Source organism: Elephas maximus, chromosome 19, assembly GCF_024166365.1.
Source record: "Elephas maximus indicus isolate mEleMax1 chromosome 19, mEleMax1 primary haplotype, whole genome shotgun sequence".
Taxonomy (NCBI): Eukaryota; Metazoa; Chordata; class Mammalia; order Proboscidea; family Elephantidae; genus Elephas; species Elephas maximus.
Window position 1 is genome coordinate 45,587,079 of NC_064837.1, and position 67,375 is coordinate 45,654,453.

The 67,375-nt window shown below is 53.1% G+C and overlaps 5 protein-coding genes across 11 annotated transcripts in view; 4 read left to right on the plus strand and 1 right to left on the minus strand.

The window, feature by feature from the left end:
- Positions 1 to 36,565: 36,565 nt before the first annotated feature.
- Positions 36,566 to 37,696, plus strand: SP6 (Sp6 transcription factor). Its single transcript, XM_049861322.1, has one exon. The coding sequence runs from the start codon at positions 36,566 to 36,568 to the stop codon at positions 37,694 to 37,696; it is 1,131 nt and encodes a 376-aa protein (XP_049717279.1).
- A 6,987-nt stretch (positions 37,697 to 44,683) lies between these two features.
- On the plus strand, positions 44,684 to 48,527 carry SCRN2 (secernin 2). Of its 3 annotated transcripts, none has more exons than XM_049861106.1 (8): positions 44,684 to 44,845; positions 45,123 to 45,290; positions 45,595 to 45,782; positions 46,544 to 46,743; positions 47,215 to 47,430; positions 47,535 to 47,700; positions 47,788 to 47,968; positions 48,204 to 48,527. In XM_049861106.1, the coding sequence occupies exons 1-8, from the start codon at positions 44,795 to 44,797 to the stop codon at positions 48,360 to 48,362; spliced, it is 1,329 nt and encodes a 442-aa protein (XP_049717063.1). In that variant the 5' UTR covers positions 44,684 to 44,794; the 3' UTR covers positions 48,363 to 48,527. The 3 variants fall into 3 exon arrangements, with proteins under 3 accessions (XP_049717063.1, XP_049717066.1, XP_049717064.1); XM_049861109.1 differs by having other exon boundaries at positions 47,867 to 47,968; positions 48,204 to 48,288; XM_049861107.1 differs by having other exon boundaries at positions 47,572 to 47,700; positions 48,204 to 48,288.
- Positions 48,528 to 49,010: 483 nt separating this feature from the next.
- Positions 49,011 to 53,075, minus strand: LRRC46 (leucine rich repeat containing 46). 2 transcript variants are annotated; one of them, XM_049860959.1, is made up of 8 exons: positions 52,558 to 53,075; positions 52,352 to 52,457; positions 51,790 to 51,898; positions 50,871 to 50,917; positions 50,513 to 50,622; positions 50,236 to 50,305; positions 49,756 to 49,856; positions 49,011 to 49,489 (listed from the first exon to the last, which is right to left on the minus strand). In XM_049860959.1, the coding sequence occupies exons 1-8, from the start codon at positions 52,565 to 52,567 to the stop codon at positions 49,122 to 49,124; spliced, it is 921 nt and encodes a 306-aa protein (XP_049716916.1). In that variant the 5' UTR covers positions 52,568 to 53,075; the 3' UTR covers positions 49,011 to 49,121. The 2 variants fall into 2 exon arrangements, with proteins under 2 accessions (XP_049716916.1, XP_049716915.1); XM_049860958.1 differs by having other exon boundaries at positions 49,756 to 49,901.
- Positions 53,014 to 59,132, plus strand: MRPL10 (mitochondrial ribosomal protein L10). Its single transcript, XM_049860960.1, has 5 exons — positions 53,014 to 53,104; positions 55,089 to 55,258; positions 57,468 to 57,632; positions 57,878 to 58,022; positions 58,832 to 59,132. The coding sequence occupies exons 1-5, from the start codon at positions 53,053 to 53,055 to the stop codon at positions 59,086 to 59,088; spliced, it is 789 nt and encodes a 262-aa protein (XP_049716917.1). The 5' UTR covers positions 53,014 to 53,052; the 3' UTR covers positions 59,089 to 59,132.
- Positions 59,133 to 61,838: 2,706 nt separating this feature from the next.
- OSBPL7 (oxysterol binding protein like 7) overlaps positions 61,839 to 67,375 on the plus strand; it is a 14,511-nt gene continuing 8,974 nt past the window's right edge. For 3 of the 4 annotated variants that reach the window (XR_007514156.1, XM_049860811.1, XM_049860810.1), the window contains exons 1-11: positions 63,343 to 63,425; positions 63,534 to 63,659; positions 63,846 to 63,899; positions 64,539 to 64,652; positions 64,998 to 65,108; positions 65,226 to 65,343; positions 66,032 to 66,135; positions 66,501 to 66,593; positions 66,679 to 66,811; positions 66,889 to 66,983; positions 67,143 to 67,238. Coding sequence is in view for 3 of the 4 variants with exons in the window: in XM_049860811.1 (XP_049716768.1) it covers positions 63,351 to 63,425; positions 63,534 to 63,659; positions 63,846 to 63,899; positions 64,539 to 64,652; positions 64,998 to 65,108; positions 65,226 to 65,343; positions 66,032 to 66,135; positions 66,501 to 66,593; positions 66,679 to 66,811; positions 66,889 to 66,983; positions 67,143 to 67,238 (1,119 nt within the window). In the remaining variant the exon portion in view is untranslated. Of the gene's footprint in view, positions 61,976 to 63,342; positions 63,426 to 63,533; positions 63,660 to 63,845; positions 63,900 to 64,538; positions 64,653 to 64,997; positions 65,109 to 65,225; positions 65,344 to 66,031; positions 66,136 to 66,500; positions 66,594 to 66,678; positions 66,812 to 66,888; positions 66,984 to 67,142; positions 67,239 to 67,375 lie in introns of those variants that run through there. The other variant, XM_049860812.1, reaches the window with a different exon arrangement.

Consider the following 67,375-nt stretch of genomic DNA (forward strand, 5'->3'; position numbering starts at 1 on the left):
GCTCAGTAAATGTTTGTTGAATTGACTGAGTGATCCTTTAAATATTTTCTTTAAATATTTCTCTCAGGCTTTTCCCCTTCTCTTCCAGACCCAGCTTCCTCCGCCTCCATTTCTCTTCTCCTTTCACACCTGTCTCTTAACCCCTTTCACTCTTCATTTTCCCACATTGGTCGTGCTTGCTAACATCCTACTTGTCCTTCTCTTCTGTGTGTGGCTGCGGGTGACTACCCACATCTAATCCATCAGTACCAGAGAGCAAGTGTTCATCCCCTAAGGGCGCTGAGGGCGCCCAGAGGGAGGGCCATAGAGCAGTCTCTGCCCTCAGGAGACTTCAGGTTTCTTCTGGAGCCTCCTATGAAAGGAATCAGGTGGTGCCCCTGGTGTTGGATATCCAGAAACTTGAAGAGTATCAGGCCAACCCCCGGCCATGTGTTGATCCTCACTCATAGCTACAAACTCGAAGTTTATTGTTCTTGTTTATATTTGGAGAGTACCTGCCAACTCAGCCTTCCAAAGGCTGCTAATTCTGCCTTAGAGAATCCCTGTACTCTCTGCTTCTCAGTTTTGTTTCCTCTGGTTTTCTACTTCTTGTCTTTTCCATTTTTACCTATGGAGAAATCAAATTGTAGATTTTTCGAACCATCCTTGACGTTTTTATAAGTAGGCCCAGAGAAAGATTTGATGGGACAAGTGCCTAATTACAATAAATCATGTTTGTTTTCTTCCCCAGGATCCATATAGGATTTCTATTCTTGAGGTTTCCTTAGTCTTCTCTGAGCATGAAAGATTCAGTTGTTAGTTGCCATCAAGTCGATTCTGACTCATGGTGACCGCATGTGTGTAGAGTAGAACTGGTCCACAGGTTTTCAAGTCATAAGTTTTCATAAGAAGATCACCAGGCCTGTCTTCTGGGGCCCTTCTGGGTAGTTTGAACTGCCAACCTTTGAGGCCTTAACTGTGTGCGCCACCCAAGGACTCCTGACAAATTGAGAGAGACTGTAAAATATATCTCCGTATTATGTTTTGGCAACTACTCCCACTCGATGCCCCAAGAGCACACACACAGCTACCCCTATTTCTTCAATTCCCAGGAATGCCATTCCTGACCCATACCCTGACTCATCAACTCTCTCTGCCTCCTGGTGTCCCTGCCAAGGCTGATGGCTGACCACCAACTGTCATGGAATCTTCCAGCAAGGACATTCCATCTGTCCTTCCCCACAGGGTTCTTTCTTCTTCCCTGGTTCTTCCTACCCCGGACACCTTGGGATCAGGTCTGTGAAGGCTCAGGAAGAAAGGGCAAACCTGGGGAGACAGCCCAAAGGTGGAAGGCACTGGGCTGCCTCAGCTTTGTCTGTCACCACCAGGGGGCACCCAAAGTATTTCTAAAGGCATCTACCCAGTTTTAACCTTAGACGAGTGGAAGACAGGTGTGGAAATTCACTTTAAGTGTATTGTGTGCCTACTTTATGCCAGGCCCATGTGCTGCTTCAGCTGGAGACTGCAAGTGGCTTCTAGTCTCTACAAAGAGACTCCTTAAAAAGAGCCGTTTGTCCCTTCAAGGAATCTATTTCCGACCAACCAGCTCCTCTTACTACCTCTGGTCACCAAATGCTGTCTCCACCTCAGCCTGTCCCCTGTCCCCAGCCCCTTCCCACACCCTCCTGGCTCTGATGCCCACAGCTTCATGTGGCTCAAAGTCTGCACTCCATCCAGACTGTTGCCTGGAAGTGTCCCCAGGAACCAAGGGAGGTTGTGAATTTCCCTAGGTGATCACTGTCTTCCTCTCTCTTCTGGGCCCCTACCCTCCTTTGTCCAAAGCCCCACCTTGGTTCCCAGAGAGCCTGAGTGTGGAGGTGTAGATTCAGTGAAGCCGCAGGCTGGGAAGCAGAGGCCCCTCCAGGGATGCTGGGTTCAGGAGCAACACTTCCCTCACCTGGAAGCACCAGCCCAGCTGGCAGAGACTCAGGAAGTGAGCAATGGCAGTGATAACAACAATAATAATAATAACAACATCGGGGCCCACAAAACAGCTGTGAAATACCCTCTAATGATCCCTTAGGTTTATAGATCTCCTTCTCCTAGACACTTCAGAGCCATTGCCCAATTAACTCTCAGAGCTTCCCTAGGAGGGACAATTAACCCCACATTTTATGGCCAGGGGAAACCGAGGCTATAAGAAGGGGATGGAGTTGGCCAAGGCTACACAGTGAATTTGTGACAGCCAGAATTTGTGTCCATGTCTCTCTGAGCAGCACTCTCTCTGTCCTTTCCTCTGTATCCAGACACACCTAAGTGTGCTCACCTGTGTACACACACGCTCACTGTCCATCCCAACACTGGACTTCAACATTGGGGAGAATCCCTAACTGGGGCAAAGGATGGCTGCCTGGGGTAATTGGGAGGGATGTCCCAGCTACCACTGAGGAGGGCTTCTCAAGGTCTTGGCTGAGGCCAGCCAAGGTTTTAGGAAAAATCTTTGTTCTGTTGGACATGCCTCATGTCTGGGAGGGTGCTGGTCAGGACTGAGTCTTTCCAGACTCCAGGTCTCATGAGGGGATGAGGAAAGAAATGTGAGGACCCCACACGACATCCCCGCATCTTGGCACAAGGATATAACCTTACAGTGCTACACGTGTGTACAAAAGAAGAACCCCCATTAACCCCTTCCATGCCACAATATTGGAGATGGCAAGGTGGCTCCTAGCAGGAGAAGAGAGGTGGCAGTCAAGGGAGAAAGGAGAAGGTGAAGGCAATGAGAAGGCTGCCTTGGACAAGAATGGCAACTCTTTGGCCTGCACAGAAGCTGAGGACGGGAGTGAGGGGAAGAAGGAAAATATGGTGCTGAGGGCACGTGACGGAATTCCAGCTTCAGGTCTTTACCAGGAAAGTGTGCAGGAAGTAGGGGGATGCTTTTTCCTTGTCTGAACTCAGGCCTGGAAAGGGAGAACGTGCTTTTATTTGCAACAGGAAGGAGCAAGCTTGTCTAATCCAAGAGCTCTCCGGTTGTGCAAAGTTGTGCGCTGGAGCAGATGACGGAACGGGGCTGCGAGGGAAAAGTGGGGTGCCATTGTGGCTAATATGAACTCAGGCCTGGAGAGAAGGTCCCAATTAGCCTGGAATCTGGGTTTGGGGAAGTTACACACAGGGGATTGAGGGACAGGAGAGGACATGAGGATGGCCTGGAGGGGGCCCTACTTTGAGAGAATAGTAGAAACCAAGGTGACCAAAAAGAGGCTGATTCGTCTTGACTGGCTTCCACCCACAGCTCACTCCTACCTCTGTCCCCACTCCCGCTCACACCCCTGACCCTTCCAGCCAGGCACTGGTCTGGTTCCACCCCCAGCTCCTGGTTTCACCTCTGAAACACCAAGGCTCCACATTGCTGAGATTTTACTAGGGCTCCCAGCTGGGTCCCACCTTTGATCTGGCTTCAAAAAATAAAAAGCAGTCACAGGAGAGTAATTCTACCCACCCCACCCCCACCCCCCCCCCCCCCCGACCTGCTGGGAGGAAGGCAGGCTGGAGGCAGGTCCTGACCAGCCCGGCCCACTCCTCCTCCAGCCTGTAGTCAGAGCTGGTGGCTGGGGGGGCCCAAGGGAGTAAAGCCATCTTCCCTCACTGACTCCCTCCCCGCTCCTTTCTGGAGCGCTGACTTCCTGACAGTCAGCAGGAGAAAGGCTAGTGCTGTAGCCCTGGACACCTTCTCACCACCTGGCTCTGCCCTGCTCAGCCTTTGCCTGTTGGGTTGGCTGATAGCAGTGCCATTGCTAGAAGGGCAATGTCTCGGCTCTCTCCCTGCTGGGCCTCTGGCCTGTCCCTGGGGAGTGGTGACCACTCAGGGTGGGGCCTGACAATGGACAAGTCTGTGCCCACCTGGCTGGGCACCCGAGACATTACTCAGAGGGTGGATCCGCCTTTATGATGCTTCCTCCCCATTCCCCTCCCCTCCTGCTGAAAGCCCAGGCTTCGGATTTCCATCTTCTGGCAGCAGCCCCCACCCCTCTCCAGGCTCAAAGGCTCTGGCCCCTCACCTGTGCCTCGGATGCTCACCTGGGCCTTTTAAGTTGTTAGCAGTGTACCCTACCCCCACCTAGACAAGGGTGAGAGCTTCTCCATGCTGGTAAAGGGGACCAGGGTATGGGATGCAGAGTCTGGAAGGAGGCAAAAACAACACCCCTAAACCAGCTGAGCAGCCCCCAACCCATGACAAGCTCTAGACATGAGGGCCATTGACCACTGACTGCTAGATAGTCCCTGCATGGATAGGGAAGGAGCCAGGGGTCTGGTCCAAGGGAAATCTGGCAGAAGCGTTTTGGTGGGCTTGGGGCTGGGCCTGGCACCTTCCCTTCAGGAGGTTCCCAGCTTGGCCTTGGGTTCATTGGCTGAGATGAGGGACATGGGTTTTCTCTGCCTCAGGGTCCTCATTTTGCCATCCTTGTCTCCCTTTGCAGTACCTGGGTGGTATAGTTAATGTGCTCAGCTGCTAACTGAAAGGTTCGAGATTCTGAATATATCCAGAGGCACCTCAGACGAAAGGCCTGGCAGTTTACTTCGGAAACAGCAGCCATTGAAAACCCTGTGGAGCATGCTTTGTCATACATAGGGCCTCCATGAGTTGGAATCAACTCAATGGCAAATTTTTTTGTTGTTGTTTTCCTTCAGGTAAGACCCCTACTCCATATACACACTCTGAAAGTATTCTCTAAATAATAGGACTCCCTGGAATTGGTCAGAACCCCTACACACATACTCCTGCCCCACTCCCAGGCCACAGAGTTTTTCAGGGGTTTAGGCCACTGCTGCCTGTATCTTGCCTGGGAAAAGGGGACACAGTGTGAGCCCCACTGTCTCCAAGGATGCTCTTCTGGAAGTTGTCCCCCTCAGCTGCCTCTCCCACCTTGCCCCAGGCACCTCTCCCTGACCTGGAGGCAGAGAGGAGAGTTCAGGGACAGGTAGGAAGTTGGGAGCCACCTAGTCTCCAGGTCCCCAGTGGGGCGGTACCCGACAATGATAAACATCTTTCTGGCAGCTCCAACCTGTTCTATCGGTGAGTAATTTTTTTTCCTAGAGGAGAAAGTTGAAGGCCTTGGTGGGGAGTTATTCTGGCTCTGAAGTGCCCCTGCAGATCCCTGCCTCCCCGACCTTGTGCAAGAGCTGTAAACCTCTCACCACCCACAGGCCTGGGGGGCCTGCTACAGCGACTTTCATGTTGGGAGGTTTTATGCATTTGCTCCTCTGTCCGGCTCCACAACTCCTGCCTGGGACCTCTCCCCAGCCTGTAAAAATCCAGGCCCATAAATCTCCGTGGCCCCACTAAGGACCAGGCCAAGTTCCTCCTACTCCTCCCCTCCCCCTACCTGTAAGCATCTCTTCCCCCAAGAGACAGCAGAACAGTGGCAGAGAAGGGTCTCTGAGAAGGGCAGCCATTGGGTGGGGCCTGCTGGGGCCTCCTTCCCCCTTGTTCCACTGGCAGCAGCCGCTGCCTAGCTGGATATGGATCCTTCACTTGAAGTGTGTTGTAGGCAGCCTCCAATGTTGAAGGGGATTCCTGGGGGTCTCTGGTGGAGGCTCTTGGCCTCCACTACCCACCAGCATCCCCCTGAGCCTCCTGAGACAGGTGGCTGTCTGTCTGCCAAGCCCCCAGGTACAGTCAGAGGTGGCAGGCAGCCCAGTGCCGATGCTGCTTGCTTTCTTGGATCAAAAATGGGGAACCTGAGGGTTGCAGAAAGGGGCAGTAGGGGCTGAGGCTGGAGGAGGCATGGATGAGTTGCATGGTCCCATGCGTTCCTGTGATGAAACATGGTTCTTAACTTCCCAGGCTGACAGGGGAGACTGGACACTCATCGGGCCTGGGCAGAGAGAAGGGGAGATTGGGTTGCAGGCAGTGGGGTGGGTCTCAGGGCTGGGGCAGGCATGGGAGAGATGGATGTGTCTGGGGAGTTTTGTTGGAGAAGTGGAGATCGGGAGGACTAGGGAAGGAGGAAGAGGTGCTGGCTGAGAGGCAGCAGGATGTCTCCAGTGGAGGAACAGTCTGTTCAAGGTTCGCAGGGGGAGACGATGTGGTCTGGGTAGGGGACACAGGCTGGCTTGCCAGTAAGGCTGAGGAGCCCATGTCTGGCTCTGCCCTTCCAGGAGTCAGGTGGGAAGAGAGGAGTAGCCTCAATGCCGAAGGTTGGGAGAGGCAAAGTGGGCATTGGGAGGGAGGACTTCACGGTAGAGGTGGCAGACTCTGGGGCCTTGAGTAGCCTCTCAGGCAGACAGCTTCCCACTCCAAAGTGTCGCTAACCCTCCTAGCTTAGGGGTGGGGTCTCACTACCAGAGGAGAGGACTTTGGCAAACCCAGGTTCCCTGCACAAAGTCATCTTCCCTGCCCCTGCCCCACCCCTGCCATGTCCAGTTTCAGTCTGACTTACATCCCACCTCCCTGTTCCCACTCTCAGGCTAGCATTTATTGAACATTTATTACATGCCAGGCACCGCTTTAAGCACTTCATGCATTTACTCATTCAATCCTCATATTTGCCCTATGCTCTGGGTACTACAGAGCCCTGGTGGCGCAGTAATTAAGAGTTCAGCTGCTAACCAAAAGGCAGTTCAAATCTACCAGGGGCTCCTTGGAAACCCTATGGGGCAGTCGTACTCTGTCTTATAGGGTCTCTATGAGTCAGAATCCACTCAACCGCAATGAGTTTTTGGTTGAGTACTATAATCAGCCCCACTTTACACATGAGAAAGCTGAGGCGTAGCGAGGTTAGGTAACTTGTTCAAGATCACACAACAGGATAATGGCACGGTCAGGAATGAACCGAGGCAGTCTGGCTTGGGAGCCTTTGTCCTTCACTACTGCCCTCTACTGCAGAAGGAAGAGGTGCTGTGGCAGAGGTGAGGGGAGAAGGGTATCCTCTGGGCCTCCCCCCAGCTCCTACAGAGGAGTGCAGGTAGCCTGGCATCTGGGAAAGCTTGCCAGACTGTCCTCTTCCCTCAGGGAAGGAGCAGTGATGGCCCGACATTCCGCCCATCTCTGCACCATTTTTAGAGGTCCGATGCCTCTCGGGGGTTGTCCACCCTCCTAGGCAGCATGAGGGACTAGCTTCTGGCACCCACTGGGTGCCTGGCTTCCGGCTTCCGCTAGCATCCAGCAACCATCAGGAAAACTGGGCAATGGCAAAAGTGAAACTGACTCAGCTGGTTTCCGCCCCTGCTGAGGGAAACGGGGAGCAGCTTCTGCTGGACAACAACCAATTAGGCACTTTTTATTGCCCACGCTGTCATAATCCTCAGTACTGGCTGAGATGAAGAAGAGGAGATGGGATACAATGGAATTCCAAGATGCCTTCAGAGTGCATCCCAGCCATCCTCCTGCTCCAGGCGAGACAGCCCAAATGCCATGTACTAGAACTTTCTTCCAAGTGAGACCCGTGCCCTGGAAGTCAGTTGGTCTTTGTATGTAACAATAGTCCTTCAGCCTCGTAGGGAGCATTGCCTCTTGTCCTTTGCTCCAGCCACTCAGGGGAGAGGAAGCCCATCTCTGTTTATTCCCAGCTGGAAGCTAGGCACACACCTTGAGCAGACACAGTTGTGGTCTCAAGGTAAGCCTCTGGTTGACAGATGTTGGCATCAGGAGTCACAGAATTACCGATTTTTTGAGACTGGCAGCTCTCAGAGGACAATGGGATAGAGGACTTGTCTCCTCCACTAAACTAAAGCTCCTCAAGAAGTTGTCTTCCCAAGAGAGAGCCATGCCTTGTTTGTTCTCTGTCCTAGCCCTTTGTTGCCCAGGGTAGAGCTGTGTCCACAGTGGGTCAGTCCTGCTGCCCACAGACAATCAGTGTGGCTCTGGACTGAATTCCAGCTGCATTCTGGTTGGAAAGTGGAACCAAAGCCTATTAGTGCCTCCATTTCCTCATCTGTAAAATGGGGCAATAATAGGACCCGCCTCGCATTGTGGTGAAGCTTAAAAAAGAAAATGTGTATGCCTGACCCATAATAATAAAAAAAAAGCTCTCAGTAAATTAGAGCTCTTATTAACTTTGGGGGCAGCTGGCAACAGGAGAGAGACTTCTCCCTGAGCAGCAGCTCTTTGCCCATCGGAAGCCAGGATGGAGGAATTCAGCAGGCCAGGCTTAGAGGGGCAGTCTTCAAAGTGGGAGGAGCAGAAGACAACCAGCCTGGCAGCTCTGGGTGGGACTCTGTAGGAGGCCCAGGTAGATAGATCTGGTCCATTGTCTCCAAGAAGTGGCAAGGAGAACTGTGATCCGCATGGGCAACCTCACGGGCCTGGAGCAGAGAGGGCAACAATGAAGATGGACTTCAAGTTAGGACCCAACTCTCAAGGCAGAGTGGAGAGGGGAAGGGGTGGTGCGTTCCACTGCTTCAGGGATGGTGGTGGTCTCAAAGCCATCACAGATGCTTGTCCAGTGTGCTGGGGGCAGGGAGATGGACACAATGACTTCTCTGAGATCATGGATTCCCAAATCACCTGAAGGAGGGGAGGGGACAGAGAGAAGTACACACTGTAACTGAGCACACACCCATCTTCCCTGTCCCTGGTGGAGACCACCCCTGGGTTCAGAGTGGTCCACAAGCTGCTTCACATCTTGATACTGCCTTCCCCAGGGCAAAGAAGGCTGTGAAGCAGCTGCTGTGAGGAAAAGGAGACACTGCCTCCCCAGCCGGTTCCACCCTGAGTAAAGACCCTGGGTGGGGCTGAGCATGGTGACACTTGGCATGGTGCCAGGACCTTGGGTGGGGCACACAGGTGGGAGGAAGAGGGAGTGCCATGACTTTACGAAAGAGATGAGACAGACCCCATTGCCCTCTGTCTTGGGCCTCCAAGAAGGAAACAAGTGGGAATGGGAAGAGGACAGGAGGAGGGACTCGGAAACTCTTAGGAAACTCTTGAGGGAAATTATCTCTCTCTTTTTGTCTTCCTTCTTTCTAGTTTCAACTTAGAAGTCACCTCCTCTGGGAGGCCTTCCCTGTTTGCTCCCATTGCTCCTGAGCCTACCTGTGCTGCAATACTTACAGCACCCTATTGGAATGATCTGTTTACCTGTAAAAATCTTACGTGGTAAGACAGCTCTAAAAAGTAAAGTCTATTTAAAAAATCATACATGAGCAAAGAAATAAATGTGCCTTTCCCCACCCCACCCCACCCCACCTCCTCATCTGCATGTAGTTCCCCTCCAGTCTGCAGGTTCCTGTGCTCAGTGCTGGGTGTAGCATTTTCAGGGAGCTGCTAGTCAGATGGTGGAGACATGGTTCTTGACCACAGAGATTTCCCAGTCTGAGAGGGAGGAAAGAACACATCCCTGCTTCATCAACAGAAATCAGAAACAAGGGCAGATGGCAAAGGAATAGAACTCTGGGGCTAGTGCTAGAAGAATGGAAAGAAAATATAGAGTACAGGGTTGAGTAGAGTCATTGGCGAAAGGTCTCCCAGAAGAGGAAGTAAAATAGATTCAGGGAGAAAGGGCAGTGAATGCCACTTATCCTTAAATTCTGTCCATTTAACCACGGAAGAAACTGCCTGAGACTTCTCAGTAAATCCAAGCCAGGATTCCAAATCACCTGCCTCCCCACAGGCTGGGGGGAGGTGCGCTAGGGTAAGGTGGCTGCAACAGGGGAGGCGGGGGTGGGGTAGAAGACAGGCAAGAAAGGAGTGAAATGCAAGGAGGAGGGGAAGCATGTCATCTTGGGGACATTCCTCCCTGGCCCACAGATGACCCAAAGTCACTTAAAAAGAAAGATAGGCAAGTTGAACAGGTTCCCTGTGGCCTGCCAGCCGCTGTGAGTCAGGGAGCCAGGGCTGTCTGATCCTATGAGCCAAATCCCTGAATCTCTGGGGTTTTAAAGGCTCCCAGTGTCCAGCCTCAAAGCCACTGACAGGTATGGATCTGCCTCCTCCCTGACCTCCTTGTCTTGCTGCCCTTTTGGTGCTCTCTGACCTCTGACCCTGGGGCTGGAGGCACCCATTCTCCTTATGAAGTTGAATTACTTCCCCCCCAACCCCACTCAGAGATTTCAGGTAGACCTGAAGAGAGATGGCAGAATGAAGGAGCCCTGAGGACGGACACAGGGCTGGGGTTGAGGAATCAGGGAGCCAGAGGAGCCCAGGTTTCCCGGCTGAGGAGGCTTGGTCACTGCCGGACACCCTCCAGTAGCCCTAGCAGGATGACTCCCTCATCAGAGGGGGCAGGAGCAAGTTTGTGAAAGAAGATGGTGCATGTGGGTGGGTGGGGAAAAGGTGGAGGCAGAGAGAAAGGAATTAATGTGGGTCTCCCCAGAGCCCCTTTTATTTGGGTGCCATTAAACCAAAAAAACAAACCCGTTGCCAGTTCAGTGGATTCCAGCTCATGGCTACCCCATGTGTTACAGAGTAGAACTGTGCCCCATTGGGTTTTTTCCGAAGTGCTTGTGGGTGGGTTTGAACTGCCAACCTTTAGGTTAGTGGTCAATCGAAAACTCTTTGCACCACCTAGGGACCTCAGCTGCTGTTAGAGGAAGTTTATTATAAGGAAGCACTGTGGGAGGGAGGGGAGCTCAGGACCTTCAGCTCTGGGCCTGGCCATTTAGGGACATCAGGATATCCTCAATCTTGATAGGCCTAAGGTAGGCCAGCCCAGGGGGTCTCCTCAGGGGTTTCCCAAGTCAAGGCACTTGAACTGTCCAACTTCTTAGTTGGAAGGACCCCCTTGACATGTCGCTCAGGCTGTCTGCCTGCTCCCAGGCCCATGCCTCCACCTTGGCCACAGTCCCCAATGGTCCATTCAAAATAGGGCAAGACATCTCAAGGGTCAGGGAATATGATGTGTGCTTCCCCTTTTGTTGGGGGACAGGAAGGGAGCAGGTGCCCCAGGGCCCCTGGACACCCCCCACCATGCCACAGGAGCCTGGACCACAGGCCTGTGCCCACTGGCGGGGGTGAGGGGTTGTTTGGAGCCTGGCTGAGCCCTAGTCTCAGGAGGGAGGGAAGAGGGTGGCAAGGGGGTGGGATGTCTCTTCCGCCTGGTAGATTAGTGACTCTGAGACAGGAGAGGGCCTGTCACCGGGCCCATAAATAAAGCAGCCGAGTCTCTCGCTCCATCTGTGTTTATCTGTCTGGCCTCGAGCTTCCGGGAGAGGAGATGTCTCAGCACCCCCAGCATCAAACGCCAGGCTCTGGAGGGGAGGAGGGGTAGCTTCCCTCCCTCTCCTCCCACTCTCGAACTCCTTCAAATCCCTTTCCCTTGGTCCCTCTCTCTTTGGACAGAGACACCCCTTCGAGACCTGGGGAGGTAAAAGGAGCGTGGTCTGGGGTCTCTGCCAAACAGCTCTCCCAGCTCTCCTCCTCGGTGCTCACCCTGCTTGGACTTGAGAGGGAAGGGCCCTAGGGTCCCAAGGAGGAGGTGAAGGGTAGGAATCAACAGGGTGCTTGGAGGACTGAGTGTGCTAGGCGCTCCTAACAGGAGAAGGAACTGGACCTGCTCCTGAGTGATGGTGAAGGACCTGTAAGCAGAGAGCCTGGCTGAGCCTGGCTCCTCTCAGGCTGTGAAAGGCCCTACAGAGAAGACCCTGCATCCCACCTCCTACCCCAGCTGACTCTTCTTCCCAGCTCCCTCCTCCTTTCTGCCTCCCTGGGGTCCTGGAACCCCAAGCTGTTATTAGAACCAAGGACATGCCACCACACCACAAGCATCTATATCACCAGGAAAGGAAAGGGGGAAGTAGTGTTTGAATGTAGATTCCTGGGCCCCCATAGACTTATTTATGCTATAGAGGCCTGGGAACCTTCATTTTAATGGGCAGCCCAGGTGATGCTGGTGTAATTCAAGTTTAAGAACTGCCCACTTAATTTATTTGAGGGCGGGGACTCCTGCTGTCCACCATGTATGTCTCCAGCACCCAGCTGAGCACCTGGGACATAGTAAGTATTCAATAAACATCCCTACACTGAATGCATTTCTAGGCAGTGACTATTCCTCCTGTCACTCCTGGCCATGTTCTCTGTCCTCTCCATCAGCCCCAAATCTACTGGTAGGTCCCAAGTTCCTGCTTTGTGCTAAGGTAGTAATGCCATCATATGCTAGCCAGACTGCCATTATCACGTCTTTAAACAGAATGCTTCCGCTTACAGTCCCTGGCACTTGCGGGGACACTCTCACCGGAGGGGCTTTAGACACTAATGTTGGCTGGGAGCGCCCCTTGGGGCACTGAAGCCTCTCAGGCTCTCCTCAGATTCCACATGGGGAACTACCTCCTTCACTCCCCCTCAGGGAGTGATGGTGGGGTGCAGAGCCCTCATGCTAAGGGCAAGAGGTGGCAGAAGCCAGGGAAGGCAAAAATCATAGAGAAGAAAGAACACTGAAATTGTGAAAGAAAAGCCACACCTAGATGAGGTCTAAGGGCAAGAGAAGAACACACCTGTTGCACAACTCAGGTCAGTGGCCCCAGGAATTTTCCAAAGCACCAGGCATTGCAGCCAGGAATGTTTCCAGGGGCCCTTCGGTCTCTTTGCATCTGGCTTGCATTGCATTCACATTAATTTTCTGGGGCTGGACCACACAAATGTGGTATGCAAATAATATAAAGTGGTGGGGAGCCTCCCTGAAATGAAGACAGAAAAGTTGTCCAGGAGGGAAGCACAGGAAGATGCCTGCAGCTAGGGTGGGACTCCCAGGCTTACTCTGCCAGCCTTCAGGGCTCCAGAATGGAGAGGGCGGCCTTGGGCTTTGAGAGCTCTGGCACCATAGACCCCAAGAGGCCTGGAGGGCTGGGGGGAGCAGCAAAGGACCCAGGAGTTCTGGGGGCAAGGGCAGCTAGCTGTGAGGGTGTAGGATGGAAGAGCAGGATTCTCAGGGTCCCTGGGGCAGGGAAGCCTGGAGCCAGCTCCAAGAATGTACTGACATGGCAGACGGCAAATACTTGCCCTGAGGCCATAGAGAGGGATGAGGGCAGCAGGAGGCTGCGAGAGGAGGAGGAAGAGGCAGGTGCCAGGCCAGAGTTTCCTGAGAAAGGAAGAGGCAGAATCACTCCTGGGTAGGAGAGGGAGGTTGGAAAGACACAGCCCATGTTCTTGGAAAGCTCCTAGGGCAATGGGGGAGACACTGTACCTGCCTGCAGCCCTAAGACAGGGCCACAACAGATACTATACCCATTCTGAAAATGCCTTAAGAGCTCGTAATGCAACACATCAGTCAGGGCAAACACAGAGGGCAAACTGAACCTTTCTTAGATGGAGGGGACCCCCTATAAAGGAGCAATCTGAGCTCAGCTGGGTGAATCAGAGGAGGCTTCCTGAAGGGAACATGGAGCAAGATTTTGAAGATGGAGAAAGACAAAGTTTAGATGTTCCTCCTCTGTAGGCTTGGAGTGGGGAGGGCGAGAGTCGGTGAGGGTGAAGAGGGGGGCAGTTGGCTCAAAGACTCTTTGGCAGCAACTCTGGCTGGGCTGTGATAGAAGGGGAGTACTCAGCATCGGAAAGAGCCTCTTTGTCCAGAGATGATCATTTGACATTCAGGGAAACTGAGGCTTAGAGAGAAGTGACTTGCTCAAGATCACCCAGGAAGTTAGGGTCAGAGCTGAGACCAGATAGCCAGACTTGAGGACGCCTAGTCCAGTGGTCTTTCATCTCCGGCAAGCAGATGATAGCCTAGGGCTGTTGTCAGAAGTTTCCAGGAGCCCTGTCATCCTCCAGGTGGGCTGTTAGAACAGGGGAAAGTACCGTAATCTGTAATCTCTTAAGGTCTCTTTTTCCCCATCTGTACTTTGGGCTCTTTCATCTAAAGAGGGGAAAGTCCTTTGCAGGAAGGTCCCAAGTGAATCCAAGGTATTGGCAGGACTTGCTCACGGTTTTCCTGTAGGTAGGGGTGGATGAGACAGAGAGAAAAAGCAAGGGGCGGTGGTGGGGGGCGGGGTACTATCAGGCAAGATTTTCTTTCAAACATGCCTGATCTGATGATTTTTGAGGGTAGAAAAAGAGTCAAATTTACATGGATTTGCATATCAATCGTGTGAATTTCAGGCCCTGGCCAAGTGCTCTGGAATCTCCCAGGCTCCTGTTCTCTTGTCTGTGGTTTCCCCACCTGCCTGAGAGCCACCTGGTTGCCAGTTGTGTGGCCACAGCTGGAAAAGGGGGGTTCAGATGTTGGCCACTGGCTTCCCCAGGACCAACACAGGCCCTCTGCCCTCCTCCCCTCCCTGCAGGGTGCCCAGGAGGCCACCGGGAGGCCTTGTGGGAGGCTGGGGCAGGCTGAGGGATGGCTGTAATCAGGCTGAGGGCCTCCTACCGCTCTGCCTGCCCAAACCAGGACCTCCTCTAAGGCTAACCCAGCGGGAGTCCCTCCAGGCCCTACCCCTGCCCTCTGGGGCCAGTGAGAGTGGTCCCTTCACCCCCACCCTCGCGCCCTCCGGAGACCCGGGTGCTCAGAGGCAGTGGGCCGGCGAAGGGCTGTCCCCTCCCACTGGAGCCAAATAATTGCCTCCTGCTTTGTTGTGTGGTGTCTGGGGCCCGGGGCCTCTCATTTGTGGGGACGTGCTGTGGCGAGAGCCTCCCTGCGTAATTACCCTCCTCCCCAACGCCGCCGCCACAGCCACTGAGCCTCCTGCGTCCGCTGGGCCTTACTCACCCCCGCGCCGCCTGCCCGGCCTGCAGCTCCCCCCAACGCTGAGACGCAGGGAACTCCCCTCCCAGTCCCCCAACTGTCCTTTCCCAGCAAACAACCACTCTGCCTTCCCTGAAAGCCTGGCTGGGGAAAAGCAGGCCGGGTCAGGGTCTGTCTCAGAAAGGGTATTTCTAGCCTTTATACACCCCTTCCCCCAACCCTCCGTCCTCCATCCGGGAACCGGACCCGGGATTGCGCCCTGGGCACGCACCTTGCATTGAGCAACATCTGGACAGGAGTTGCACCTGTCGGGACTCATTCCCAGTCAGGGTTGGACTGCCTGCGACCCCGATACCTGGAAGAAAACACCCCCCACCCCCCACTTCTTTTTTCTCCTTGTTCTATTTCTCAACCACCTGTTTACCTATTTGCTATAAAGGACTCAAAGGAGAGAGATAGGGCCTGAGACACACCCACACACCAAGGGAAGAAGCATAGAGAGACACTCCCAAAATCAAAGAAAGAGACACCAGAAGAGAAACGCAGACATGGGGGGGACAAGAGAAGGTTACACAAGAACCAGAGGCATACTGGGGCAAAAGGACAGAGAAATGGAGAGGCTGTAATTTCTCCTAAGAAAAAAGAAGAAATAGAATGGACAAGCACAGAAATATAATCAGAGAAAACAAACCTCTTGTTTCTTGTTATATTTTATTAAAATCTTGGGTAGCTCTTGTAGAATGGACCACTGAACTTAAATGAGAGTTAGGCTGGGGTCGGGGGGGGGGGGGAAGCGCGTAGTAAAAGGCATTGGGATGAGCTGAAACCCTTAAATTACAGAGAGAAAGTCACATATCACAATGTTTGGCACACAGTAGATGTTCAATAGATAATGATTGATGGGGGCAGATGACTCCCTCTTCTGAGGCCAGAACAACAGCAATTTTAAATGGCAGCAAGAGGGATATAGGATGGACTTCTCAACCTTTATTGATTCAACAAATAGTTATAGAGCTCCTATGTGCCAATCACTGTTCAGGGCGCTTATGATACAATGAATGAACCAAACAAAGATCCCTGGGAATACTTGAAAGAGTTATGAACTCCACCTGCTGGAAAGATGGTCAGAAGAAAACAAACCCCTCTCCTTAGTGTGTTTTAGGGGACCTCTTTGGGGGAGGATGAGTTCAGGGATTGCTAGAAAACTAGGCAAGTTGAGATCTAGGCTGCATGTTACGAAGAACTTCAAGCCATCAGGTCTCCAGTGGAGCATACATGGGGTTCAGAGCAGCAAAGGATGGATCTCTCCTGAGGTCACGCAGCAGAGACAAGAGCTTCAGTATCTGGTGGGGCTGTGGGTTCTGGGCTAGCCTGGAAACTCAGACCTTCAGGATCCCTGCCCAGGAGGATATGTGCTGTAAAGAGCACGCACCTCCATTGTGCTCATGCTTGGGTGGGTGGGTGGGAGGTTTGTTGCAGTGGAAATCCAGTAAGCTTAGGACCCTGTAAGGTGATCTCATCCCTCCTCTGCTTCTTCAAAGCATCCTTCATCTCCCGCCTTACTCTTTTCTCTTTTCACACCCCCTTTACCTCCATGGCAGCAGAGGAAAGCAATGCTTCCTCTGCCCATCTCCTGGGGGGAGGAAGGGCAAAGAAGCAGGGATGTTATTTGATGAGGTGGGGACCAGTGGCTCCTTCACAAACACCTCTCTGCCTCCTATTGTATGCCCTGAAGCAAAGAAGGGAGATGAAAGGGACAGAGCTGACCGTGGGGAGAAGAGGGTGGGAGCCAGACTGGGAATGGATTGCAGGAGCAGATAGAGGGGGTGGGGCAGAGGCGAGCAGAAATCCTGGCAACCTCACTGGGTCCGTTGGCATCAAAGCAACCATTGGCTTCCAGCAAAGTGACATAGTTTCGTGTGTTTGTGTGAGTATTGGGGTGGTGGTAGGAAACAAGGTGCAGGGTCCTATACCCATGCACTGACTCTGCACAGGTTCACTCCCCCCTCCCCCCACACACAGTCAAGACATCCTCCAAGATTCTGGGCTCTGCAGGTCCTTATTCTGGGGAGAGCCCTGTGATCTTCCAGCCGAGGAAAGAGACAAATGTGAGAGCCCCTTAAAGGAGTTATAAAACGCAGTCTTGGTTTGACATTTAAGAATATTTTAATGTAAATGTTTTTTGTAATGTGACATACATACAGAAAGGCACCCAAATCAAAAGTATAAAACTGGGTGGGTTTTCACAAAATGAATACACCTGGGTAACCAGCACTCAGATCAAGGAACAAAACATTACCCCTAACCCAAGCCCCCATTGTGCCCCCTTTCAGTTAGTAAACTCCCCCACCCCCCAAGGGTAATGAACCTCTATTCTGACTTCGAAGAGCACAGACTAGTCTTTTGCCTATTTTTGGCCATGGGATCATGTACTAGATACCCTTTTATATCTGGCCTCTTACGCTCCACATAATATTTGTGAGATTCATCCTTGGCTTGAGTTTGAACCCATTCTGTGAGGGGAGGAATGGGATGGATCACCCTTGGGTCTCAAACTCAGGGTCTCCTGAGATCCCCCTGGGCCCTTTTTCAGAGTTTGGTGTCAGCACCCCCACTTACTAGAGTCCCTATTCCCACAGAAGATGAACACTTGGGAAGACCTTGCCCTCTTGGGGCTCCTATCCAAGCTGGGATCTGAGAAGTGCTGGTACCAGACCACACCCCTCCAAAGGGACACCAGAGGAAGTCCCCGACTTGGGTGGGGTTAATTAGATGGCACTTTGAGATCTCGGGATGAAAGGACCGCCTAGGGCAGTTGTCCTTGGCCTCCTGTCCAGCTTGGTGGAGGAGGGGAGGGAGTACACTGTCCCCTCAGGCCTCAGGGATAATGGGGCATCTGCATATCAAGTTTGGCATTGCAAGGCTCTGGAGGATTGTCTGTTGTGAGAGGCTCCTGCCCTAAGAGACAAGGGCTTGGGATGGAGATATTGGGGAGTGGGGGCTCAAGGGCCCATGCCCCTGGGGTCTGCCTCCCCGCCTCCCGGGCAGCACCCAGACAGCCCGGCTCTGGTGCCGTGTGTGGTTTCAGGATAAGCTGCCGATGCCACCCAGAGCGCCCTGCTGACAGACAAGGATCTCACCCACTTTCAAAGACGCCCTTTCATCTGCCAGGGCTAATTACACCTGCAGAGCGGGGGAGAGGGCACCGGAGCCAGCCCCCTCCCTCTTCCCCCCCCCACCCCGTCCCAACTCCCAAGCCCCCTGCCTTAGGAACACTTCCCCCCTTCTAGATCCAAAGCCCCAGCAGCTGCACCTGCCAATTACCGCTCCTCCAGTGACAAGTGGCCCTGTCTCCTGGGAAGGAGGGGACTGGAAGATGGGCCTGTGTATGTGCATGTGAGGGTCAGGGCTTGGAGGGTCTGGGTGTCATGAGAAATAGGTGAAAGCCTGTGAGTGTGAAAGTTCAGGGCTATGTTGGCGGCCTTGAGCACGTGGGCCCAGATTCAGGCAGCTCTGGGTTGAAATCTGTGTTCCACCACTTATTAGCCATGTGACTTTGCTTCTCATTTAGCTTCCCTCAGCCTCAGTTTTCTCACATGCGAAGTGGGGTTATTAGTACCTACCTCATGGGGTGGTTGTGAAGAACAGATGAGACAATGTAGGTAAAGCACTTAGCCTAGTGCTTAGCACAAATATGAGGGCAAGGGTTTATTTGAGCATGGGAAAGATGCCACTTGATGTGGCCAGTCTCCTCAGACTCCAAGACTGGGTGAGACACCCATAGTACTGGATGTTTATGCCTCCTCCAGCGCTTAGTGCAGTGCTTTGTAACAATCTGTTGATTAGTCTGAATCTCCCATCACCTTTCAAACAATCTCCTCAAGGGACCATGTTGTATCATCTCTTTGTATGTCAGTATTGGCCCAGTGGCAGGAACATAATAGGTGCTTACCACATACCAGCCAAACCTTGTAGACCAATGCTGCAGGAGTGTATGATGGGGAAATCTCCAGGAGTGTGCAAGGGTGTTTGGGAGTGGCGAGTGACATGCGAGTGTGTGTGACCATTGTGTGAGGGGTGGTGTGCATGTGTGTAAGAGGTTGCTGCGGGTGTATGAGGCTCAGAATGAGTGCGCAGTGTCTGAGAATGGGTTTGGATGAGCCTCAGTAAGTGACGATCTATGAGGATGTGTAGGTGAATGAAGGTTGCGTGTGTGTGTATGAGTGTGTGTGTGTGTGTGTGTTGGCAGAGGATCTGTGTGTCAGTGTGAAGATCCCTGTATGAGGGCCTGTGTGAGGGCAAGGGTCTGTGTGGTTGAGTGTGTGACATCTCTGTGCAGGAGGCCCTAGACCCATCTGTGTCAGGGAAAATGGCTGTGTGAATGGGTGGGCTAGGGGGAGTTGAGGGGTATGGCCAGTGTGGCTGTGTCTGAGGGTTTGTTTAGGGTTTCCAGTGGTATGAGGTCTTTAGGATCTTCCTTCCCAGACACCTCACCTCAAAACTGGGATAGAATAAGGGGCAAGAACCCATCTTCATCCCCAGGGTGGGGCAGGTGGGAGGCAGCCACCACTGTAATGCCACTCTCCTCCACTCCTCACCTGGTCCAGTAAGCAGGTGAGGTGCTGGTGAGCTGGTCAGAAGGCTGGAGCAAGTTGGACAGGTTTCCCTAGGAGGTCCAGGAGACTGGGTGGGTCTATGGGGGCTGGAGGTCAGAGGGTCAGAGCCCCCCACTGACTACAGATAACTGTCTATGCCCTTGCATGGAAGGGGTGATTCCAGACCACCCATCAACCCCTTCAATCATCCAAAAGCAAAGAAGTTCTTCCTGATGTCTAACCCAAACCCTCTATGAACCAGGTTGGGTCTGGGCCCCGCCCTCCCCTTGTCATACTCCCTAAACCAAAAAAAAACCCCAAACCTATTGCAATCAAGTCAATTCCAACTCATAGCAACCCTACAGGACAGAGTAGGACTGCCTCCAAAGGGTTTCCAAGGAGCAGCTGGTGGACTCGAACTGCTGACTTTTTGGTTTGCAACCATAGCTCTTAACCACTTTGCCACCGGGAGTCCATCAGACTCCCTAGACAGACATAAATGATTGCTTATTGGTTCCTGCCAGGGGTCGCTGACTTCATTGTTTCCCACTTTCCTTCTAAGCCTCACCACTTCTCTTCACCTTCAACACCCCCTCCTCTGACCCTGTTCAGCTACAGAAGAGGTGATTCCCTAAACTCATCTGGACAAAAAGTCCTGGGATTTAACTGACTTCTGGAATATTCTCAGGCTCTGTTTGGGCTAGGTACATGAGGACCCCACTGGAGCAGCGCAATGAGACAGGATCTGACAGCCCGGATGAAGTCACTGGCCGCCAAAGTACGTCAGTGGTGGGCGTGTGTCCCAGCCAGCCACACAGCCTCTCTTTCATCCTTTGTTCCTGCCAGCCCAGCCCATTCCCACCGCGGATTCTTGGATTCCCAGCGTGGCGTGTCCGATGAGCCAGAGTCTTCGCCCAAACACGATCCTATCCCGGCCCTGCCCTCTGCTCACCTCCTCCACCCTGTGTCCCTCCCAGCCACAGGAAACCACTTTCAGTGGGGGCAGTACTTTCAGCCTCCCTTCTGCCCCTCTCCTCGCCATGCCGCCATGCCTCCTCTGGCCAACAGTGGAATTGTAGTTGGCCACAAAGTATCTTTCAGGGATGTTGCAAAGTGGGACTTGGGCAGGAGGTGGGTCCTGCTTTCCCTGGGAGCAAGAAATGCTGGTCAGTGGGTTGGGAGGGAAAGGAACGCGTGTGCCAGGGGCAGACGGGTCAACAACGGGACTTCTCCCATCTCCCCTCCCACCCTTTGATGCCATCCCCAAGCCTGTGTTCCTTGTAGATGTCTAGCTGCACCGATCCGGCAGCCTGTCACCAAACATTTCTTCACTCACCCTGGCTTAAAGTTGGGTTTCCACATTACTGGAAATGGCTGTTTGTATTTGACCCTCCCAGTGGCCTCCCTTGTCTTGGGCAGGGATTTGGACCCTGTGTCCTGGCTCCCAGGCCGTTCCCAGGCATGGCGACGCCTCCGCAACCTGGGCCCATCTTCCTCCTTGTCTCTAAGAATTCTGTGGCTTGGATTTCTAGCTCCAAATATCTCCTCATACCTTTCTTCCTCTCCTCCTTCAGGAAGCCCTCTCAGAGGCCCCTCACCTGGCCCCTCCTTCCCTCCCTGTCCCATCTCCCCAGTCCTGCTGCCCATTGTTCTGTCCAACAGAGTCAGCAACCATCCCTCCTGGATATCAATGTGTGTCAGGTCTGGCTGAGGTAAGCCAGAAGCTCTCCAAGGATGGCACCTGTATCTCCCCTACCTTGGGATAGAAGCTCCCTAGGGACAAAATTCTTTATATTTTCCCCAATTCTCAGAAAAATACATGGACCAGGGCTTGAGGAAGTGAAGGAGGGGATGAGGACAATTATCAGGGGAGGTGATGAGAAAGAACTGGCAAAAGTTAAAGAACAAGTAAGAAATGTGTCTCTCCTGAGCTCTGGCCGAGGGAGCAGGGCAGAGAAAGCAAGAGTTAGGAAAGCTTAGCGAGGTGAGGTGGGAAGAGAAAACTTCTCCATTGCTCTTCTCGTGGATCTGAGGGGAGGTAGTCTGGATGAGTTTGCCAAAGCGAAGGCACGGAGAAGCTAGTGCCTTCTATGAGGGGGTTGTGGGAGACAGCGTGGGGGCACCATTGTCGGGGATGAAGGGAATTTGCTTCACCATTTCCTGCCTCTTGATCTCTACCTGCCTAGAAGTCACACTTGGATGTTCACTGGAGCAATTCAGGGTCATAAAAAATGCTAACAAACGTCCCCAGGCATCCTCCACTCCTGGCCTGGAAGAGAACTCATTGGGTTCTAATCCTGGATCTGCCATTAATTAATTTGCTGAGTGATCTCTGGCAAGATCCTCGACTTCTCTGGGCTCCCTTTCCTGTCCCGCCCCTCTATACTGTGAACAGGTGCCTGATGGGGAGGTGGAGCCTCCTCCAGCCTGGCTCTGAGGTGGGATGTTGGAAAAGATGATCCCCCCAGAGTTCCCTTCTGATGCCTGTGGTCAAGGCCAGTGGTACCTTCATGGACTCTTCCGCAGGTCAGTGGGGGAGGGTGGGAGAGGGGACATGGCAGCACTGTTTCACCCCTGGTGGGAACGTTAATCTCTGCACACCTTCTTTTCCTACCCCTCCTCAGGGCGCCTCCTCTCCTGTACTCTGGGCCCCCTCCCCTGGCATCTCCCATCCTTCTGCCCACCCGGGGCCCTGTGCAGGAGCAGGAGCAAACCCTCAGGAAAAAGACCAGCCCAGCACTCCTGATGAGCAATAATTTGTTTTATGACAGAAAAGGAAATTGTCTTCAGTTTCACAAGAGCGAAACGAATTCGTTTGAAGTAGTTTGCCCTGCGGCAGGCAGGAGAAGAAGGTTTCTCTTGAGCTTGCCTTCACTCTCCTTCTCTCCCCCTCCCCTTCTAATTACTGCAGCTTCCAAGCTGTTGCCATGACTTGATGCCAGGCTGTCAGATGCCAACTGCCCCAGGATCTCATCTCTTGGGTGTGGATGGGGGGATGCAACCACAGGAACAAAGTGGGGTGGCTCTTGGCTCAGCCTCCACCATGCCCAAAGCCTTACCTGGCACCATCGGGTAGAGAGGAAGAGGGCCAGGGGAGAGGGCAGCATGCCAGGGCCCAGGATAGCAGTGAGCTCCAGGTCTTGGGAGACCACTAGCTACTTGATGCCCAAAGAGGGGCCCATCATGGCCTGATGGGCTTTCCTGCATGGACCACTCATGTTTGCTGGTCACCCGTTCTTCCTCATCCTCTCTGATTGCAGCCTTGAAGCTGAACGCCTTTAGGGAGGGCTATCCCTGGTAGCATCTGGGCAGGAGAATGGACCATGGCCACCTGCTGGTGTCAAGACTCAAAGATTCACTTGGGGGGTGAATAGGATGGGTAAGGTAGCACCTGTGGGTCATCAGCACCCTCATTAAGAAGTCCAATGGACCGTAAAATCATGGGACCTTCCTACACCCACTCTAAGGGCTTGTCTTCCTCCCTTTCATCTACCATTCCTTCCTTCCATCTTCCCTTCCTTCCTCCCTTCCTTTTACCCCTCCTTCTTTCCATCTTCCCTTCCTTTCTTCCTTCCTTCCCTCTCTCTCCCCTTTAATCCACCCATCCTTTCATTCATCCATTCAGCAAACTTGCAAAGCACTTATAGAGTACTAGGCACCATTCCAGACATGGGAAGTAGGGCAACGAACAAAACTTCTACCTCCATAAAGCTTACATTCTAGTGGGGAGCGTGTTAGCTACAGGAGGAAGGGGCTGTGCCTAGTATGTGCCTGAAACAGTGTAGACACTAAAAAATATTTGCTGAGTGGGTGACTAAATGCCCAGTCTGAATCAGAGGTGACACTACAAAAGCTCATCTGGTAGAGAAAAAGAATCACTTATTTAACCCCTGCTCTGCCATGTCCCTCCACCCTCCCTTGCCTCTCCTGCAAACCCTCCTACATGGTCCTGAGCTAGGGTATGAAGTGGCAGCTGGCTGCATGGGAGTGCAGGCAGACTCCAGGCTCTGGGGCTGCCAACCTGGCACCGCTGCTTGGCTCTGGGCGCCCTCTAAAACAACAAACTTCGTGTCTCTAATTCAGCACTTCCTGTTTGTCTGATATGATCGCCTGTCCTTAAACCCCACAGGCCCAATCAGCGATGGAGCAAAGAGCTGGAGCTTTGGGGACTCAGAAAGAGGGAAAGGCAAGAGTGCCTTCCCCCATAGGTTTCTAGACTGTGCCAAGGGCACTGGGCAGAGCTCTTAGGTCTAATGCCCCAGAGGACTAGATGAGGAGCCTAAGTCCACTCTGTACCCATACTACAGGGAGTTCCTAAATGTTGGCTTCTGGTTGTCCCAGGTTCTTGGGTCAATGCCACTCCTTCCCGTCTATGACTCTTGGTTTTCTGAACACTTCAGAGCAGGGAGAACCACCAAAGCCTCACCATTGCTTTCTCATTCTAAATCCCAGCGTGGTTAGGAAGCTCTTGATGTGTAACTTCAGTACCCTTCACTAGCTTTTTGGCCTGCTTTACCTCTCAAGTCTTATTTATCTCAGGCTCCTGAACCAATACTGTAGGTGCTTTTCAAATGAAGCTTCTTCAAGACTTTGAAGTCCCCCCAGAACCAGCTGTCTCCCAAAAAAATAGCCCTTCCTTCACTAGCTGGGACCCAGCTCCCCAGCATGTGTGTGCGTCCGCAATGCAAGGCATCAAGATGGTTGTCCTGTGTGTAGGAGGATCAGAACAGATTCCAGACAGGCCCCCACCCCGGCCAGAGGGGCAGCCTCTGCCACCCCCAAAGCTCCAGGTAATAACCTAGGGGCCACGCCAGGCTCGCCAGCACCTGAGCCACCGGCAGCAGATAATGATGGGGGAGCCGGGCAGCCAGAGCCAACCCCTCAATCAGGAAGCAAATTAAAAAGGGGAGGAATCTCCCAGACAGACCACAACAATGAGACCGACCCCCTTTCCAGGGCACTGCCCGCCCTCCCCCTGCCCACCCAATCCCGCCTGCCAGGTCCTGATACCCAGCCCCCCCATGCCCCTCTCGTGAGATCCAACTGGAGGCTCTCTGGATGACCCCGGCCACAGGCTGGTGGCAGTGCCCAGCTGGCCAAGATGCCAGATGGGCCTCTCATTGCACCTTGTCTGCCAGCTCTGACCTGGGATTCCTGACAGGGCACTGGGCGAGTGTAAAAGGAAGAGTTTGGGCATGCATTTTTTTGCAGCATATTGATGCCCATCAGACAAACCCTGGGTGTCTGTGACAAAGGGATTTATGGAGAACCCAACAACCTCTACTTCTCTGCAAAGGGCGCAGTTCAATCCCATGCAACACACATGTATTGCACATCCAGTGCTAGTCATTGTACCAGATGCTGGAGGGGGTAGGTGCAGAGATGAACAGAGAAATTTCTCATCCCTCAAGGGTCTCATGGTCTGACACACACAACTAACTGTATCCTCTATCAGACAGCATTAAGCCCTCCTGTACTTTAGGAATTTGGGAGCACAGAAGAGGAAGGGACTAGCTGTGCTTGGATAACTGGAGAAGGCTTCATAGAGGAGGGGACATGTGAGTTGGGACACATTACCCAATAAGAAAGGTACACAGGATCAACAGGAGCTCATCAGGCAGAGAAATGGGGACGAGCATTTTAGACAAAGAACACTATGAGGCATGAAAGTGTGTGGAAAGGAAGAACGGAAAAGAAGCCCCCTGTGGCTGGAACCTGGGGAATGAGAAGAAATGAGTCTGCAAACGTAGGCTTAGGCTAGATGGTGAATGGTGCTAAAGTTCCAAAGAGTGTGAGCTTTTTCCTGTAGGTAGTGGGGAGCTGCTGAATGTTTCTGACCTGAGGCATGATATGACCAGGGTCCTGTCACCCCTGTAAGAATCACAACTGCCCACAGAAGTAAAAGGGGATTCTGGTTTTTCTGCCTCTGCTTTTCTCCATGGCTAACCCTTTCTTTCTAGCTCCCAGTCACTGTTCATTACCCTTTTGTCCCAAATCTCTAACTCCTTGTCCCAAGCAGAATAGCGATGTGGTGTGCTTCACCCTCCCTTAGCCCTCATCTCAACTCTGCTCATCTCAGCTAGCCTGGTTGGCCCCAGACCTGGGGTCCTTCCACTTCCATCATACGATCAGGCAGCAGAAAGGACGGCAGGGACACTGTGATCACTTTGTTCATGGATCTTTGGATTTCAAGGCCCCCGTTGTGTCTTCCCACCTGACCCAGGCTTCTTCCACCCTCCCTCACTGAGGACCTTCTGGGGATTCCAGGGAGAATTTCTCTAATTCATTCAGCCATGGCTTATCTGAGAAAGCCACTGGGCTGAGCACAGTGTGGTGTGAAAAAGGCATGGTCCTTACCCTCAAGGAGCCTACTGACCAATAAGGAAGATAAGAAAACGGAATGAAGCAATAAATGCTAAGAAAGTTCAGAGAACAAGCCAGTGATGTGCTGATAAGAGAAGATTTCATAGAGAAAGTAGCCGTTGAGCTGGAGTTAAAGGATGATGGCTGATATGGTTGAAGGATGATATGCTTTCCTGAGGTAGGGATTGAGTCTCAGGGGTTAAAACTGTTGGAGCAAAGGTAGGAAGGCAAGACATGTTTGATGAATCTCAAGTCAGCTGGGCTGCGCTGGGAATCTGAGGGACTCATTACCCAGTAAACAAGGTACACAGGGGCTTACTTGTACTTACTGACTATAGTACACCATTTCACCTGCTTTTCAGCACATCTTTAATGTGACATGAAATGTGAAGTGGTGTTAGTCAGTAAACACAGTTAAGCCCCTGTGTACCTTGCTTACTGGTTAATCTGCCCCTGGCTGGGATGCAGGGTTTGTATGAGGAACAATGGAAGTGAAGATTGCAGAGAAGATGGAGGCCACGTAGGAGGGCCTTGGGTGTCACAGTTGGCAGTGGGGAGCCATCGAATGTGTTTGAGATGGAAAGTGCTAAGATGGAGTGGCATTTTAGTATGATTGGTCTGTTGTTGTGTAGGACAGCTTCGGTGGATGGGGATAGAAGGGACAGGTAGCTCCTATAAGAGACCAGAAAAGTAATACAGACAACAAATCCGTCAGCAAGTTGGCACTGCTCTAGACTTGTAGACCAGCGCCCATTTGCAATTCATTTATTCATTCAACAAATATTCCTTAAGCACTTATTAAGTACCAGACACCACTTTAGGCTCTGTCTTCATCCCTCTTTCTCTGACTTGCAGATGAGGAGAAAAAGGTAAACTCTCACCCACACATGCCTGGGGGAACCTTAGCCCAGCCCCCCCTCAACCAAGTTAATCCACTAGCTTCTGCCTTTTGAGCAGGTATATGGAGAAAAAGGGGGAGAACTAGGTGCAGTAGAGATTTGAGGGATAGCATGAAGTTTGGGGGTGGGAGGGAGAGAAGCTTGGGCAGCAGAAAGCTGTTGGTGGGTGGGAGGAAGTAGGAGAAACAAATTCCACAGCTGAGTTTGGGGGAGCCCTGGGGTCTCTGGGGGTAGACCTGGGATTTCTGAGGGACAGAGGCTAGAGAAGGAGGAGAAAGATGGAGGAAGGAGAGTAGGAGACAGGCCTCTGGGGCTGAAGATGGGGCCCAGGAGGGAGGGACAAATTAGAGAGCTGGTGAAGGAAGTAGAGTCTTAGCAACTGAGAGGTGGGAGGGGGCTGGGAGGTGAGGGCAGAGGAAATGGGCCCAGGCACTGGAGACAAAAGTCTGCGAGTCTGAGCCTCTGAGGAGCCACCTGGAAGGTGCAGGCAGCGGCAACATCAAACTTGGGATCCAAGGGCTGGCTCTGGGAGTGAGCTGGAGTTGGGGGGAGGGGGGTGGTGGGAGTGGCTCCAGGGGAAGCTGAGAGGAAGAGAGAGGGGCTTGAGTCTACCATTAGTCTTGATGGGTCTTCAGGTTCCTCCAGCCCCCATTCCAGAAGCCAGGACTCCAGAGTTCCCACCCACCACTCTGCAGATACAGGTTCCACTGTGCCCACCCCTGGTTTTCCCACCTCATCACCCCCTCCCAGCGTTCATCATTGGTGGTGGGAAAGCATACTGTTCAAAGGTGCAAATAGAGGTAGACAGGGGGTCTCCTCCAAATTAGGTCCTGCTCCTGTTAATTGCTTCCCACAAACTAGTCAGGGTCTCCATACACCCTTTACTGACCCAAAGGCTCGGGGGAGAGGTGTGGGCCAGCAGGTTCAGGCCAAGGGCTGGGTCCTTTTCCTCCCCCTGGGCTCCCTCCACCCCAAGATTCTCCCATCTTTTGGACTGGACCTGCTACCTAAGCATATGGAACCGATTGAAAGAATTTGTATGCTCACCTTATAATTTATGCAAATCAACTCTGTAATTAACTATAATTTGGAGGCATCCTTTGGTATTTGAGACATTTATCCATGAGGAAATGCCCTAGTGATAATGCTCCCGTATTAACATTATTTACTCCACCTGTGTGGTCTTTTCAACTTGTTCCCCCCCTCACTCTGGTTTTCTGGGCTGGAAGGTGGGGAAGGACAGGGAAGCCCCTCCCTGGAGCCAGCCTCAATCCTGACGCCTGGATTCCCCAGGGAGTTGTGCTGGCCCCGTCCTCCTAATTTTGCCTAGGATTGAAGGGGGGTGGTGTGCAGCTCTGCCTCCTAAGCCCTCCACCACTCTACTCTCTCCTGCTTGATGGGTGGCTTTCTGCTGGGCTCTTTGGCTCTCTTAAGGGCCTCAATGTTCTCATCTCTGAAATGGGGAGAGGAAGGACCTGTCAGGGCCTTTACAGGATAATTACTGAAAAGCTAATGAAGGGACAGGGAATCCCCAGTTTAAAGATTGCTGAGGGCAAAGGCGGGGGGGCAGAAAAAGAGTTCAAGGTGAAGACTCCCTGATTCACCCTGTGGGAGACTTTGAGGGGAAGGTGCACAAAAGCCCTGGGTTACTGGGCTCCCTGTGTGTGTGTGTGTGTGTGTGTGTGTGTGTGTGTGTGTGTGTGTGTGTAGAGGGGGTGCACAGCAGCTTCTGTTCTCAGTGCCAAAGACATTGGCAAAGAATGGGATATGATCACATGAAAAGTCCCCAGGCCACTCTCCTATGTGGGTCAGAATTCCCAGCTTCAGAAAGCTTTGGGAAACCGGTCTTACTCTGTTTCATCTCCTTTCTCTTTCCTAGTCTTTTGTCCCTCTCTGCTCTAGGACATGCTTCTGTTAGCCAACACAACCCAACTTCCAGCCACCTTAAAATTAAGTACCTATAAATAGTGTGGGGGCTCCACCTAAATTCACCTCCAGGCCCCTTCTCCTATTTCTAGGCCCATTCCCAGTCCCTCAACTCTTCTGGAATTCGGAGTCCTGAATGACCATAAAAGTTGTTAGCCAAGCTTGCCTCTGGTCTTAGGTGATGTGTTGTCCACCCAAGGCTGCCCTGCCCCGCCCTAAGTCAGGGACAGGTTTCTCCCTCCCTATCTGGCAATGGGAGACCCCGGATCCAAAAGGTAGATTACATTGGATCCTTCTGGAGGATCCAAGTTGGGAAGTGAACATCTAAAAAGGGTTTGAGAAAAAAGGAGAGGGAGGAATGAGGCTCCAGGGGAGGCAGGAGAGAACTGCTTCAGTAACCTACAAAAATGATGGGGAGCTCTGCAGGGAGGAACTGACCTGAGGGGTGTATTCGTGTGTGTGTGTGCGTGTGTGTGTGTGTGTATGTGTGTATTTTCATGTCTTAAAGGTAGTACTTCTTTCCTTCCCACCAAGCCCATGGAGGACACCTCAAAAGGAGGGGGCTGGAATTTGAAGGGTCCCAGCCATTCCCAGACTCTCTGCTAACAATGGCCTCATTTCCTCCATCACCCAAGAACCACTTTGTCCCTCTCCCACTGCCTATCCAACCCCTGGTGAAGGCAGGAAGTCCTGCGCCCCGATCCCCGGCTGCCTCTTCCAGTTAAAATCCTCTTTTCCTGGCAGACCTCAGAACCTCAGATCTCACCCCCAGCCCTTCCCCCAGGAGAGCCGGGGGCCACTGTTTCCTGGATTATCCTAAAAGCTTCCGAGGAGGCCGTGAGGACTTGGCAGCATACCTGCCCACGTCTCTCGCCTCCCCCTTTGGCTCCACTGTCGCCTCCTTTATAAAGCTTGGCTCTTCTATCACCCCCACTGGACCCTCACTGCCGCTGCCAGCTCTGGGCTCCATGGACTGGTAAGGGGGGCTGTTCCCTGTGCAATACAGAGGACAAGAGGATCAGGTCTCCACTTTAAAGTGGGGATCATAGAGAAGGGTCCAGAAGGCTTGATTCTGTTTGGAGAGGGGGAAGTAAGAGGGAGATCTTGGTGGAGTTCACTGGGATAACCAAAGAGGACTCTTTAGAGATCTTTGGGGGTGGAATGGGCTGAGCTCTGGGGGAGAAGTGAAGTGGGGAGTCACCAGCTAATGGACAATTGGAGACTTTATGCTGAAAGGATGGGCAAATATTAATAGACATACTGGACACATACTTGCCACACTTACCTTCGTGCATGATAGAACACCTGCAGAGGTGTTAAGAGAGAACCACCGTACCTGTCCTATGGGGAACTCCCTCTATGATGGAGGAGAGAGGAGAGACACTCTACACTCAAGCCCCATAGGTACACACAAGCATAATGTGCACACACATTTATAGAAACACGCACGTACACCAATATATAGATGCGCTATCCTCAGCTGGGCTCATCCTTCAGACTGAATGCTAGTGATATTTCGATTTATAATAGAACAAGCATCCAGAATAGTGCGCGGACCGTGGTAGTACTTGTTTAATGAATGAAAGGGTAAGTGAAAGGAAACCATTTAGCCCCAGTTGTGTCCAGTCTCCCAGGAATCTAGGAGAAGAAGCGGGTGGGGAGAAGAAGAAAAAAAGAGGAATATGTTGGTGTCCAGGGTCACCAGGGAGCCCGGGTGGCAAAGTGGTTAAGTGCTATGGCTGCTAACTAAAAGGTCGGCAGTTCAAATCCACCAACCGCTCTTTGGAAACCATATGAGGCAGTTCTACTCTATCCTATAGGGTAGCTATGAATCAGAATCTACTCAAAACGAGTTTTTTTTTTTTTTTTTTTGGAGGGTGGAGGGGTCACCAGCTTGCAGTCTTCAAAGTGCAGCATGGAGGTGGGGGTGGGGAGTACAGAAGTGTGATCGATTGAAAACAGGGAATTAGGGGACTAAGTTTCTTGTCCCTGCTCCTCTTCTACTTGCTGTGTGACCTTGAGCAACTTGCCTCCTTTTCTGGGGTTCAGTTTCCCTATGAGTAAAATGAGGACTTGGATAATTTTTATAGGCAGACCAGCTTTGATATTCTCGCAGTGTAATCTCCATGAAGGGCAGCTGAGGTTTGGAAGAGATTGTGGGTGTAGACTGTGGCTTGTCCCAGCCATCCAAAATGGGACCAGTTTGTCATATTAGACTTCGGATGGTAGATGGCTTTGATCTAGACTCCAATTTAAGAGTGCTGTGCCCTCCACCTTCAGGATCTGCTAGAGTGAGACTGGATGGAATACCAGGCAGACAAATGTGGACTCAGCTTCCTCCTCTGTCTCTTAACAGCTCTGTAATCTTGAGAAAGTCATTTAACTTCTTTGATCTTTGGTTTCCTCACAATGCAGATAATAATACCTACTTACTGCATGCTCATGAGAACTGGAGATATTTGTGTAAAGTACCTGGAACACAGTAGGTGCTCAATAAATGCTGGTTATAATGAACATGGAGACTACAGAGGTTTCAGGGGTACAAACTGGATCACTGACTATAAATGAGGGGTGAGAAGAGGGGTGGCAGGGATAGGAGTTGGACACTTGGGAAATCTGCCTACTTATCGTTCTGGAGGAAACCCTGGTGGCCTAGTGGTTAAGTGCTATGGCTGCTAACCAAGAGGTCGGCAGTTCCAAACTGCCAGGCGCTGCTTGGAAACTGTATGGGGCAGTTCTACTCTGTCCTATAGGGTCCTTATGAGTTGGAATCAACTCGAGGGCAGTGGGTTTGGGCTATCTTTCTGGAAGGTGAGAGAGAGGAGAAAAAATGGTCCAAATACTCGGCAGATCTGTGGGGGCTGGGGAGAGATGTAGTGGGCAGCAGTGTTCAACTTTGAGGTGAGGGTAAGAGTGTGGGCAATGGGCAGTGGTGACCTTGGTCATCAGGCCATGGCCACCTTTGAGTAGGAAAACACCTAGCAAGAGGGAAACCAAATGGGTTGGAATTCTGCCAAAGGAATGCAAGCACAGGGAGATCTGGAGAAAAAGTAGTGCGCTGAGAGGCAGAAATCTAGGCAATGCCATAAGTCAGAATGCTGAAGAGTTTTCTGGCCAACTGTGTTAACTGTTGGATTTCATGCTGATGGGCCTCAGTAAGATGAAGGTTCTTTGCTAGGGAACCCCAGGTGGCTGCGGGTCAGGGGGGAGTAGAGTCAAAGGATCCTTAAGTGCTATGACCAATCAGGGGCTGGATTTCATTTTCCTGTTGCTTTCCGGGGAAAGCTTGAAGGGGCCAGGAAGATAAGGCAAATTGGCGTCTATAAACGTGAGGGGGACTCGGTTCCCCTTCAAATGGAGTCAGGCCTCTGCGCCGGCGTTAGAATCATTAAGAGCAGTTGAGGCAGGACCAGTAAGAAGGCCGGCGGGCGGCCGGGAGGAAGAGGCGGGGACTGCCAAGTGGTAGAATCATAGGTTTAACGGTGGAACCGGATTCGCGGGCTCCATTCCTGACATGAGCCCATAATTCTGTTCTGGACGTGGCTGTGAACTGGGATGCAAACCAACCAGCCAGACTGAATAGACGGAGATGAAACTTTGCGGATAGGTAGAGCTGTCGATTTAGCCGCGGCCACAGAGCTTTATAGCAGTTCTTGCGAATCTACGTCTCCGGAGCGCGAGTCCCGGGAAGAGGGAAATCCTACTGATCAGAAGTAACAATCGCCAACGTCCACGGGGGCGCCTCGAGGCTTCCCAAGCCCAAGCCGCTGTTTCTTACCCGGCTGGGGGGGCTGCTGTCACCACATTTCACAGATGAGGAAATCGAGGCTCAGGGCAAACTGACTCGCCCGGGGGTCACAAGGAATTTAACAAGTGGCAGAGCTGGAGTTAAAATTTAAGTACTTCAATTGCTGGTCCAAAGGTCTTTGTGAATATATCTTAATCCAACAAACATTTGTTAGGAACCGATTTATTAAATAACTTGAACAACAAAAACGATGTCTTCCGTTTACTGTTCTTTTGTCAGGGGCGCACAGAAAACACAGCTAAGCATTTTAGGAATATCATTTCCTTTAAGCCCCTAGAAACCCTCCCAACTTGTACCCACGTTGTAAAGATGAGGAAATTGCGGCTTAAAAAAGAGGGAGATGGACAGATCAATCAGACGTGGACTCTGGATAGGACATCGTGTTGTGTTTTGGAGAAAACCACACACGGATTGATTTTCACGTGACTTATGGACTCTATTTTATAGTCATATTTCGAATATTTCGGGGAATGTGGGACCGGTTAACCAGGGGTGGTGGAATAGGCGGCTGCAGAGACTGGATTAAATCAGCCTAAATGACGGACCGGATGAGCGAAATGGACTGCAAAAACAAAAACAAAAACGAAATAAAAACGCCGATGGCGAAGCGCATAGAGGAAGCCTACCCCGCGCAACGAAAGAAATACGAAAATTGATCAGAAATCCCCTGCAAAAAAGGGGTCACTTACAGAGGCCAACGAGGAGGGTGAAGAAGCCAAGGACTGGGAGGGGGGAATATTCCCTGACCTGCGGGTGGCTGGCCGTTGCTGGGGTCCCCAGCAGGCCGGGATTTGAAGAGTTCTTTCCTAGGTGGGCGCTGTGAATGCCCTGACATGTTACCAGAAAGTATTGCGTATGTTTATTTGTTTTTGTTTTTCTGGAACTCAAATTCGCAAAGACCCTTGCCCAAGTTAAGAACCTCGGGTCTAGATATTAGGGTGAGAATTGGGAAGGTGTGGTAGCAACGGGCCACTCAATTTTTTCCAGAAGTATCCCTTCCTAGGGCCATTCAGACGCCTACCCCAGCCTTTGGGCTGCAGGGCCGGTGCACAGGGGCGACAGTGGCTGGGCTCAGGCTGAGCACCTCCCCGACCGAAAGGAATGGACTTGGGCTGGGGGATGCCACCTAAGGCTAGGTAGAAAGGGAGGGGGAGAGCTGAGGGGACCGGGGAGATGAATGGGGCCGGTGGAGTCAGGAAAGTGGGGCAGTGGAATGGAGGGGGAGAGGAGGTGGTCATCCAGAAAGGCTAGTGGCCGGGGCGGGAGAACCCGAAAGCCAGGGGGAAAGAGAGGGAGGGAAGTAGGGAAAGCGGTGGGGGATGGGGAAGGAGGGCAGCCAAGATAAAGTTATCATGGCCTAGGCCTGGGGGTGGACCGGACACATACTTGGCGATAAATCCTGTTTCTAGTTTTCCTCGCAGTTCCGGGCAGCGCTGCCTCGCCGGGGCGGATCGGTCGAGGGCTGTCGAGGCCATCCGCGCCCTGAGGGTGGTTCGGCATCACCCCCAGGATCCGCCCCCTTCTGCATTTCCCTGGGGTCTGAGCCCTGCGCCCCCTACCTGATCAAGCCACCTCGAGGGCCGTTTTCCACCCGACAGGGCGGGTCTCGGAACCCGGGAAGTACCCAGCCTCGGCCCCCAGCCCAGTGAGTCTAGGGGACAAGGGAGGAGCGATGGAGGGGGCGTACCAACAGACGCGCAGCTTGGTTAGCGATGCCCCCCCACTCCCCGCCCGCCCCCTCCTCGCCGGCCGGGCCTCCTGTCCCCCCGAGCCCGCAAGGGTTAAAGGCGGCGGCAGGTGAGGTGGGCGGGGCCGTGAGGCAGGGGAAAAAGGAGCGCGCGGAGAGGATGCAGCAGAGAGCGGTGAGTCACGGGCCGAGCTGGCCTCGCTGCTAGCTGGCTGCCGCCCGCCCTCCGCCCTCCCGCCGCGCTCTCCGCCTCCGCCTCTGCCGCCCGCCGCCGGCTCTGGCCCCAGTCCCCTGCTCCTGCCCTCGCCGCCGGAGAGTCGTCGCGCGCAGGGCCCATGCACGCCAGTCTGTAGCGCGCTAGCCGGCGGTGTCCGGAGCCCGAGCGCAGCCTGCAGGTAGGAGCCTGGGTCTGGTCGCGAGGGGTGCGCACAGCCGGGACCCTCTCAAGAAACGCGCTCCGAACGCGCAGCCGCCTCCTATGTTCTTGGAGGCGGGGGGGGGGTTAAAGAATTTGAAGATCTTACAGCCCCGACCGAGGGAAAACTGGGCGGAAGGGGGAGGCTGGAGGGAGTTAGGAGGCTGGAAACCAGAGCGATTGGGACAACCCTAGGACGAGAACCTTGGGGACTGGGAGTACGAAAGGCCCAGCGACCTGAGCGACGATGATCCGAAGAGGTGGACGGGAAATGGGGAATGACGGTGTTTCTACCCGCCTGGCCGCGTTGGGGAGCGGGAATCCTGGGGTGCGCACCCTGTTGTCTCCTTTTCCAAGACTTTGGTGGCAGGCCATTGCAACCCAGGACCGAGCTCCCGGGCTCTGTGTTGGAGAGGGTAGGGCTGGCCACTCTGGAGCCTAGGTTGTCCAAGCCTCCCCACCCCCCAGCCCCTGGGGCAGTTCCCAGGCGCCAAAAGCTATTAGGGTCCCAGGCCTCGCTGCTTCTGCCCAGCCCCTTCTGGCTGCCCCGCCTGGGCCTGAGGCTCCATTCCTGCTGCTTCACCCTGTTTCTTTCTTGTGGTGAAGCACCCAAGCCAGAGCAGGCGCCCCAGTCCCTCTCTCCCTCTCTCTCGCAGACAACTAGCGCTACTTCCTTGGCCCCAGAGGTAGAAGGTGTCGGCTAGAGGTAGAAGGTGTCGGCTAAGACCTGCTGTAGAAATGGAAAACCCCTGCCCTAAGTCACTGAGCCACACTTTACCTCACCCCATCAGAGAAGGTCCAGGCACAAAAACCTCAGACGCACCCAAATTTAGGGAGGAGGTGGTAAGAAGGGGAGGACCTTCAAGACATAGCTATGTGGTTAAGAGGGGAGTCTTTAGGTTCCCACAGGTTTAAGAAAAGAGTTACAGACCAGGTACACGTGCAGTGTGCAGTACATACTTGGGGACTGAATGAGTACAACTTTGTTCAAGTCACTTCTTGAAACTCAGCCTCAGTTTTCTCTTCTTTAAAATGAGAGGGTTGGCCTGGAGCAGTAGTTCTCAACACTTGGGTGTGTGTTAGAATCATCTGGGGGAGCTTATAAAATTTATCCTTGCCTTAGATAATCACTTTGGACTATTATTCTCCCTCCTAACGTCTGTGATTCTGGCTTTTTCTTATTGCCCTCCTTTTTCCTCATTCTGATCCTTCATCTCTTAAGGGGGTGGCAGTTTTACTTTCCAGAGTTTTCTGGCAAGCTCTTTTCTGGCTGACCACCCTCTATGTGGAAGGGTGACCCCTCCCAGCTTCTCATCTGGGTCTCCCCCAGGTTAAGAAAGGCATGGGTAGCAGCCAGAGAGAAGGCCGGCACTGGTTTGGGTCAGGGCAGGGAAGGGGACTTGGCTTTCTCTGGTGGGGGGAAGTCCCTGGAAACTGGCACTGCAGCTGCACCCCAGGAAGGTGAAGTCTCTGCCCAAGGGAAAGGGGTGGGAGCCAGGCCTGGGAGTGGGTTTGGTGGGGCCAAGGCAACCCAGCCAGGAGCTGCCGGGAGTGGTGAAGAGAAGTGGAACACTCTTCCTCACTAAATAGAACCTGCTTTGGGCTTTGGAAAGGCAGTTCACCTCAAGCTTTGGGTTTCAGGAACAGACCAGCCCCCTCCTCCCATCTGTGTCCTGAGTTAAACTGGGGAAGCTGAGATGGGTCTAGAGTCTCCATTTGGGCTGGCAGCAGGCCTGCAGGGGGAAAATGCCGCTGCCCCTTGTGCTGGCCTGAGCAGCTGGGGTGGGGGTCCTTCAAACACAGTACTCAATGTGTGTCCTACCTACCAGCCTGGAACCAGCCCCACTCCCAGGGGGAGCTGGTCCTGTAGGAGGGATAACCTAGAGGAAGGCAGAGCTCCATTATCCTCTGCCCTCAGCTGATAACTTCACATTTGCAAAGAAACAAAAAAAACAAACCCCTTGCTCTCCAGTCGATTCCAACTTTTAGCGACCCAATGGGACAGGGTAGAACTGCCTAAAAAAATATATATATATATATTTTTTTTAATTTTTTTAGAACTGCCTCACACTCCCAAATTCTCATAACTGATCTTTAATTTCCACCTAAATCTGGGTTCCTCTTTTTCACTTGGCAGGCCAGAGAGGAGCACTTTGCAGGGAGGGTATCTGGGTTAGAATGGAAAGTGAGCTGGTTGCTTTCCTTACTTGTCTTTTTTGCCTCTCTTAGGTCCCATCTAAGGCGCCCCTGACCGTCCCTGCCCCCACTCCCACCCCGGATCCCGGCAATGCTAACCGCTGTCTGCGGCTCTCTGGGCAGCCAGCACACTGACGCGCCTCACGCCTCCCCACCGCGCCTGGACCTGCAGCCTCTCCAAACATACCAGGGACACACAAGCCCGGAGGCTGGGGACTACCCCTCCCCGCTGCAGCCTGGAGAGCTGCAGAGCCTCCCGCTGGGCCCGGAGGTGGACTTCTCACAGGGCTATGAGCTGCCAGGGGCCTCCTCGCGGGTAACCTGCGAGGACCTGGAAAGTGACAGTCCTTTGGCTCCAGGACCTTTTTCCAAGCTCCTGCAGCCGGACATGTCCCACCATTATGACTCATGGTTCCGGCCCACCCACCCGGCCACGGAGGATGGCTCATGGTGGGACCTTCATCCCGGGACCAGCTGGATGGACCTCCCCCACACTCAGGGCGCCTTGACCTCCCCTGGCCACCCGGGGCCGCTTCAGTCCGGTTTGGGGGGCTATGTTGGAGACCACCAGCTTTGTGCGCCGCCGCCCCACCCGCATCCGCACCACCTCCTCCCAGCTGCTGGAGGGCAGCACCTTCTGGGGCCGCCTGACGGGGCGAAGGCCTTGGAAGCGGCCGCCCCAGAGTCCCAGGGGCTGGATTCCAGTCTCGACGGGGCGGCCCGGCCCAAGGGCTCCCGGCGGTCAGTGCCTCGCAGCTCAGGCCAAACCGTGTGCCGCTGCCCCAACTGTCTGGAGGCTGAGCGACTGGGGGCTCCATGCGGTCCAGATGGGGGCAAGAAGAAGCACTTACACAATTGCCACATCCCGGGCTGCGGCAAGGCCTATGCCAAGACGTCACACCTGAAGGCGCACCTGCGCTGGCACAGCGGAGACCGTCCCTTCGTGTGCAACTGGCTTTTCTGCGGCAAGCGCTTCACGCGCTCCGATGAGCTACAGCGCCACCTCCAGACCCATACCGGCACCAAAAAGTTCCCCTGTGCAGTCTGCAGTCGTGTCTTCATGCGCAGCGACCACCTGGCCAAACACATGAAAACCCACGAGGGCGCCAAGGAGGAGGCTGCCGGGGCGGCCACAGGCGATGGCAAGGCTGGTGGAGCAGCGGAGCCCCCCGGGGTCAAAGGCAAGCGAGAGGCTGAGGGTGGCCCGGCACCATCCAACTGAGCGCCGCGGGGCCCTGCCACCCTGGTCTCCGCTGGGGCATCTAAAGAGAACCCCCAGACCTGACACTTTTGAGGGCGGCTTGAGTGAAGGAGAAAGGTGGTTATTTATTGAGGGGGAGGAAAAGTGGTGCAGGGACAGGGAGATGGGGTGCTAGGGGTTTTTAGTCACTCGGGCTGGAAGGGGCATGTTTGGTTGGTGGGCAGGGAGTCTCTGTGCAAGCCCTTCTGTTCTCCCTTCTCTCACTATTTCTTTCATGCCGCTGGACTGCAGGGGGGGGGCACCCCTACCTTGGCCGGCGGGTAGGGTTAGGCTGGAGGAGACAGATGTCCTGGAGCAGAGAGCAGTGGGGCTGGCCCGGGGCGCTGGGGTAGCTGCCTGGACATGTCCTTAGTACCTGGGAACCGGGACATGAAAGTGCCTCCAGAGTGGCCGTGTGTCCCTTTCATCCCCCTTATAGTGCTTCTGCCCCTAGGGTTTCCAGATGGAGAGCTGAGATGGGGTGGTAGAAGCTGGGGGTCCTCACAGGGCTAGTCTCTATCTGGTTGGGAGGGTTGTTTGGGGAGAAATAACTCCTTTGATGAGCTTCCTTATTAACCCTTCCAGACTGGGTCTGACGGAGCCATGAAGGAAGAGGGGAGAGGGCCTGAATCTCGGACAGGTTCCCAGCCAAACCTGTGGGGTGGAGGGGAGAGCCACCTCGGGGAAGAGGGGGTGAAGAGGAATTCCTCCCCTAAGGTGAGAGAAGGGGGATTTGGTGGGAGAACAGAAGGAACTAACTCCTTCCTTCTCCAGCTCTGCTTCAGTTCTTAACCCTTGGGCTTTGTAAAAAGTAAAGTTCGGTAGCCCAACTCCTCCATCTATTACCCCATGGAGGTTTTCAATATAGCTGGAAGTCCCAACTCTAGAATTGATGTAGTTCCTCACCCTAGGTCCCCATCTTTTGCCGTCCCTTTGGGATGAAAGGAAGGGGGTTACCTCAGCTAGTTGGGGGTGTCCCAGCAGAGAGACCTTCAGTGGTCCCCTCTTTGAATCATGACTGCCCCTGACTGGCCATGTCCCTGCTCACTGAGAAGCTAAGCCCACTTTTTCTTTAACGTGGCCTTTCCCTTCCACCTATATCCCTTGTTCCCCGTAGAGTGTATTGAGGATGAATTACGGGCCTATGAGTCAGAATCGACTCGACGGAACTGGGTTTTTTTGAGGGTTTTAGGAGGGAGCTAGGAGACTCCCTCCTCCCCATTCCCACGGGGGAAACTCCCCTTCCATATGAAGGAGTTGTTCTCCCACTGGAAGGGGTTCTGCCTTCTGAGATGATGTCCAGAGAGCCATCCCTGTTCCCTTCTTTAGATGCTACCCAGTGCCATCGAGTCGATTCCGACTCATAGCGACCCTATAGGACAGAGTAGAACTGCCCCATAGAGTTTCCAAGAAATGCTAGAAATACATTTTTATTATGATCCTGGGGTGGGGAAGGGACGGAGGGGAGAAGCCCAGTGGGGGCTGAGCCAGGCAGAGGGGAAAGAAGCTGATACAGGGAAGGCCCCTGGAGCTAGTGGGGTTTCCCGCACTGAAGGTAGACAGGCCTTAAGATTCTTCCTTCCCTCCCCTTTCCTTTGCCCCTCTTTGCGCACCCACAGTCCTATGTGGGGATTAGCTGTGTATTGATTTTTAAGTTATAAGCAAAGGGTATTTTATTTAATATTAGGACATGTGTATGCTTGTGTATGTATCTATGTGTGTTGCCTGTGTGCGTGGTGTGTGCGTGGTTCTCTACTGAGCCTGAGGTCTCCAGCCAGGGAGACCCCGTCTTGTTCACCCCATCCAAGGTCCTGGGACCTAGGCCCACAGCATCTCTTCCTCCCTTGGGGATGCCGGAGCCCAGTCCAGGGACAGGGAGCTCTGTAGGAAGTAGTAGCTGGGCTCTGGGTGGGAATACATGTTTGTGTAGAAAGGGGCCCTCCTTAAAAGGGACAATGTCCCTTCTCCCTGAGGGACTCGTGGGCCTGGGGTAGTTTGAGAAGTAATGTTCTTTTTTTTATTCTCCCTCTTTTCCCTACCTCCTACCCCAACTCCAGGTCCCCTTCCTTGGGGGCAGGAGGAGAGTTGACAGTGCCTGCAGGTGGCCTGGCCAGGTGGAGAGCGGGGAGAAAGGGAGGGCACTGTGGGTGTGGGGTGCCTTTCTCCTCCACCCATCGAAACCAGCCACCCCCTCTTTGTGTCACTGGGACAGCTTTTTCTAGTGACCATTCTAAGGGGAACTCCTGAGTGGGTGTTGGTGGGGGAAGGCATGTGGATGTTCCCCTTCCCATAGAGGCCCCGAGCTCTCTAAGGTGTATGGGTGGGAGCTTTGAATAGGTTTTCTTCTGCTCCCCTGTTTTATAGATCTAGGTTGCTTGGCTGTCTGACCCTCCAGGCAGCGCCCCTAGAGGAGAAATGTAGGAGTTTTTTTTCTTTAACTGCTGTGAACCCACTTTGGGGGGAGGAGGAGGAGGAAGAAACAGCCTGTGTTTTTTATGCCACAATAAAGTTGTCAACCACATCGTTGCTTCATTTGTCTTCCAGCTTGGTTTCCTTTTCGACTCAGTGTCCCTCAGCAGTGAGGACCAGGTCTGGGCTGCAGGGTGGGGTGGACACATCCTTTTCATCCTGCATCGCCTACGCAGCCTCACCTCTGCTTGGATGGGGCTGAGCTGAGTTGATTGAAGGATCTGATCCTGCCCCGGAGGTGGTTGGTGCAGAAGAAGGGAGGAGTTCCCTCTGGAATGACCATCCCGCCCTCGTCTTCACCTGTGGGAATGGGAAGGTTCTAGATATTTCTTTCCTCCTTCACATATAAGCCCCCTCCTTTCTCTCCTCTGCCTTGGACCTAGGTTCCCTGCCTCCCAGAGCTAGCTGGCCTCTGCTCTCCTACCCCTCCCCGTGGGGGTGTGCAAGTCAGTCAGTCCCTCTGGCTGTGAGCAAGGTGGGGTGATTTCTTCACCCAGGATGATCCCTATCAGGGACAAGGTGATGAAAGGCAGCCAAGATATCTGATGGGCTCCCGCCCAGCTGGAAAATATGAGGGAAAGGCTCCTACTGCAATACACAGCCAGAGACAGACCTGCCAGTTACACAACCATGGTGTGCACAAACACCCTCACTGGACCCGTTGGCGCCCTCAGAGATATGCAGGAATGCCCACCTGTACACATTTCCCAAGTTGCCCAATGCCGAGCACATAGTCGGTGCATAATTAATGTCAAATGGGTGAAAACTTCACAATTCCAGAGACCCACACCTAGGAAGGTTGATGGAGGGTCAGTTTTCGGCCCTCGAGAGGGCAGTGGTAGGGTATTGTGTTCTTTTTCCTGCCCATCTTTTTTTGCCAAGATTATTATTCTCCCTTGGTGGGGCCCCAATTTCCTCCACTCTAAACCTATGGAAAACCCTGGTGGCAAAGTGGTTAAGTGCTATGGCTGCTAACCAAAGGGTCAGCAGTTTGAATCCACCAGGTGCTCCTTGGAAACTCTATGGGGCAGTTCTACCCTGTCCTATAGGATCGCTATGAGTCGGAATCGACTCGACAGCACTGGGTTTTTTGTTTGGTTAAACCTATGGAGTAGTTCTACTCTGTAAAACATGGGGTCACTATGAGTAGGAGGCCGGCCCAGTGCAGCTAACAACAATGATCCTTACCTAATTTCTCTGAGCCAATGGTACCCAGGCTGGCCCATCGCATCACTTGTTTGGAAGTGTCTGGGGTTACAAAGTTGAAGATCACCTTGGGATGGGGGCATCAGAATGATTTAGGGATTATAGAGGAAACCAGACCAGTTTGGGGGCCAATTGTTTGTATCCATTTGCTCCTAGATTTAAAAGCCTGGGAGGAGGAAGGGAAGCTGGGTTTTCCTGTGGCTTCATCATACTCTCCCCACTCCTGGAAGCTCCCCTTTTGTCTTCCTGGCTCTGGGGGAGGTTGGACCCCAGGACCCAGATGAGTCCTCTCCTCCTTTCCCCCCATCACTGCCGCCAGGGACAGAAGGGCAGCTGTGGGGCCGGCTGGGCCTGTCTGGGCAGGGCTGGGCCTCCCCTCCTCGCCTCGCAGCTCCTCCCGCTGACCTGCATTCTTAGCGGGGGCCTTTGGTGGGGCTCTGACTCTCGCTGGCCCCAGCAGCAATGTTGCCTGGCTGGCCTGGCCCCCCTGGCAGAGCCCAAGGCCACCTCTAACCCCTCAGATGTGGCGCCAGGCAGGACAATCCCAGAGGGGCCAGGAGAGGGTTAGGGAAATCAGACCATCAGGGTTGACCCACAGGGCAACCTCTCTCCCCTTTCCTGGAAGTGGGAGAAGAATCCCTCCAGGGTGGGTGAGTGAGATCTGGTATGGGAAAGTGACGTGAGATGCAGCCTGGGAACCGCAGCCTGGGGCTGCGCTGGGCCCCTCCACGCCTCTCTTTCTGCCTGCTCCTGCCCCACAGCGGGCAGCTGGGGAAATGCAAGGAGGTGAACCGGCTTCCTGCAGGCGCCTTTGGGTGCCCATGTTTATGTCAGCACCCAGCCTTGATGCTTGCTTCTGGAATGACATCCAACGGCAAGCTCACATGCTCTCCCCAACCTCGCATCAAAAGCAGCCTTCACCTTCTCATTTACCCTAATGAGCTTGACTGCTCAGCATCCTTGCCGTGTAGACCTGAAAAGAATCCTAGAAATCAATGGTCCACTTGTTCCTACCTGGGAGGAGGCATACTAGAATCACTTGTGGAGTTTTTCAAGATATCTCAATTCAGTCCTCAACATTCCACTCACTTACGCCCTTTCAGGGGTATATTAGAGCAATGCTTCTTAAACTTTACACTGAAGTGTCTCGTTAACATGCAGGTTCTGAGTCCGGAGGTCTGGGCTGAGGCCTGAGGTTCTGCATTTTTAACAAGCTTCCAGGTGGTGCTGATGCTGGTGGTCCACAGGCCACACATTTTTTTTTTTTAAAGTTAAGGACAAAGGTCACTTATTAGAAGACAAACACTTTTTAAAAAGCAAAAGCACAAGGGGACATTGAGGTTATATTAATGGCGGTGGAATGATCTGGAAAAGGAAGCGAGAATGGTTGCACAACTTGAAGAATGTAACCAGTGTTACTGAATTGTACACGTTACTGAAATTGTAGAGATGGTGTATGCTTTGTTATGTATGTTTTCACCACAACGAAATATTTTTCCAAAGCACAAAAACTTTGATGCAGTATGACCAACCTAAGGAGAAACAGAGTGGAAATAAGAGCTATCTAGAGAGGATAATGGCTAGAAAGAAAGAATGGGAAACAGCAAAACAAGAAGAAGAAAGGTGGTCACAGAAGAGGTGAAAGATTTAGATCAAAATGGAGGCTGGAGGTTTCTCACTTCTTATCTCAAGGATGTTCAGTGTTGACAGCCCCACAAGCCACACTGAGTAGCACAGTATTAGAGTATTGGGTTGGACAGTGGGAGTTATGTGTGGTTGGAAAAAAAAAAAAAAATCCCTCCTCACCCCAGCTGAGCCCTGGTGGCACATTAGTTAAACAATTGGCTGCTAACTGAAAAGTCAGAAGTTTGATGCCACCAGCTGTTCCTTGGGAGAAAAATGTGGCAGTCTTCTTCTGTAAAGATTTACAGCCTTGGAAACCCTATGGGGCAGTTCTACTCTGTCCTATAGGGTCACTATGAGTTGCAATCAACTCGACGGCAACAAGTTTTTCTTTCACCCCACCTGTAGCTGAGAACCAGCGATCTAGTCTGATGTCATCAATTTACCACAGGGAAAACTGAGGCCTTTTCAGGTAAAGGGACCTGCCCAGAGACCCAGCAAATGTGCAGCAGGAGCAGAGACGAGATGCTGGTCTGCGGAGTTCCAGGTCACGCTCTTCCCTGCTCTTCCCTGCCTGTTGTTCCCCACCTCCAGCCTGCCTCTAGGTCATTCTTCTCTGCAAGTTGTAGCCCCTTTTCTGAACGTATCTACCTGGAGACAGTTAGCATCCTTTTGGGAATCAGTCTTGTACACCTAGAGGCAACTGGAAAACATCTCAGATTTCAGATCCTCAGCTGCCTTACCTGCCAGGTTTCCTGCAGCCATTCCCTACCTGCTGGGGAAGCCAAGCTGCCTTCCCTCTGCCTTCATTCCCATCCCAGGAGTGACCAGGGGCATGGCTGCCAAGGCCAGGGCTCTGAGTGGCAGCCCTGGCCAGTTACAGGATCGTTGTGGAAGAAGTACATAATCTGCAGCATCTCCCCTGCCCCAATCCTGGGGGACTCCATGGAGCAAAAGGGAGTGAGATGCACTCACTTAAATGCTGGTTATGGCGACAGTTTGTAAAGGAAAACGACCTGGAAATCTGAACATTTGGGATCGAGGTCTACTTCTGCACCACTCTGTACCCCCTTGGCCAAGACTTCTCCTTTGCTGCTTCAGTTTCACTATATGTAAAGGCACCAAATCTTTGGGCTAGAACTTTCTTAAATTTCCCCTCAAAGCTGTCTTCCAGTGAATTTGAGCACTGTGGGACAGAGTTGGCCTTTTCAGGTCAAACGGGGCTTATCCCTGTACCTCCTGGCCTGTAACCACTCATGTATCTTCTAGCCCTGGGCCACCAGCCTAGGATTGTGCCTTTGGTATTAAAACAAGGATCAACGTAGCCAAGTTTCTCCTTTAACCTCTAAATGCCCCAGCAGTCCCCACTCTAACAAATCAGCCTGTTTTTTCTTTCCTTCCTTATCACTCGGGCTCCTTTTTGCCTCCAGCTCTAGGTACCCACAGTGACCCCATTGGGTGAGCACCAAGAATTCCTCTTTACTTTTGTTCAGGCCTTAACTTTTTGTTCAGGGAAGGGCGAAAAGCCAGGTAGGACTTGGAAGGCCGATTCCGCTCCAAGAAGTGGTGCAGGCGCGCACCCTGGTGGAACATGGATGAACTGCAGGTACTCGGTGCCGGCTCCGCCCCCGGGGCCAAAGACCTTCCAGGTCACCTGGAGTCTCCGCCCAATGGGTCGGACCAGACCCGAAGCGGTGGAGGTGGCGGCTGGGACAGAGCTGGGGTTCCTGGAGGGAGAGAGGGTGAGGGGCATACAGTATTGAGAAAGCTAGGAAGGGGTGAATGGAGGAGGGAACCGGCTTCCGGGGTGTACTTTTGGACTCTCAGAGACAGGTGAGATATCCACAGAGATGGTCTGACGACTGCATGCAAGGGCCAGGACTCCCGTTAGGGTCAGGGCCGTGGGGGTGTGCAGGTTTGCGGCCACCTGCTGGCGCTCACACCTGGAGTGTGCCTGTGTTGTTGTGTGTACAGAACCCAAGGGCAGTGTCTTCCTCCCTGCGTGTCTGTTTGCATGTGTTGGGAGAGGGGGCTCCCCAGGGCTGAGCCATGGCCAGGATTGTGCGGAGGTGGCATGGGGGGTTATACACTCACCCCTAACTTTCCCCAGATGGCATCATTGACCCCTGACACCCCATGTTCCTGCGACTGCTTTGTCTCGGTGCCCCCAGCCTCTGCCATCCCAGCCGTGATCTTTGCCAAGAACTCCGACCGACCCCGGGATGAGGTGCAGGAGGTGGTGTTTGTACCTGCGGCCATGCACAGCCCTGGGAGCCGGCTCCAGGTGGGTTAGGCCTTATGGGGTGCTGGGGGTGTGGCACATCCAGGCATTTTTCTAAGACTTTCCTCCTCTGCTCCCCCCACCTGGGAGGCCACCAGATGTACTGGAAAGAGCATGAGCTTTGAGCCTACCCACCTGGACCTTGGCTGATGATTTAGCCTCTGTGGTCCTCAGTTTCCTCATCTGTAAATTGCGAATAATAAGACCTTCCTCAAAGGGATGGATAAGGTGATTGGCACAGTGCTAGTATGTTGTAGTACCTTCTCTTTTCTGAGTGGGCTCCCCTTTTCTCCTCCCTCACCTCCAGTGCACCTACATTGAGGTGGAGCAGGTATCGAAGACGCATGCTGTGATCCTGAGCCGCCCTTCTTGGCTGTGGGGGGCCGAGATGGGTGCGAATGAGCATGGTGTCTGCATTGGCAACGAGGCCGTGTGGACCAAGGAGCCAGTTGGGGAGGGGGAGGCCCTGCTGGGCATGGACTTACTCAGGTGCGGGCCTTGCCTCCCCCATCTCCCTGCACACAAATTTGGAGGCTGAGTGTTGGCCTTGGCCCATCCTCCTCTCCCCCAGGCCTGGTTCACAGGGGCCTCTTCTCTGTCCCTTTTAGCCCTCACACCGTCACCTGAGAGGCTGCCCCTGCCCCTCCTGGACTCTCTCAGCCCTGTCCCCAAAGTCTGACTAAAAAACCAAAAAGCCCAAACCTGCTGCAGTGGAGTTGATTCCGACTCACAGTGACTCTATAGGGGGCAGAGTAGAACTGCCCTCTAGGGCTTCCAAGGAGCACCTGGTGGATTCGAACTACCAACCTTTTGGTTAGCAGCCGTAGCACTTAACCACTATGCCACCAAGGTAACAGTCTGACTAGGAGCCCCCAAATGCAGCCATCTCTGGCCTCTCCTGACCCCGGAAATAAGGCAACAGTTTAAACTTTTTTTTTTTAAATAGAAGTAAAACTTCTTTCCAATGAAATCTCATGTGGAGTCCCAGTTTATAAAGTCAATAAAAATGGACTAACTGACTGAAAAGGGATTGGAGGTTCAGGGCATTTTTCTCAGGATTTCTTCGTGAAACCCTCAGAGCACAGCTTGAAAACAACTGGCTTATTGTGCTTAACATCATCAATGCCAGTGGACTTGCTGAGTGAGTTGGGCTGCCTGCCTAACCTCTCTGGCCTTTTTTGCCCACTGGAGCCTGTGCCATCAGTCCCTGATACTCCCATGGCCTTTCTCTCCCTTGGCCCTCTTTGCAGACTGGCTTTAGAACGGGGCAGCTCAGCCCAGGAAGCCTTGCATGTGATCACAGGCTTGCTGGAGCGCTATGGGCAGGGGGGCAGCTGCCGGGAGGACCCCACGCCATTCTGCTACCACAACACTTTCCTGCTGGCTGACCGGACTGAGGCGTGGGTGCTGGAGACAGCTGGGCGGCTGTGGGCTGCCCAGAGGATCCGGGGTGAGGGACTAGGCACTGGTGCTCCCCTGTGCCAACCTTGGGGTGGGGGTGGGAGACATGGTGGAGGCAGGGAGAGGCCCCAGTCCAGGAGCAAACCTCTAGGGGTGGCTGGGACATCCAGGGAAATGGGCCCATTCGGGACCTCTCCACCTCTTTCATTTGATTAATGCCATCTCATGCTTCAGCTTGCCACTTTTTCTGGGAAGCCTTCCTGGGCTTCCTTGGATGGGCAGATTTCCCACTTTCACACCAGCAGGTCCCGCTTCTTCATTGTGCTCACCATACTGCGAGCTTACCTTGATGTTTGTGATTGTTGTGTTTGTCTCCCCCACTACGCTGTAGGCTCCAGGAGGGCAGGTCTGTTCCCTTCACCGTGGTGTTCTCAGCACCTAGCCCAGTGCTTGGCACACACTAGGTGCTCATCAAATATTTAGGATGAATAAATGAACACCTTCCCTATTTCCTCCACAGAGGGGGCCCGGAACATCTCCAACCAGTTGAGCATTGGCACAGACATCTCAGCTGAGCACCCCGAGCTACGGGCCCATGCTCAGACCCAGGGCTGGTGGGATGGGCAGGGGACTTTTGACTTCGCCCAGGTCTTCTCCCTAATCCAGCAGCCTGTGCGCATGGAGGCTGCCAAGGCCCGCTTCCGGATTGGGCGGGAGCTGCTTGGGCAAGAGCAAGGTTCGTGAGTGGCTGGATGGGGGTGGGGGACAGCTGCTTTCCCCTCCCCCAGCTTCGGGGGCTTGGTCTGTGGCTGGAGGACCCCCTGCTCTCCTCCTTGGCAGGGGGCATCACAGCAGAGGTGATGATGGGCATCCTTAGGAACAAGGAGAGTGGCATCTGTATGGATTCTGGAGGCTTCCGCACTACAGCCAGCATGGTGTCCATTCTGCCCCGGGACCCCACACAGCCCTGCGTCCACTTCTTCACAGCCACGCCAGACCCCTCCAGGTGAGGGTGGTGATGGCTGGGAGCGTGTACTGCTCAGGAGACTAAGGGATATGATGTGCCTCCATCCTTATATCCGCATCCCATTAGGTCAGTGTTTAAACCATTCATCTTTGGAGTGGGGGGAGCCCAGGCCCCCCAAGTGCTGTCCCCAACTTTTGGAGCACAGGACCCTGCTCGGACCCTGCCCCGATTCCAGACTCAGGTGGATCGCCGGCACATCCTTTACCGGGGACACCAGATAGCCCTGGGGCTGATGGAGAGTGAGCAGGTAACTCCCAGGGCATAGAGGCCACCTAGGAGGATGACTCATTTCCCCTACCCCCAACTGGGACTCTGAAAACATCAGAGGGGCCTGGGAGTGGAAGAGAGACTCCAGAGCTGGAGAGGGAAGGTTCCTCCTTCAAAGACTTCTGGGTGGCCTGTCCTTTCTCCTGCTCCTGCAAGGGATTCCCCTTCACCCCAAGGGAAGCTCGGCCCAGGGATCATCTCTGCCTTTCCTGCAGGATCAAGGGCAGCAGCTCCGGCAGAAACAGCGGGCCCTGGAGCAGGAAGGCCTGGAGGCTGCAAGGGGGCTGCTGGCCGGGCAGCGGGCCCCACCACCTCAGGAGTGGGGTGGGCTCTTCCAGACCTTTGTGGAGAGGGAGAGCCAGATGTATGCCTGAGCACTGCAGCTCCTCCTGGCCTGGGGTGTGGGCAGTGTGCTGGGGTGCGGGCTCAGGACCAGAGCAGTCCCTTCACATTCCTCAGCCTCGTCCCAAGTGGCCAGCTTGGCCTTTGCCTTAATAAAAGTATTTTATTTCTGTGTTCTATGAACTTGATCCCAGGTCCATGGGGATAGAAGAGCCATTAGGGCAAAGAGTAACACTGAGTTGGCTGCGTGCCCTTGGTGGCTCAGGTGATGGTGACTGGATGGTGAGGGTTGTGGGGAGGGCCTGTGAGGAGGGGGGCTTCCTGCAGTGGGCGTGTGTGAGTGTGTGAGCTCAAAGCAATGCCCAGCACGCTAGTGGCTACTATTGGGAGAGCTGGAACCCAAGGTTTTGATTCGTGGCCTGGCACTCTGGAACGCACTCCCTGGAAGTGGTGGTGAGATTGGGCCCACCATGAGGTAGCACCCACCTCCTACAATACACACAGGACTCCGGAAGCCAAGTAACGGGCCTCAGACGGTGTGCCTAAAAGTTTAGAAACTTGGTCTTTAGAACCAGGCTGCTTCTTAAAACTTTGTATTTTCTGTGGCTGTTTCCCAGTGCCATTACTGGTTGCTTCCCCTGAGATGCCTGCAGTGACATGAGAGACATAGTCAAGGCCCAGAGACACTTTATTGGGGATGGGCTGCTGCCACAGGTGAGGCATCTGAGAACAAGGGAGAGGTCCCATCAGCATCTCCCTCGTTCCTGTAGCTTTGCTGATAGGCCACACTTTTAATTCTTGATTTTCTTGGTCATAGTTTTGGTTGTGCTGGGGACCCCAGTCAGGGGGGCCTTGGGGGCTGTGACTGTCCTGGCTCCTTCATGTGCCTGGGCAGTGTCTTGCTGGCCAAGGGAGACCAGAGGGCAAGGGATCTTGGTGGCAGAGTATGTCTGTGGTGAGGAGGTAGGCTCAGTGGGTGTCTTCTCTTGCCCAGGAGGGACAGGAGGGTTGCTGTCCCCGATCATGGGCTCCTCAGGCAGCAGGGGGAGGTCTGTAAGTGCCGGCTGGGTCTCCATCCTCAGGAGGTGCTCTGTCAGGGCTGCCTGCTGCCTGTGCTCCTTGTGCCTGGTTATCTCCTGCTCCAGGTCCTTGAGGAAGCCTGGGAAGGGCCAGGGTAGTGGGTGGGCCCCAGGCTAAGGTTCCTGGCTGACCCCCTCAGCAAACCTTCCTTGCCATCTCTAGTGGGAAGCACTGGGTCATCTGCATGCCTAGGATGGATTCCTGCCCAGCTGCACTGTCCACCACCTCTGGCCAGATGCTGAGCTGCACTTGGGGCCACTATCTTAGCTTTTTGCCACACCCTGCCCCTCCCCCAACCCACAGGACGGGGTGGTCTCTGGGGAGGCTGCAAGGGCAGTGGGTCACCTCGCTCTGAGTAGAACGGGCCACTCAGCTCTGGAAACTCCTCATCGTCATCACCCGAAGCTGTCTCCTCATCTGAGGCCCAGCGCTCCTGCACAGGCTGCCTGTCCAGGTCCAGGAGTAGTGGCAGGGCTCCTATCACTCGCTCCCTGCGGGGAGGAAAGAAGAGTGGCTACCCAGGAGGGCCCCCCTGGGTGTGGAGCCTGGGCGATGTGAAGACACAGCCATAGCTCCCCAGCCCCAGGAGTGGTGGCTCACACACAGGCTGGGCAACAGGGCCTGTGGCTAGTCCCAGAGGGCTAAGGGTTGGGTCCGTGTGGAGTTACGGGAATGGAAAGGAAAGCACAGACTCTAGCTGAGGTGGGGGAGGAGAAGGTGCCATGGACCATGGCCCCAGGCTTGCAGGTGGAGAGGGAGTCCACGTGGTCTCAGTAGGTGGAGCTCAGCATCACTCCCTCCTCCCCACCCTCAATTCCTCCTCACCTGTAGCCATTCTGCTTGGTGCAACTGTTTCCAGTCAGGTTGAGGATGAGAAGGCTCTGGGGGAACTCATCTGCACACACCAAAGAGAGGGGCAATGAGAATCTCAGACCCATCTTCCAAACCAAAATTCCTCTTTGCACAGCCCCTGGGAGCACCTGGAGAATGAAGTGTTCGGGTGTAGGGCTGCAGGTAATGCATGCACAGGAGTCTGGAGGCAGAGAGGAGGGAGGGCCCCATGTGGGACTTATTCTCTGAGCCAAGGCAAAGGTGTTCCTACCCAGCTTCAGCGTTTCTATCAGGTTCTCAGAAAGGTCCAAAAACTGGAGGTGTGGGAGGTTCAGGAGGTTTTCCACCTGCTTGATGCGGTTTCCTGCCAGAGACAGGAAGCTGTAGGGGAAGGGAGGTGACAGAGACAGAGCTGAATCACAGAGCAGCTGGAAGAAGGGAGGAAGGCACTAGGTGCCTGGATGCCCTGGCTAGGCAGCTGGATGATGAGTGGGGACACATGGCCTTTTGGGGTGAGGGAAGCAGAGCTAGGCTTGCTGGGTCCTTAGCTGGCAAGGAGCCAGGCTTGGAGAGGTCTGAACCAGTTCCTTGGGGGTGTTGCCAGGTTCCCCCACCCCTACCCTACATACCGCAAGGAGGGGATGCAGGCCAGGTTCTCAATTTGCTGGATCTTATTCTGTAGGAAGAAATCAAGGTGGGTAAACCAAGCTGAGGCCACCTGGGTGGGGGGGACTTTAAGGGGACAAAGCCCCCAGGCTATGTCCATCTACTGTTGCAGCTGGACATCTAGCACTCTGGGAATGATCACCCCACTCCTTGAAATGGTTGTCACTACCTTGGGGTGATTTACTTTCTCCAGGTGGCTGGTTAAGTGCGTAAACTTAGGGTTGGCTAAACTTGATTAAAGTATAGTCAGAACTGGTTCAACGGCAATGGGTTTGGTTTAATGGGTTCTGACTCCTCAACCAAAGAGTGACTTGGGAATCAGGGAAGGAAACCAAGTGACCACAGGGAAATGGAAAAAGCCTCAGTGCCCTGCATACAGGGAGGCAACAATGAGCATATATTAATTTGATTTGTAAAGTGAGAAAAGGTTAAGGGTGCTGGGTATACTCAGCCTGGAGAAAGCTGACAATCAACCAAGCAACCACCACCAACAACAAACAGCCTTGAAGGTTCTGAAAAGTATAGAAGAATCTACTTAGTTCTTTCACCCTCTTCTTCAAAATAGGAAATGGGCTTGAGCTATATAACATGAGAGATTTATATACATGAGAGATTTAGGGTAAACACCAAGAAAAAATTTAGACCAAGACAATTGGTATGATACAATAACAGTGATTTAAGAGCCTGTGTGGGATCTCTTTTTGGGGTTTAATTCAGGAGAATTCTTGATTCAGCTGGGAGTTGTTTAAATGAAGTTCAGTCAGCCTGAATGCCACGGAATGGACAATATGGCCTTGTTGGCTCCTTTCGGATTAGATAGACTAAGTTCATGGTGTGGGGGAGGTAGAGGAAGGAAGAGAGGACAGGGAGGCAAGAAGTTACCGATTGCAGATAGAGGCTGTGAATATTCTGGAGGCTCTCCAAATTCCTGATAAAGGTAATTCCCTCCCGATCCAGGCGGACAGTCTGCAGCTCAGCAAGGGTGTGAAACCTGGGAGAAAAGTTGGCAAAGTGGTGTAATTGAATGCCATTTCTGTGGTCTCTTGGGAGAGAAGATGGGAAAGGGGAAGAGGGAAGGTATGTCAAGGAGGGTTACATGGTTGAGTGATTTTTTTTCAATTGTTGTAAATATATAGTTAACAAAAACGTTTGCCATTTCAGCCAACTTCACATGTACAGTTCAGTATTACATATGTTCATTATGTGGTTCAACCGTCATCATTAACCCTTCCCAAAATTTTCCATCACTCTTAACAGAAGTTCAGTGTCCTCTAAGTGGTTGAGTGATTTTGATCAGGTAGACATTACCATTGACTGGATGTGTGGAGTAAGAGGGAGACAAAGCTGAGTTGAGAAATCAGGACAGCTCAGCCCAGTCATCCTGTGTGTTTCAATCTTCCAGCTCCCCTTTCCTCCACTCCCCCCCCCCGCCCCGCGCACTCACATCTTCTCAGACAGATCGTCGTCCTCAGGAAATGTCAAGTTTCGCTTAGTGATAAGGGCTTCAGTGATGCAGATGCCCCCTTCCTTTGGAGTCGGGGCAAGCTTAGCTGTGAAGAGATGAGACCAATTGTCATATTTCCTCATACCTGGAGGCCGAACCCCAATGTTGTCCAACGGTTCTACCCACCATTCCACTTTCCTACTCACCTCCAGGCATGATCTAAAAGGCAGTTGGCCTGGGGCGGGCGAGGAAGAAAAGGGGCGGAACAGCCTGGAAAGCCGGTGGGATGGCTGAACCCAGGATCTTATGAGGAGAAACTCAGGAACTTGGGGAACAAGGGGAAGCGGTTGATTTAAAGCAAACTGTTGGGGTGGGGTCAAAACAACAGTAAACCGAAGTGCAAGGTCTGGGGCTTGAGGGGTGTAGAGAGGCTTCGCTGGTAGCAACTGAAGGATTGTAATCAGCGACTGGTGTGAACCGAAGGCGAGGAAAATGCAGTTCAGACAGTGCTGGTGTTGTTGCTAGGAGACCGGACGCCAGGTGGGCAGGGGAGGGCAGGCTAGCAATTGGCGGACTCTGCGCATGCGGATTACCGCTTCGGCCGGTGGATCGGCCCTATGTTTCCGGCCCCGGGGTTAGCTGCCCCACAATCCTTAGCTCCTTCCGTCTCCTCTCAGTTCCCGTCCGTTCCTCCGGTGGCCATGGCGGGGTCTTTGGCTGGGATGCTGCGAGGGGGTCTCCTGCCCCAGGCGGGTAAGGAGCAGCCCAAATGCTCACGGCGCGATCCGGCCGGCGCCCTCTAGTCCTTGTTTCCCGTTTTCTACTACTGATTCCGTAGTCTGACCCAGACAGCTCCCGTGACCCCTGACCCCAGCTAGCTCTCCGGCCTCCTTAACCCGTACAATTCCCTGTGACTCCACTAACAGCGATGACAACGGTGTTTATGCTTTACACCCCAACCCTCTCCCTTGTTTGTTTCTCTAACCCACCCAGCACTTGCCCGCCACCAGAGCGTCCCCCACCTTTAGCGATATACAATGAAACGTGATAGCTGGAACTCGACAGAGACTGCCGTGTTTTTCCGGGTCTCGCAGGTTTTCCGCCTTTGATAGGGTGTAATCTTACCACTTTTCTACCTCTCGTTTTAGTGGAAAATAAAATTTTCCTTCTCTGATAGGTTTCTGCCTTACACAGGTTCTGGCTTTCGCAGGTCTTACTGTACTTCCTTTTTTGGTCTTAAGATCTCAGCCTAAATGCCACCTCTTCAGGCCCTCCCTTACCACCCTCTGCAAAACAGCTTTCCCCAGTTAATCTCTGTCTTGCACCCTGTTTATTACCCTAGCCCCTATCACAACCTGTAATTTTTCATTTGTTTATTCGCTTGTTTTCTGATTAGACTCTAAACTCCAAAACTGCAGAACTGTGTTCATTCAGCATGGCCAGCAGGGGGCATGGTGTATGACATTAGTAGGCATGCAATAGATATTTGCTTAACGGCTGAATTTGAGCACTTAATATATGCTGGGCACTGATAAATGCTTTACATGCATTATCTCATTTAAATCTTAAAGTACCCTAAGAAGAAGGCATTATTATACCCTCTTTATAGATGAAGAAACCAAGGTTCAGAACAATTGAGTGACTGGCCAAGGTTGCAGCTAGGATGTGGCAGAAGGGAGACTGAAATCTGGTTTCATCTGACTCCAAAGTCTGTGCTCTTAAAAGTTATATTTTTTGGCCTTTGGCAATAAAGCCTCTTCTGCCAGCAGATGTCCATGGTCTCTAACTGTATTAAAGCCACTTTTTAGCAGAACCTTTTCCTGAGATCCCATCCCAACTTTGGGAACGACTGAAAGAGGGAAACTCCAGCCTTGGCTCTTACATCAGGGATGAAGGCATCACTTTGTTCAGGGCTTTGAAGTGGCTCCTTTGTTTTCTGCTGCCTGTGAACAAGAAGAGAAGGAGGGGAGGGAGATGTGTTTGGGGAGCTGTAAGGGTGATGTAACATTTTTTCCTTGCTTCGAATTATAGGAGAAGGCTTTAGAGCAATGTTTAGAGCCGTGGTTTTCAAACTTCAGCGTGCATCAGCATCACCTGGAGGGCTTGTTATAACTGTTTCCTGGGCCCCATCCCTAGAGTTTCTGATTCAGTAGGTCTGTTCCCAGGTCGTGCTGATGTTCCTAGTTCAGGGATCACACTTTGAGAGCCACTGGCTTAGAACAAGGATTGGTAAACTCCAGCAGGGCTGGCCACCTGTTTTTGCAGATAATGTTTTATTGAACATAGCCACATCTATTTGTTTACATATTGTCCATGGCTGCTTTCACGATGGAGTGGTAGAGATGAGTAGTAGTGACAGAAGCTGTTTGGCCCCCAAGCTTAAAATATTTACTGTCTGGCCATTTACGAAAAAGTTTGTTCACCCCCCCGTTTTTTTTATGTGTGTTCAAAATAATTTCTCCTTTGTTCTCATTTTTTTCTCCCATCTCTGCACATGAAGAAGAGTTGGGAACATGGTACCCTCCAAGGATCAAGCAATAGACCTAGAGTCACCTATTAGAAGAGGAGGTTTGGAAAGTCAGAATTCCTGGCAGGCAGTTCCTTGTCCCACTCTTGTGCTGAGTCTAGCTCTTTGAACCATGGTGGTCTCTGCCAAGAGTCTGCTTTTTCTCCATCTGTGGCAGATTAGGGCCTCCAAGAGGCTGCATTTCACCTGCATTGCCATCTCCCCTCCCAGGTCGGCTGCCCACCCTCCAGATTGTCCGCTATGGCTCCAAGGCTGTTACCCGCCACCGTCGTGTGATGCACTTTGAGCGGCAGAAGCTGCTGGCTCTGACTGAGTATATACCCCCCAAACCTGCCATCATCCCAAGATGCCTGCCACCTCCTCCCAGCCCTCCCAAGGAGGTAAGGGGGAGAATGGCTGTATATCACCTGGTGGTGGGATGATGGATTAAAGTGAAGTAGGGCTTTAGGCCATAGTCACTCATACAGGCACTCACCCCTGGTCCAGGTGCTTTAAAATCAAATCCGCACTTGATTTTGTATTGGCCTTTGGGCTCTATGGATTGAAAAGACCTGCTGAATTTGCTTAGTTTTTTACTTGTCTCCAAAAATGTATGTGTAAAAGCTACCCAAGCATATGGGGATGGGGCAGGGTGTCTTTCTTATCCTAAAAGGCACTGAAGCTTCTGCATTTTTCTGGAAGAAAGAGCTTTTCTGTCTTTAAAAAAAGAACAGACCAGTGGAGGATTTGCTACTTTAATGACAATTTCTGTTACTGTAAAAAAAAAGAAAAGTAAGTACCTAATAAATTCTAGTTTTCTAATTGTATGATTTTCTCAAGAATTAGTTAGTTGTTCTCAAGGCTAGAACGTAGGGAACTGAGCAGCAACTGCAGCCTGAGGGATTTAGGTCAAATGTCAAATACCGATGGAAGTGACGCTATGAATCATTCAGCAGAGATTCCTCTAGAACTAATGGAAGGACAAAACCCACCCATCTAAGTTTTGTCCTGAAAGCAAAGAGCTGCTTAAACGAGCCTCGGAGGGTCAGCCTGTAGGACATTGCCTGGCCAACTCCATTTCAGTGTTGGGACTCTTTCAGCAGGACTTAGCTACTGCCCACCTAAAACTGATTAACAGCATCACTCTCCCCCCAGCACATGCAACAGTAAAGCCATTGGATAGAATTTCCCCAGTTAAGTTTTTCTCACATAATTTTTTTTCAAGCCAGCAGTGCATGTTGTTGTTGTTGTTAGATGCTGTCAAGTGGGTTCTAACTCCTAGGGACCCTGTGTGCAGTAGAATGAAACACTGCCTGGTCCTGTGCCATTCACACAATCATTATTCTTGAACCCATTGTTGCAGCCACTGTGTCAATCCATCTCATCAAGGGTCTTCCCCTTTTTTGCTGATCCTCTGTCTTACCAAGCATGATGTCCTTCTCCAGGGACTAGTTCCTCCTGATAACATGTCCAAAGTAAGTGAGATGAAGTCTCACCATCCTCGGTTCTAGGGAGCATTGTGGCTGTCCTTCCAAGACAGACCTGTTCGTTCTTCTGACAGTCCATGGTGTATTCAATATTCTTTGCCAATGCCGTAATTCAAAGATGTCAGTTCTTTGGTGTTCCTTATTCATTGTCCAGCTTTCAAGTGCATATGAAGTGATTGAAAATACCATGGCTTGGGTCAGGCACACCTTAGTCCTCAAAGTGACATCTTTGCTTTTTAATATATCCTTGAGTCCAATGGTGCCTACCACCTTATAACTATACAATAACTCATACCATGCAATAGAACAGTTTGGGGCTGTATATCTGCACCATCCAGTGTGGTAGCTACTAGCCATATGTGGCTATTGAGCACTTGAAATGAGGCTAGTGTAATTGAGGAACTGAATTTCTAATTGTAATTTTAGCTAAATATAAGTAGCCAAATGTGGCTAGTAGCTACAGTATTAGACGGGGCGAACCTAGAGCTTAGGTTTAGCACAATAGTGAGTCTTCCATTATTTTAACTTGTATATATTCATGTTTTCATGACGTTCTGCAAAGATCACCGTGACTTCCAAGTACTGCACTGTGAAATAAATTTTACGATCATTACTTTGAAAAAAAAAATTCTCTTAAACTGTTTATAGAAGCCTGTGAATACATTTGTGAATCCACAAGTTCTCAACTTTGAGAGACACAATCTTAAAAAAAAAAGAAGTCTTGTTCTGTGAAAATGTCTCAATTTTGAATTAACACTGCAGCAGAGTTGTATTTATAGTTGGTAAAATAATTCAACATGAGTACAGTGTCAGAGGGAGAATTGAAGTAATGTTGACAACACTATCATTAAATAAAGTTGACTGGGGGAGACTGCTGACCTGTCCGGGGGGCTGAGTGCTCTGGGGTTTGGAAAACACTGCTCTAAAGAGTGTGGCTATCTAGTGAAAGTAGAAAGGCTGGAGTGGGAGTTGTAACTCTTCTCTGAGAGTCAGGAGCCCAGCTGTCCTCCATCTTTTGCACATTTGGACATCACTGGACACCTCGGCACCTAACCCTGAGGGAGTGAGAGGTGCAAGAAGGAGAGGCAGGTTATATCTCATGGCCATCCCCTCTTGACTTTAGGAGACAGGCCTCATCCGGCTCCTGCGCCGGGAGATAGCAGCTGTTTTCCGAGACAACCGAATGATAGCTGTCTGCCAGAATGTGGCTCTGAGCGCGGAGGACAAGCTCCTTATACGGCACCAGCTGCGGAAATACAAGATCTTGGTGAAGGTCTTCCCCAACCAGGTAGGCAGCGGGCCCTCTGGCATGAGTTGGTTGTGTTCTTCTCAGACCCTGGCACCTGCTCCCTAGATGTGACATTTCATAGTCTTTCTCTCTACAAGCAGTCCTCTAGTCTGTGGTGCCTACACTGCAAATAGAAGGTGAAGAGACCCTTGGGTTGCTCCCTTAGCCTGAGGCCACCTCTGACCAAGATGGTTAGCTCTCCCTTCCACTGTTCCCCAGTATGCCATTCTTCCATGCTGTTCCAGGTCCTGAAGCCCTTCCTGGAGGATTCGAAGTACCAGAATCTGCTGCCCCTTTTTGTGGGGCACAACCTGCTGCTGGTCAGTGAAGAGCCCAAGGTCAAGGAGATGGTTCGAATCTTGAAGCGTATGCCTCTCCTGCCACTGCTAGGTGAGCAAGCAGCCCTGCCAGGTGGGGGTGGGGGTGAAGGGGATTGGGCACTACAGCAGCCTGGTGTTGTCCGCTAGGCATGTCTTGGTAAAACCGTGGGGATCCTTGGAGGGAACATCCTTGGAGCCTGAATCAACGGCACCATTTATTGAGGGCTGACTGTGCCTCTCCAACACCTGTGTTATCTTATCACCCAGGTCACCTCAGCACTGGAGAAGAGACTAGGGACAGTGGAAGGAAGATGGACAGGGCACTGTGGGGAGAGGAAGTTCAGACACCTTGAGTCTAATAATGGTGGCAGTGGGTTCTGAAACTCACACAGATGAAGATCGTTACAACAAATAGGCCAGATGAAGAATGCTAAGGGACACTAAGCAGTGTTCCCCAGACTCCCCTGATGCTAAGACTTACTGGAGGTTCTAATCCTAGAGCGAATACCGAGCATCCCCCCTGGAAATCCAGATTTAATAGGTCTGTGTGGGGTCCAGGAATCTGTATGTATAGTAAGCGTCCCTCTTCCCACACACACATTCCATAATTCTTACCTTCAGTAAAGTTTGAAAACTACTGACCTAGTTGGGCTTGGGGCCAGGTGAATATATTATGCAAAGGTTTTCTGAAGGAAGTATTAGGAAGGAAAGAAGGGGATTGATCCCAGGCAGAGTGGAATGGGGACAAATGGGAACCAGTATACCAGGGAAGGCTGAGAGGTGAGGAAGAGCAGTGGAGAGCAGATCCCTGGGTTGGAACATCATTTTGAGCCAAGAAAGGCATTTGTGGGGAGCCCAACTGACCCCATCTCCTTCCAGGTGGCTGCATTGACGACACCATCCTCAGTAGGCAGGGCTTCATCAACTACTCCAAGCTTCCCAGCCTGGACCTGGTGCAGGGGGAGCTGGTTAGAGGACTCACCTTCCTAATGGCCCAGACACACTCCCTGCTTCAGCACCAGCCCCTCCATCTGACCGCCCTATTGGATCAGTACATCAGACAGCAACATGAAGGGGACTCCGTCGAGCCAGCCAGTGGGAAACTGGATCCTCCTGACACTGTTCTGGATTCATAGCCTGTTATACCCAGCCCTGCCCATAAATACACTCTGACTCTCTGGGCTGTGTTGTCCTCTGTCCAAGATGTGGAAGAGTTCGGGGCAGTGAGTGGCATTTGTTACCTACCTTCCACTGATACTGAAATGCAGAGGGATTCCAGTGTCAGAATGGAGACTGTTCGCTACTATATCTGTTCTTGGTTTCCCCAATTTGGGATATGATAGAAGCAAAGCCAGATCCAAGGCAGAGAAGCTGCAAAGATGATTTTACCCTCTGTCTCCTTGTCACTGTCCCTTGCTGCATGCGTCTCCCCACCCGAGCCTATCTTCTGAATACAACAGCTCAGTTGAGTAATAGTGGTAACAGTGGCATCTGTTGAGAGCCTACTGTGTGCCTGGCACTACACTGTGCACTTCACGTGTATTAGTTCGTTCATTCCTCACCATGTTGCCCCCATTTCACAGAGGAGAAAACAAAGGGTCAGAGAAATTAAATACTGTGCACAAGGCCATGCAGTTAGTAAGTGGCAAAACAGGGACTTAAACCCGGGTCTCTGCCTCTAAAAACCACATCCTGAACTTCTACACTGGCACATCCTCACTAGGGTACCAGAAGTGGGTCCTGGGTGTGCTCAGCTGTTAATTCTCCAGCCTCAGGGTGTGCCACGTTGTGAAAAAGGTTGGGAGCACTGATTCATGATAAAATGAAACAGCTTTCACTGACTCGTTTCACTGTTTTTAAGGTTATCCTTCCCGCAGGTTTATTCTCAGGGTGACCTCTCAGTTCCGATGCCCTCATTTCCCTCCCTAGAAAACCTTTTGTGTTCCCTTTGTTCAAGCCTGTTATGTCCCCATACCTAGTCCTATAAATGACGTCTCTTTTTTTTTGAGACTATACACAGCAGAACATACACCAGTTCAACAATTTCTCTATGTACAATTAAATGATTTTGATTACATTCTTCAAGTCGTGCAACCATTCTCATCCTCTTCTGAGTTGTTTCTCCCCCATTAACATAAACTCATTGCCCCCTAAGGTTCCTATCTGATCTTTCAAGTTGCTGTTGTCAGTTTGATCCCGTATAAACACTTCTTAAAAGAGCACAATGCTCAAGGCAGACATTCTTTACTAATTAAACTATTGCTTGGTTTTAAGGAGACTTCAGGGGATATTTTTGGTTTAAAGATTATCTCAGGGTAATAATTTCAAGGGTTGATCCAGCCTTTGTGACTGCAGAAAGTCTGGATTCCATGAGAACAAATGGCATCTCTTAAATGCTTATCGTTTTAAAGGCAGCTGACAGCTTTGCCCAGCAGCTCACATGTTTCAAGCATTCTTGAACAAAAAACTAGGGTTCTTTATTAATGAGGAGTTCTGGGGGTTTCAAGTTGGAGATTTCACCCAAGCCTTTGGGGAACCAGCAGCTCCTAGGCAACTGAAAGAGATAGGGTGCTTAACTGGAAGCACATACTGGGCAGATATAGCGGTGACACAGGAAGGTGGCAGTTTAGCAGTCCTTCTGGAACTTCGAGCAGTGCCACAGCTTCCTCAGCCCTGGACACGCAGACTGGCAGTGATGATCGGAGCAGCCTTTCTGTGGCCTGGTCCAGGACCAACTTCCCATGGTGCGCAGCTCAGTGCCATATGCTTGGGCTTGCTCAATAGGAAGTGGACTAAAAGGCTTAGAAGGCTTCTGAATGCCTGAACCAGTCTGGGCAGGGCTGTCCACTGCTGCTTAGTGGCCTCTCCTTGCCTCCCAGAGCCCCTTCCGCTGGTGGGGGGCATGCAGAGGTCTGGAGCAGAGCAGAAAGCAAGTGTCTCCTGAGAAGTGTAAGGACCTTAAGGGCAAGCCAAGGCCTGTGTGGGGACAAGGTGGGTGGGGAAGTGGCCTATGTCATTTCTAGCACCAAAGGAGAACCTGGCATTGCCGGCAGCACCTCAGGTCCCACTGTTCAAAGCTCATCTCTTTCCAGAAAGTTGTTTTACTGCACTTAAAGCCGTCAGATTTTTCCACATTGCTTTGAATGAATTTCCAGTCTTTCTCATGAGCTGATTTTTTATTGGAATTGAGCACCTGGAGTCAAGCCTCCAGCGGAAAGGCAGGGCACTCAGAGAGGATGGGAGGGTACCAGAGTTGGCTGCAGCCAGCCCTTAACAGCCAGCTGGGTACTGCCCCAGTACTACTGCCCCAGACCTACTTCGCAGCCAGACACTTAGCAGGCTCAGGGGTTCATCTTGCCCTGCACAGGTGCTTTCACACCCCCAAAATGGGCCCTGACCTGGTGGGTTGTCACCCCCACAAGCAGTCTCAGTGGAGGCTCTGGGTGTTCTCATGTTCTGACTGCGCTGCTGACTGGGACTCTTGGCACTGTCTCTTGCGGTCTCAGCAGGGGCATCCTATCCCTTCCCCATCAACCTGATATGTTTGCTGGCTCCAAATTTTACCATCTATTTTCAGAGAGGGAAGGCTAATTAAGGAAATGGCCTTGGGCACTAACTGGGGTCATGGCCACCATAGTCTGAATAAATCCTTTACCACCATTGGCTTGAGGCCAGCAGCTCCCGGTCTCCCCTGCTTTACCTGGAACAAGGCCCAGTGGGGGTGGTTTCCCCACTCCAGAGCCAGATCAGTGCTGGGGGAGCCTGCTCAGCCTTGAGTCCTCCGGGGAGCAGGGGGGCAGAGCTGAGCGGCCGACTGGCACTGGGCGGGAGGAGGGGACAACGGAGGGGGAGGTGGGGAGATCCGGCTGGAGGGGAGGCTCCAACGTCTCCTTCCTTCCTGGTTCCTGCAGCAGCTGCTGCCACTGCTCAGCTCTGCTAGGAGGGAGTCAGTGACTCAGAGACGGTGACTCAGAGGCGGAGCAGAGCGCGGGCCAAGGAGCACTGGCGTCCATGGACCCTGGGGTAAGGGGTCGTGCGGCACAGCCGACATCCCCCAAAGGCGCCCACCTGAAGCTGGGCAGGTCTGCGCCTTCAGAGCTGGGGTGGAAATGGAGGTGGGGAGGGCTACTCACCTGCCACCTCGGTGCCCATCCTCTTCCTGACACAGCCTCCACCTCCACCCACAAGCAGTGAGGGGCTAGGCTTCCCCCAGGGCCAGGAAAAGGCCACAGAGACACCGCTACAGCAGAAGAGTTTTGGAACTTTCAGTGGCCAAAGGCAGGAGTTTCCCCCGGGCCAGCCTCTGGCAGCGGTGGCCACTCTGCCCTGACCTCCCAAACTCCTCTACTCCATCGTGTCCCTGTCCCTTCCCAGTCTTGCTTCTCGAGTGCTTGCTGGCTCCAGAAGGTGATATGAGCTTCCTCCCCAACCTTGGGCTGCCTCACCCCTCCAGTGCCCTCCCCCAGCTCACACACACACAGCCTCCTGCATTATTGATGATCCTTGGAGCCGGGATGGCCAGGGCTGGTGCCAGGGCCGTGGGCACTGCTGTGGGACCTGTGCCGACTCCGCATGCTCTGGGCCACCTCCTCTCCCGCCCACAGTGCTTCCATTGGCCCAGTCCCCTGCTCTCTCCCAGTGGGTGGTACTTCTCAGGAGCCCCTCGGACTGGGAGAGTAGAAAGGGGATGACAAGGCTTTGGAGGACTGAGGGTCCAGGTGGGAATCTGGGGAGAGGCTTGGTGGGAGGAGACACAGGAAAAAACAGGGGCTGCCTCAGGCCTCAGTTTCCTCCTGCAGAAAATGGGAGTGCAAGGACAAGAGGACATGGAGACCAACTGGTGGGGAGTTGGGGTGAAGGAGTTGGGGGGACTCTGCAGGGTGACCATGACAGAGGCATCTCCAGGCAGTGGTGGGGCCGTGGGTGGTCCTAATATACAGACAGCCAGACTGAGATCTTGCTTGCCCTGTCTCTGACTCCCTCTGTCCTTTCTTGGAGCCTCTTCCTTCCCTTGCCTCCCATGCCTCACCTCTGAACACTCCCAGGGTATCCTCCCAAGAAAGCTCTGCATATTTCCTGGAGCCCTGGAGTATGTGCTGAAGGTGGGGCTGGGTGAACTTTTGGCTGCTTTCTCAGCACCAGCTGCAACCCTGTTCATCTCCCAGTGCAGTGGCTAGAGGGGGAGGGTGTGGGTCAGGGCAGGGTAGGGCCAGAGGTGAGAGGCTGGCAGGTGAGCTCTTATCCCAGAGGTGCTGGGGGTGAGAAGGCTGAAGGCGATAGCAGAGTCTGAGCTAATGAGGCCTCTCTCTTCCTTCAAGGGGCCCCTCAGGACAAGGTGATGTCCTTCCCCTTCAGCCCTGCTCTACATCCTCAGCAGAGAGTGGCCTCTCCCTTCTCCATGGACTTCCAAGAGAGGGACCCTCCCTCCCTGGCCGAGAGCACTCAGTCTTCAAAGCCCAGCAGTACCCAGCAGGTCTGGGGGTAGGAGAGCAGGCAGTGTGGGCCCTGGCTTGGCCCAAAGGAAGGGGACGATGTGGTGGCCTCATCAGCCACTCACCATCCTCTCTGTCCTGGACTGCAGGCCTCAGAGCTGTGGGAAGTTGTGGAGGAGCCTCGGGGCAGGCTGGAGACAGAGGTTATCAAGCCTGAGAGGCAGGAAGGCCACCTGCTCAAGAAGAGGAAGTGGCCCCTGAAGGGCTGGCACAAGGTAGGGTGGGCAGGATGAGGGGAGGAGTCTGACATGGGGGTGGGATAGGAATGGTGGAGGAGGCTACTGGGCAGTACAGGGTGTTTGTGTTCGAAAAGAAGAAAAATATGTGTTGTGGTTGCTCTCTTCCCCACACCCTTTCCTCTCTGCCTCCTGGGCTCCTGCTGTTCCTGGGCAATGTCACAGAGATACTTTGTGCTCGAGGATGGGATCCTGCACTATGCAACTACTCGGCAAGATGTGAGTCAGGGCCTTGGCTCGGGGCTGAGGGAAGAGTCTGGCCCCCAAAGGCCCTGGCAGGCAGGGGGCTGCTGGGGCAGACAGCAGAGTCTGAATCCCAGTTACACCATTTGAGGGAGGTGTGATGTTGGGCAAATGACTTCCCTGGGCCTCAGCTTCCTCATCTCTGAGACGGGAGAGTGCGAGTCCGTGTCTATAGAGTGGTCATGTTATGCGAGATAATACACATGAGGCTCTGTGGACAGTGGATGGCACAAAAATGTCCCGAAGAAACGGGAGCTTTATTATCCTCATCCTTGCCCCCATACTCATGCTGGGAACCAGGAACTGAGGGCTAGACTCCTGGGTTCTCTCTAAGAGCACTTCAGCCTTGCAGGTTCCTGAGTGTGGGGGTATTTTTCCTTGCTTTAAAAAAAAAAAAAATTATTTTTTTCTGTGTCTCCCTAGAGCTTAGGATGTGACTTGAGATAGCAGGGTGTTCTGTACACAGTGGGATGATTGACAGGTTCCCGCCAATACTGTGACTTGGGGATGAGGGTGAGCCTGCTGCATGACTCTTGAGTCTCAGGGAGATAGTGGCTCATGGCCCTAGGAGCCTAAAACCATCCCCTTTTCCTACCCACCAACTCCCCATCCCAGATCACCAAGGGTAAGCTCCATGGCTCCATTGATGTGCGACTGTCTGTCATGTCCATCAACAAAAAGGCCCAGCGCATTGACCTGGACACTGAAGACAACATCTACCACCTCAAGGTGACATCCTGGGAGCCAGGGAGTGTGACTTCGCCCCCAGGCTGGCAGAGGAACTGCCGCATGCAGGAGAGGGGCTGGGGCTGAGGGGCTGTGGGCTGTCCCTGACTTTGACAAGAAGGAAATTCCACTGCATAAAACAACCAATGATAGATGAACCTGCCCGGTTGATTGTTATGTGGCACAGAGCTGAGGGCAAGCTGTGCTCGGCCTGCCTGCCAGTGGGCTTTGGCAAGCTGGGGGCTGTAGGGAGAGGCCCTGCTTGCCTGGAGACAGAGCCCTGACATCTTGCCCCTGGAAAGCAGTCCCTCCTTCCATGTATCCCTCCCTCTCTCCTCTCTTCTGCAGATCAAATCCCAGGAACTGTTCCAGAGCTGGGTGGCCCAGCTGCGTGCCCACCGCCTGGCCCAGCGCCTAGACTCGCCCTGCGGCCCGCTACCCAGCACCGCTCACCGGAAGGTCAGATGGGCCCTGGGGTGGGGACAGATGAAGTGGTGGTTGGGGTGGTGGCTGTGGGGAACGGTGAGGCCCAGGGAGGCAGGCACTGGCCTTCCTGACGCTCAACTCACCCCCTAGGTTGCTGGTGGCCAGCTTCCAACAGCAGGTAGCACCTCGGCCCTTCCTGGAATTGGACCTCGGGAGAAGGTGTCTTCCTGGCTGAGGGACAGCGATGGGCTAGACCGCTGCTCCCATGGTAAGGGGCTGGCCCAGTGTCTCTGTGGGCAGGGCCACACTGTCAGGTATAGGTACATCGGCAGTCACAAAGTGGGGACATGTTACCTCTATCCCTGCCTTTGGGGAGCCCCTGTCTGATGGAAACAGCCTCTGCCTCTAAGCTGGTCAGTTGGCTCAGACTTTGCCCTGGGGAGCCCCCGTCTTACAAAGGAGAGTGGGGCTCAGGCCCTCCGCCTATAGACGGACTGGACACGGGGCAAGGACTCACAGAAAAGAAGATACTGGATGGCAACACAGGGGCTGGCAGGTGGTCCTGAGGAGTGCAGCTAGGGAAGGGATGTGCCCTAGAATCATGGCTCCTGGAGTAGGGACTATATGTTGACCTGGGAGAAGGAAGTGCAAACCAAGTAGAGAGAGGGATGGAGTGCACCCTCCACCTGTGTGAGGTAGCAGAGCTAAGGTGTGATCTGGGGCCAAAGAGAGGATTTGGATTTGGCTGCAGGCTCTCCCAGGAAACCAGGTGAGGCCAAACTAAGGGGTGGGCATTGGGAACCACTTTGGGCTCATGAGTGGGCGAGGGGAAGGCACTGTCAGGATTTCGATGGCTGCCAGGTGAAATCTTTGGAGGAGGAAGGAAGCTGAGAGACAGACTTGGGTTGCCCCGGCTGGCGTTGGGACAGGGACTTCCTCGTTCGCTTTCCCCTCAGAGCTCTCTGAGTGTCAGGGGAAGCTCCAGGAACTACACAGACTTCTCCAGAGCTTGGAGTCCCTGCACCGGATCCCCTCAGCCCCTGTGATCCCCACACACCAGGTAAAGCCGGGAGGAGGCAGGTCCTGCCCCGGGCTCTCTCCCACTTGCTGCCTTCATCCCCATCGCTTGTCTGGGACGGGTCCCTGGCCCTCCCTCGGTCACGCAGTTTCCTGAGAGCCACCACCTGCCTAGTTGCCTCTCTGCCCCTTGTCCAAACTCCCTTTGGAGCAGCTCCTTCCCCCTGTGCCCTGCATCTGCCACTGAGTCGGTCTTCTTCCTCTGGGGTGTCACTTGTCCCCAGCGCCTGGCCCGGGCTGTCGCTCCCTCTGCCCTCCTCTGGGCTGTCTGCCTTTCTCCTGGGCTGTGACGGGTGCTGCCTCTTCCCCCCACCCTGAGAGTGGAAGTCCCCACACCTGACTTGCCAGGCCTCCGTGACGACTGAGAGACCCAAGAAGGGGAAACGGACCAGCCGCATGTGGTGCACGCAGAGCTTCGCCAAGGACGACACCATTGGCCGGGTGAGGTGGGGCCTGAGCCCCAAGTTGCTGGGGTGGGGTGGCCTGAAGGAGGATGACCCCTTAGAACCCTCGCCTTCCCCTACAGGTTGGTCGTCTCCACGGCTCTGTTCCCAACCTGTCTCGCTACCTGGAGTCCCGGGACCCCTCAGGCCCTCGTGGGCTGCCACCCCCAGACTACGCCCATCTGCAGCGCAGTTTCTGGGCCCTGGCCCAGAAGGGTAAGTGCGTGCTGGAGGGGCAGTGAGGGTGGGCAGGAGGGAGGGGGTGAGTCTGATGGCCTGCCATGTCCATCCAGTGCACAGCTCCCTCAGCAGCGTGCTGGCCGCCCTCACTGCTGAACGGGACCGACTGAGGGACCTGCCCCCAGGCTCAGAGCTCTCAAGGATGGCGGTGAGGCTAGGGGAACAGCTGGCAGTGGAAGGAGAGGGCTGGAGGCCTGGGGGCTGAGAGCAGACCTGGGCTAAAGGCGGGAGGCCTGGCAGAGGCTATCTCTGCAGGTGGGGAGACCTTGCACCTCCTGGCACCCTGTCCCCTCACCTCTCCCTGCAGGTCTCCGAGGCCCCAGCTGGCCAGAGGCGCCTCCACTCGCTGTCCATCTCTTCGGACACCACCGCGGAATCCTTCAGTTCTCTCAACCCCGAGGAGGTGAGGAGCCAGCGGGCTGTGGGGCTGTTTCTCCTGGGCCTTCTTCCTGAAGCAGGAGCGATGGCCCCCAGGGGCGGGACAAGGTTGGTTTCCAGCCCTGAAGCAGAGCCCACAAATCCCAGCTCCACCCACTTCAC

Bases quoted from the DNA above. Each gene is read 5' to 3' on its own strand.
- SP6 (XM_049861322.1), top strand. From the start codon at position 36,566: ATGCTAACCGCTGTCTGCGGCTCTCTGGGCAGCCAGCACACTGACGCG.
- SCRN2 (XM_049861106.1), top strand. From the start codon at position 44,795: ATGGAGGAGGGAACCGGCTTCCGGGGTGTACTTTTGGACTCTCAGAGA. The intron at 45,291-45,594 runs CTCCAGGTGGGT...CTCCTCCCTCAC, and splicing joins TGCACAGCCCTGGGAGCCGG to CTCCAGTGCACCTACATTGA. The intron at 47,969-48,203 runs GTAACTCCCAGG...CCTTTCCTGCAG, and splicing joins GGCTGATGGAGAGTGAGCAG to GATCAAGGGCAGCAGCTCCG.
- LRRC46 (XM_049860958.1), bottom strand. The intron at 50,623-50,870 runs GTATGTAGGGTA...CTTCCCCTACAG, and splicing joins GCCTGCATCCCCTCCTTGCG to CTTCCTGTCTCTGGCAGGAA. The intron at 49,902-50,235 runs GTGAGGAGGAAT...TCCTCCCCGCAG, and splicing joins ACCAAGCAGAATGGCTACAG to GGAGCGAGTGATAGGAGCCC.
- MRPL10 (XM_049860960.1), top strand. From the start codon at position 53,053: ATGGCGGGGTCTTTGGCTGGGATGCTGCGAGGGGGTCTCCTGCCCCAG. The intron at 55,259-57,467 runs GTAAGGGGGAGA...TCTTGACTTTAG, and splicing joins CTCCCAGCCCTCCCAAGGAG to GAGACAGGCCTCATCCGGCT. The intron at 58,023-58,831 runs GTGAGCAAGCAG...ATCTCCTTCCAG, and splicing joins GCCTCTCCTGCCACTGCTAG to GTGGCTGCATTGACGACACC.